The sequence below is a fragment of the Malania oleifera genome, chromosome 5 (genome assembly GCF_029873635.1).
Source record: "Malania oleifera isolate guangnan ecotype guangnan chromosome 5, ASM2987363v1, whole genome shotgun sequence".
NCBI lineage: Eukaryota > Viridiplantae > Streptophyta > Magnoliopsida > Santalales > Ximeniaceae > Malania > Malania oleifera.
Genome location: NC_080421.1, coordinates 103445013 through 103517101, shown reverse-complemented (window position 1 = coordinate 103517101; position 72089 = coordinate 103445013). Strand labels below are relative to the sequence as shown.

The window sequence follows — 72089 nt, the reverse complement described above, 5'->3', positions numbered from 1 at the left end:
TTAGGGTTTAAATATATTTACACCTTACTCCCTGAGCATTATATTATATCATTGGAGTGTGTATTTTTATTGAGCTTATTGTGTACATTTCTACTTGTATTTTTCAGAAGCATTTTCATGTACAAAAATGGTTTTAATGTACTGGTTGGGTTCAATCCGTTAATTGAACTAGGGAGTCTCAGTCCCATAAGTGAGACCAGTTCGGTTCAGCCCAAAAAATGAATTAGGGAGTCTCAGCCCCGTAAGTAAATCTAGTTCGGCTCAACCTTGTAATTGAGTTATGGTTTTCCTTCCCCTATAAGGAGAGGATGTAAATGGCTTCTGCTCCGTCCGGTTAAGTTAGTAGGTTTAGTGGAATCCTTGGGGGGTATGCCCAAGGCGGGGATGTAGACTGGTTTGGCCGAACCTCGATAACAAATCTTGTGTGTCTCTTTCTATCTTATTTAAATTCCTGCACTTAAATTTCAACATGTGTATAAAGGTTTGTTTAATATCATAATTATTTGTATACACGCATTTGATTTAAATAAGATATACATCACACATGTGTGTTTACTTTCACTGTTAAAATTATTTTACATACACGCGTATACATTGAATGGGATATGATATGTGGTGAATAGGCGAAGCATTTAAATCAGCCGAAAATATTTTTAAAACCCAATTCATCCCCCTCCCTCTCTTGGGATTACACCAATTCCCACAAATGGCTCATTAAGAACCTTCAAATCCACAATGAATCAAAAGCAAATATAGAGATTACAAATGATGCTCCTTCTTAAGCTAATATTACAAATTGATTCCTCACACTAATCACTTCAGCAAGTGTTCTATAACAAGAATAAGGTGCAAGAGAGCTTTGAGCAAATGTAAGAGCTTTGAATGCAACTATCAACTTAATCAACAACCAAAAATTCAATCAATGTCTTTAATAAATGCAAATGGTTGATATTTGTGAGCAAGGGGATGAGCTAGCTTTTGTCTAGCCGTTGGGCATTTATTGATGCAAGACAAAACAAAAAATAGTTTTTTGAAGCTCATTAATTACGGGTCTGTTGTTAATCATTGATGAATGTCATGGATTCATTGACAAGTTGCCTTCAATCATGAACGAGTCACCCTCTTTCGTCGACGAGTCACCTGGACTGAGAAAGCATATTTAGCTATTGGAATTTTTCGTCAATGAGCCAAGCCTGTTCATCGACGAGTCAGCCTCACTAGTCGACAAGTCACCCCCATTCATCGACGACTTGCCTAAGCAAATCCTCAACTTAGGCTACTGGAAGTTTTAGTCGATGAATGCAATCCGTTAGTCAACTAATCCCCTTTTTTCATACTAATAGGCCTCTAAGTGAAATAGCCAATGCTAGGAAAAGTGCATATGAAATATATTTGTTCTAATGAAGATTCAAACTTGTCCTAAAGAGGTTTTAACTAAGTATAAGATGTCTTGTTTAAGAAACCACATTTGAAAGCTTGTTTTGACATCTTATGCACTAGCATGACTCGATATGCATGCGAAAACTCATTTATGATGTTCTAAACTATCATGAACTATATGCACATGCATTTGCTCTGCTTTTGCAAGATATTCTTACCAACATCACAAGCACAAGAGTTACAAGAACTTCCTACCTTACACTCAACCCAATACATTTAAACTAAAACAAGACTTCTCATAAGCTCTGGTTGGTTATGCTTTCGTATTCCAAGTGTAAGCTTTGGCCATTACTTTTTCTTATTGCTCCATCATGGTTTGTCTGATCCTTATGCTTGCTTTGGTAATGTCCCATTTATTTGTACTGAACTTGAGTATATAGATAAGTTAACTTGAGGGTCAATAATGGGTTGTTATCATCAAAACTAATTGAATTGGGATACTTTAGCCACTAAGGCTAACTGTTACACAATCATATTTAATGTGTTTTGATAATATTAACCTATTTGTAGTTCCAAGTGTAACCTATCTTTGCATATCAAGTTAACACAAGTACAAGTGACAAATACATAAAGGTACTGGATCAAATACAAAGATTGGATAGAGTGGACATTCAAGTAGGAAAGATCAAGGTAGACATTCACTTGGAAGAACTCAAGCACATCCAACAAAGTCATAGTGTAATAGGGAGTGTTTTGAGGTAGGAACTACTGTAACTCTTGCAGTATTGTTTCATGTAAGATCATTGAGCAAATGCATTTCATATTAGGTTATATAAAAGTATATAGGATATCACAAAACTCTTAGAACAAAACATAATGAGTTTTTAAAGAACAAACACAAAGAGTTTTATACAAATATACTATACTTGTCATGTTTTCATAAGGGAAAAATTTTAAACAATTATAGTGTTGTAAATATTTTATATACTTGACCTAATAGGGTTAAAACCATCTTTATGCACCTAAGTAAACAAGAAAATCAAGTTTGTAAAGAAACAGGGAAACCGTCGACGGTTAGGCCCAGATGCATTGATGGTTTCAAGCAAAAAGCTAAATGGACTTTTGCCTAAGGAAACCATTAACATTTTAGGGGAAATCGTCAATAGTTTATGTCGAGATTCAAGCCCCAATGGCTATAAACAGCTAGTTTTCAAAGTAAAGAATTATTTTATAAGCTCAACGACCATAAAATGGCTAGTAACTCATTTTTCCTATATATACAAGTCCAAATTCTTGTTTAAAGATTGATTTTAGTAATCATACATTATTTGCAAGCACACTTCAATTAGTTCATCATCCTTGTGCTCAAATTCTCTCTTGCTCTCTAATCTTTAGTGTGATATATTCCTTTGAGAGAGTTTTGTGAGTATTTTGATTATATCAATTATCAACTCACGAGCATTTGTTTTGTAAGTCATTTTTCATCATTTTGTTGTATTAAGGTTCTTGGTGAACCTAGTTCATTGGTTCCTAGTGAACCTAGTTCATTGGTTCTTGGTGAATCGAATTGCAAGGGTTCTTGGTGAACCTTGCTGGAAGGCTCTATATGACCGTGAAGGGATTTGTTCCAATGGTGTAAAGACTTTTCTGCCGGTGAAGGAGTTGTATTAGTGGATTGTTGAAACCTTGGGTGTGAATCGAGGCGTGAACGTAGGCAAGGGGCTAAACCACGTTAAACTCGGTGTTAAGATTTTCTTCCCTTCTCTTTAAATTTATATCTTGTGCATAATTTAGTTTGTATTTATTGTGATATAATCATTTGCATCTTTCCAACATTTTATATTTTGTAGAGAAAATAAAAAAATGTGCAAAAAAGTCTATTCAGCCCCCCACTAGACTCGACTTTAGGGCCAAAATGTACCATGCTAGAACCAAGCATATTTATGTAACGTTCCATAGGGTCCACGAATTTATTACTTCAAGTGAAGTTGTATTGGAGAAGGTTCATGCATCTAAAAATGTAGTGGACATCTTGAAAAATCTAGTTACTACTAAAAAGTTCCAGCATTGCTTGAACTTGCTTCATGTCTCTAGTACTAGAGGGGAGACAGACTCAACCTAACATTCTAAGGTCAAGGTGGAGCATTGAGCTATGTTTTTCAGGTTCTTGTAACGCCCTGAACCCGCCACATGGGGCCTGGAGTGCCACATAGGAAAAACTGCATAAATCCCTATAATAGTCTCTAATACCATAAATACACAACCCACCCCCAAGTAAGGGTCCCGAGTGTTCCTGTCCATAACTGAAAATATAAATATGCAACGAAAGGTAAACCACCTCAAAACACATTACTAGAATTCTAATTGTCTCAAACACAATCAAGTCCCTGTCTTACAACCCAAAATAACAAAACACAACATCCGTTGTCTCACCAACTCCGATAACCACTACTGAAAGTCTAATCCCGGCTTGAAGTATGCTAGGCTCAGTTCCCTAAAGGACCTAAAATATTAAATGAATATTGGGGTGATACACTTCTCTGTAAGATGGATCAAATTATCATAAATGTGTGGCTAACATAAGTTTCTGTGTGAATATAATACCACCATTTATTTAATTATACATAAAATGGCATTTCAAAACTGTACTAACATGTATAACTGAAAATACATAATTTCTGGATAACATACTATCGGCTCAATATAGCAAATTTTTAGTACATTTTCCTATATATGCATAGAAGAGACAACTTGAACTGCTAAACTAGCATCGTCATGCTTTCCCATCGACATGCTTCCCCCCCCATGATGGGTTGTACGACCCAAAGGCTAGACTTAGCATATGGTCGACCGACCATAGCTAAGTCAATTTAGGTTATAACTATGATTGTGCCTACCCTAGACCCGGAATGCCCGTCAAAAGGGTCACCCGGAACTGCATCGAGGTAGTACTTTACCCAGGCCACAAATCGACTATCCATCATTACACTATCATACCTGTGTGATTGCACTCCCTGCCAAATCTATAGCTATGGTACCGTGCTCTTCATTGTTGACCTTATAGGTCATTCTCAATTTTGATAATGACAAATACTCTTTGTATTTGATGGCTTTCAAGTTTGTGTGCAGGATCATACTAACTGGATCATATTGATGGCATGTGGCACACAGTGGCTTGAAGCAAAAGAAGACCCAAAAGATTCATTGTTTTAATTTTATAAGTTTAATACTGGGTCTGTAATAGTAATATAGGAACAGTCTATAATAATTAATGCATGACATGCATGTAGGATCTATAAGCTCAGTAAGACTAAATGACCTTAGGGAACACCCTTTGCTCGACTGACACTAGATTTTTTCGGCAGGGTAAAAAGACCTTAGAAAAGACCCTAGGTCCCAACACTTAGTACACATAGTCCCCAAAATCACTTATAATATCAGAGGAATTAACTGAGGAAGAATTGGACTTAAAATGAAAATCACTGTGAGAGGTCGGGCGACCGAACCCTTGGTGTTCAAAACACCTCGGACGCCCGAACCGCAGGGAAGTCAGCAAGTTGACCTAGTTTCGGGCTACCAAACCAGAAATGAATGTACGTCCCCCGGGAGACCGAACCTATGTCAGGGTACTTTTCACCAACCCGGTTGACCAAACTTTATAGTTCAAAATGACCTCAGGCGACCGAACTTGTAAGTTCGGTTAACCGAATGTTGGACCGGGCACCCGAATCGCAGACAGTAGGAAAATCGCCTTGGTTCAGCCAACCGATCCTGAACTCGGGCACTCGAACTTCGAAAAAGAACATTTTTGGTTGAGTCTGTTCGGGTGACCGAACCTTGGGTCAAGCACCCGAAACCTCTCGAATTGCTTATTTTTTACCGCGGTTAAAATTAAGTAAACCGGGTTAATTTTCTTGATTGGTTTTAAAAAAAATCTAATAATATCCTATATGTCCCCAACGGTCACATTTTACCCATTCTCTATATATAGGGGCTCATTTGCAAAAATTAGTGGTGATTAGCAAATAGGATTAGCCAAAAACTCTCTCAAATTTCCTAAACCCTATTTGTTCATTCCAACCCCATACACTCATAATACTTCCATTCCTTTGAGAAATATAGCCTTGTGAGTGTTTATTGTTTGTTATATTGTGCTAGAAACCCTCACTTGTATATTACACATTTGCTTTTCATATTGAAGGTTGAGCTAGATTTTTCGCCTGATTTCATTTGATAAATCTTTGGTTGGGAAAAATCATATAACTGAGTGAGTTTGCATTATCATTGCAATACTCATTTAGGTTTATACTTTTGTGTGTAAAAATATTTTACAAAGCTAGATTTCAAACAACTCTTGTACTAGATACATTGGAGAAAATATTTTTAAGGTCATTTGAACATTATTGCTAGCATCTTTGAAACACTAATTTGATATTGAGATTTGATATACTTTGCTTTCAAAGATTAGCTTGTTAAGAAGACTCTACGCATATTTGAGATTATACATCTTATTAAGTGTTGATTGCACACGTAGAGCACCGAACTTATAGTTCATACATTCTTGAGGTGTATTGATTTTATTGTGCGTAGTGGTATATATCTGCTTATGTAAAAAGCGTTTGTTTGTACAAAAATTTTCATATCATTGGTTGTATTCCAAGTGTGGGCCTGAAGAGGGAGACTAGCCCTGTGGAATGGTCCCGGATTGACATAGACCCAGTTAGGAAAGCTAAGTGCACCATCGTGGTAAGGTGTAGGTTGAGGTCAGTCCCACTAATTGACCTGGTTATAACTAGTGCTGCTTCACCTGTTAAGTGAGCATTAGGGGAATCCTCGGGCTTGTGAGCTAGAGGTAGGGACATAGGCAATATTGGCTGAACCCCGATAACATATCGTGTGTCTGTTTATACTTTCGCAATTTATATTCTTGCACGTATATGTTATAGTATGAATGATGCACATGATTTAAATTTCTGCATATTATATTTATCTGCACATTTGGGATTGCATAGAAAGACCCTAGGTTGTGATATACTGCTAACTTCTAGTTTAACCTAGGAATAAGTTTTAAAATTCCAATTCACCCTCCCCCCTCTTGGGAATACACCAAGGTCAACAATCATAATATCTTATTTCCTCAGGGTTCTTCGATCATTTATGGCAATTTACATAATAAAAACTATAATCATACTTTCATAAATCTGTGTAAAATAGTAGTTGTTCATAATTCTGTAAAATATCTGTCATATTCTATCTCGATATAAAATCGTCATATCATAACATGGCGAATAGTCGTCATATCATAACTCGATGCATTGCCGTCATAACCAAACTCAGCACATAGTTGTCATATGAAACTGAATTGTAATTGTATTATCATCCTGTTCATTTTTGTCATTTTAACCATTCTCATGCCACACAAATTTTTATTGATAATTTATAGTATAATAATAAACTGCCTAGGAAAACATATAATTTTCTTAAAATAAAAAGGGTGATCATTTGTAGGGTTTAATTTAACTCAAACTATAGGTTTTACCATAAAAAAGGAGATGAACAACCCATTCACTTTAGTTTTTCCCAAATTTGTACAATAAGCAAAACTACCATTTCCATATGTCTGCTTCATTCAAAAAATCATATATAATGTTCCTGTAAACATATGCTACAATTTAATCGGTTCATATTTCAAAAACAACTGACATAATTTAATCTCCTTGCCTATTTCTAGAAAATTTGTCTAAAACCTTCAGAAATAAGAAACCCTAGCCATTTAAATCTGCCGAGGATCGATGACCTACGAGCTGGGAGGAGGGAGAGAGGATCAAGGAGCACGTGAGAGTGACCCGGGAGGCTTAGGAGAGAGAGAATCATGTGAGAGATAGATAGAGAGAGAGAGAGAGAGAGAGAGTGAGTGAGTGAGTGTGTGTGTGTGTGTGTGTGTGTGTGTGTGTGTGTGTGTGCATGTGTGTGTGTGTGTAATAAAATAAAAAAAAATGACCTTACTTACTACTTAAGTAAGCTCAGCCCGGAGAAAACCATCGACGATTTTATGAGATGGCCTGAAACCATCAACGGTTTTGTGCTGAACCAAACCATATCCTTTCTTTTCTTACTTTTCCTTCCCTTTTTATTTATCTCTTTTCTTTTCTTTTTTGGGTTTGGGTTACTACATCCTCCCCTCTTTACAAAAATGTCATCCTCAAAATTTTTTAACTCATGCCTAACATCACTCCTAGAATCACCAAATTAATCATTCGACTCTAGGAAGAGCCGGTAGCCACCCACATGGCAGCCCCATCCCAAGTCTATTAATTACCCTCACTTATGACAAAAGAATATTGTGGTAACGATAACGGTCCTTGGAAGGTTACAAGTAGATCAACAAAATTCTCCCAATACCACTCAAAATACTAACTCAAAATCTATGGATTCACAAACACTCAAACTTAACTGGACAACCTGCACAAAACACAGTATATATATACAATCAAATTCTTACCTAAACCGTTGTACCCACTTGCCTAATGTTGGGTCTTGTTGAATAGCTACAGGTACTTCTGACATATTTCGTCTTCCAACTCCTATGAAACTTCCTCTACTGCGTGATTACGCCAGAGCACTTTCACTAACAGGATCTTCTTAGTCTGCAATTCCTGTTCCTTACGGTCCAAAATTTGAACCGGCACTTCCTCGTAGGATAAGGTATCGTTGATTTCTAAGAATTCATAATTGATCACGTGCAAGGGATCTGGGATGTACTTCCTCAACATTAACACATGAAAGACATCATCCATTCTAGACAATGCTGGGGGGGTAACGCTATTCTGTTTGCAACCAGTCCAATTCGCTCTAGTATTTCGAATGGCCCAATGTACCTAGGGCTTAGCTTACCCTTCTTTCCAAACCTCATAACAATTCTCAATAATATCTTATCCCCTGCTGCAAACTCCAGCTCTCATCGTCGTGAATCAGCATAGCTCTTATGTCGACTCTAAGATGTTTTAATTTGATCCCTAATAATTTTGATCTATCCAGAAGTATGCTGAATGATCTTTGGCCCCAAAATCTTCCACTTGCCAATCTTATCCCAGTACAACGGAGATCGGCACCTTCGACCATACAATGCTTGATATGGTGTCATCTCCATACTAACCTGATAGTTATTATTGTAGGTGAGCTCCACTAGCAGTAAATACTGAAGTCAACCACCTCCGAGATCCATCACACACGCTCTCAACATATCCTCTAATATCTGGATCATCCTTTCTAACTATCCATCTGTCTGAGGGTGAAACGCTGTGTTGAAAGTAAGTTTAGTTTCTATAGCTCTCTGTAGGCTCTTCCAAAACTGGGAGGTTCGTGTCTGAAACAATGGACATTGGTATACCGTGCAGTCTCATTATCTCCTAAACATATAATTTTATTAGTTGGTTTATGGAATAGTTGATTCTAATAGGAACAAAGTGGGCAATCTTCGTCAAATGGTCAACAACCCCCTAGATAGTGTTTTGCCCATGAAGTATCAGTGGTAATCCCATGACGAAGTCTGTGGAAATATGCTCCAACTTCCACTCAGGAATAGGAAGTGGTTGCAACTGTCCTACTGGCATCTGATGCTCGGCCTTCACCTGCTGACATGTCAGGTACTGCTTTACAAATCTAGCAATCTCCCTCTTCATGTTATTCCACCATAAAAATTCCCGCAGATCCTTGTACATCTTAGTACTCACTGGATGCACTGTATAAAGAAAGCGATGTGCCTCCTCTAGAATGGTTCGTTTAATCTCAGCATCATTTGGTACACATATCCTGGTGTGAAACCTCAACACCCTATCGTCTAAGACATTGAACTCTACCTAAAACCCACTTTCTACTTTACCCACCATCTTCACCAGCTCTATAGCTCTCATCTGAGCTGCACTGATCCTTTCTAGTAAGGTCGGCTGAATTACTAGGCTAGCGATGAATTCCTGGTGATTTCCTTCCACTATCTCCACACCAAGTCATTCTAAGTCCATCCTGATCTGATGCTGAACCACCACTACTGATACCAATGCATTCACTGACTTCCGACTCAGTGCATTAGCTACCACATTAGCTTTTCCTAGGTGGTAACTAATGGTATAGTCATAGTCCTTTATTAGCTTTATCCACTTTCTCTATCTCATATTAAGTTCTTTTTGCGTGAAGAAGTATTTGAGGCTCTTGTAGTTTGTAAAGATCTCACATTTTTCACCATATAGGTAGTGCCTCCAGATTTTTAAGGCATAAACTACTACTGCTAATTCCATGTCATATGTGGGATAGTTCTTTTCGTATTCCTTGAGCTACCGAGAAGCATACGCAACGACCCTTCGCTGCTGCATTAGAACATACCCGAGTCCTTTCTAAGACATGTCATTGTAGATCACAAATCCACCATCACCTGATGGGATGGTCAAAATTGGAGCAGTGACCAGTCGCTGTTTCAATTCTTGAAAGCTTTGCTTGCATTCACTAGTCCACTCAAACTTCACATCCTTCCTCATTAGCCGTGTCAGAGGACCTGACAGTCTAGAAAATTCCTCTATGAACCAACGATAGTATCTTACTGGAATTGGTGTGATCCCAAGAGGGAGGTGAATTGGGTATTAAAAGCATTTTGGCTAAATTAAAATTTACACTGATTCACCACATATCATATCTCATTTTCACATGTGTATGTAAATTAATAAGACGATAAATGCAGACATACACGTGGAACTTCTTTCATTTAAAATAGAGATATGTGCAAGCAAATAATTATGACAATAAATAAACAAGCATACATATATGGAAATTAAAGTGCAAAAAGTAAATGAGATAAAGAGAGACACACACAATATTTGTTATCGAGGTTCGGTCAAACTAGCCTACGTCCCCGCCTTGGGCATACCCCCCAAGGACTCCACTATCCCTACTCACTTAAACGGGCGAAGCAGAAGCTGTTACAACCTCTTCTTACGACGCGAGGTAAACCCCAATTCAATTACAAGGCTAAGTCCAACTAGTATCCCTTATGGGGCAGAGACACCCCAGTTCAATTTCTAGGCTGAACCCAACCAATCTCACTTACAGAGCTAAGACTCCTGAATTCAATTAACGAGCTGAACCCAACCGATACAATAAAAACATTTTTCGTATATATAAACATGCTCCTAAATACAAGAAGAAATGTACACATTTAAGCTCAATACATGCACTCTCTAATGATATGAGTTATGCTCAGTAAAGAAAAGGAGTTTTTTCAAAAAACATATTTTAATCTTTGAAGAAATATATATATGATAAAATGCTTCAAAGATTTGAACCCTTAATAAAATATTCTCCTAAAAATATTTTCCAAATATGAACCAAAGAACCTAGGGTTTTTGGTCTTAATCTTAATGATATTTTTGCAAAAACTAAAATGTGTGATCTTTGATGTTGAGATAAATATGCAATAAACGCTATAAAGATCAAAATAAAATAAATATTTCTCCAACAAAGATTAGCAATAAAAAGTATTTGTATAAATTAGGATTTATGCTCTAAAGTTTTTTTTGCAATAAACGTAATCAAAATGAATACCCAAATAAAATATTCTTTTAAAAATGTTTCAAAGAAATAATCAAAGAGAGTTTGGAGAGTATAAAAATTTAACCCCAAAATGATTTTGCAATAAAAATATAAGTGGGGGAACTTTGATTAAGAAAATAATTTGAGAGGTTTTTTAAACTAATCAAAGTATCTAATTTTGGCAAATGAAGGGGTATATATAGACTTCTTGAAAATATGGCTGTTTGGGGACATGCTTGGTAATTTTTGAATTATTTAATGAAAAAAATTAAGCTTAATTAGCGCTGAAAAATAACCCAACCCAAGAGGTTTGTCGACCAAGGAAAAGGTTCGGTCGCTACTTTTATAAGTTCGGTCGACCGTGGTAATTTTGAACTATAAATTTGATCGACCGTCTTAGGGCAATTTTGAACCTTTCGTGGGTTCGGTCAACCATGGCTAAAGGCTCGTTGACCATTCATGAAGTTCGGTCAACCAAGGTGCTTTTGAACTATAATTTCAGTCGACCAAGTAGTTGGAAAAAGTGTATTTGTATAGGTCGGTTGATCGAGGAAGGTTAGTTCAAAAACAGTTCAATCAACCAAGACATGGTCAACATTTTGACTTTGTGGTGAACAGTGGTTCGGTCAACCGTTGGGTTATAACAGTGGTTGGTCGTCCAAAATCATTGGAAAGTCAAAACTTTATGCGACGATCGACCGAGGAAACTTAGTTCAAACTCGGTCGATCAACCAAGTCGGTCAAAAGTTTGACTCTAGGCACAATGCTTTGGTCGACTAAATTGATTAAAGCTCAAAATTGTCGGTAGACAAAGGATATTATAAAATTAATATGTTGCCTAAAAAATCCAACGTCGATCGACCTTTGTAAGCCCTAATTTGTTACCTTAATTTATTTTGAAAACCTTTGTGTGATTTAGGCGATTTTAAAAAAAGGTTTTATGTGAGTGGTTAGGTCCCTAAGGTCAACCTATGGTCATCTGAGCATTCAAACATATCATGCAAATGCATGCATTATTATAGACCAAAATAATAAAAATTAAATGTAATACAAGTAGAATCAAAATGTCTTCTTCTTTTGCTCTTCATTTTCCATGGAATTCGCTAGGAGAGTATAAGCTTTATGTTCATGCTGGCATCCCTTTTTTGGTATCTTATATCCATGCTGAAATGAAAACCTATTCACACACTAAATGCACACATAAGATACTAATGTTTTGTCAGCATCAAAATAGGGATCGGACTCAAGAAGCAAACATATCTTGCCAGACCTAAGAAACTTTTGACCTTATGCACATTTTTCGGTCTCGCCTAAACAACTACTGCCTCTATCTTGCTCGGGTCCACTGAAACACCTTCCCTAGATACCACGTGTCCCAGAAATACAACTTGTTCCAACCAGAATTCGCATTTCTTAAATTTAGCATACAACTTCCTTTCTCTGAGTACTTGAAGTACCAGACTTAAATGTGTCTCATGCTCCTCGAGACTCCTCGAATAGACCAGTATGTCATCAATGAACACCACTACAAACTGATCCATATATTGGTGGAAGACCCTATTCATCATATCCATGAATGCAACAGGAGCATTTGTCAATCCAAAAGGTATAACCAAAAATTCACAGTGGCCATACCTGGTTCGGAAAGAAATTTTTGGTACATCTTCTGATTTAACTCTCACCTGATGATACCCGGATCAAAGATCGATCTTGGAGAAAACTTGTGTTCCCAGAAGCTGGTCAAACAGATCATCAATACATGGTAGCAGGTACTTGTTCTTTATCGTCACCTTATTTATCTCTCGATAGTCGATGCATATCCTCATTAACCCGTCTTTCTTGTTCACAAACAGCACTGGTGCTCCCCAAGGTGACACGCTAGGTCTGATAAATCCCCTGTCCAGTAATTCCTATAATTGCTCCTTCAATTCCTTCAATTCAGCTGGCGCCATTCTATACAGAGTCTTAGAGATTGATGCCTTACCTGGAAGTAAATCAATAGCAAACTCCACTTCACGATTAGGAGGCAATCCAGGTAAGTCCTCGTGAAAAACATCCAAGAACTCCCTTACTACTGGGATATCCTACAGTTTGAGTTCTCTCTTTGGTGCTTCTTTCACAAATGTTAGGTACCCTTGACATCCCTCCAAGAGTAGCCTCCTTACTTAAACAACTGAAAGAATTTGTGGCAAGGAACGCACACACGAATCGATAAATCTAAACTCCTACTCCCCAGGAGGTCTGAACACTACCTCTCTCCGGTGACAGTTTATACTCATATAATTGGAGGCTAACCAATCCATTCCCAGAATGACATCGAATCCATAGATATCAAACACAATTAAATTAGTAGGTAGCATTCTGTAATAACTCAAGAAAATTAATCAGGGCCTCGTCGACGAATATGGGGGATTCGTCGATGAAGGTACAAGAGGATCTCGTCGACAAGAAGATACCGAGAGACTGTTTTCCAAGTTATGAATTTCGTCGATGAGGAAATAACATTTGTCAAAGAACCTCCTTATTGAACTCATCGACGAGATGACGTGGCTCATTGACGAAGCCTATAGTATAAATAGCTCTAATCTCGTATTTTACGCACAATTTATAGTAAAAATCTCTTCCCTCTCTCCTCTACGGTTCCACCCTCCTCTCTCTTCGATTTCGGCCCGGTTAATCGCCGGATCAATGATATGAGGCCACCACGATGCTCTTGGGGAAGTTCTCTCCAAGTTTGCTAGAGTGGATCATTGGTGGGATAGAGTTGAATTTCATCCCAAATTCAAGGTAAGGCCTTTTATTAAATATTTGGCTTTCGAGCAGTTGTAGGAAATTTAGTAGCTAAAGAAATAATGATATTTTATTCTGAGATATATTGTTTTTAGGGTGTTGAGTGGGGAACCCTGCGAGAGTAGAACTAGTCAGAGTAGGGGATTTTAGCAGGAATCAAGTAAGGGAAATAAGTTATGCTAGGAAATTTTATTATGTTTCAATAAAAATTATATGTTTTTAGCAAATTGTTATTCAAACCATATATACAATTTTCAGAGCCTGATAATATTGATATTTAGTTGTGTGGCATGAGTTTAATATTAGATCAGTACAGGGTTTATATAATTTTCAGAATACCATGATTTATAGTATACGTACATAAACTTGTATTTTACAGTATTTTCAGAATACTATGTTATACAAACCTTAGAACCATAACATTCAGCTACTACAGTTAATCAGATATCTAAGATATTCAGTTATTAAAGTTTATTCAAATCAGTTTATATAATGTTATGGTTATTTCAATTGTTACAAAATCATGGTAAAAGTAGTATTTTAGAAATATCAGTTGTTTATGACCTTGATGGACCATATTCAGCCAGCAGAGCATGGTACCATAGCTATATATAGATTTAGAGTGCAACCACTACTCAAATAGTATGTGGTATTCAGAAGTCGATCGTGCCTATGTTGTGGATAGGCTCCCCGTCAGATATGGGTTTAGGGGACCGATTTGACTGTCAGAGTTCAGTTGACTTACCCTGGTCGGCTAGCCAGGTTAGGTCCTACCTTCGGGTCGCATAACCCTTTCATAAGGGGTTAAATCATGACTTTCAGTTATCCATTTAGGGAATCTTTTCAGTTATTATATATGTGTATGATCTGATTTTTAGAAAATAGTCATGCCTATAGATATTAGCAGTATTATGAATAAAATATTCAGAAAAATTAGTTTATATTAAGCAACCTAGGTATGATTTATTTTGCAGCAGGTATACAGGTTTTATTCAGTTGTGTTATTTATGGTATTTTCCTAAATCAGATTTTACAAGCATGTAGCTCACTTGTCACACACTAGTAATAGCATATTTTGTCTTACTGAGTGTTGTCTCATCCCAAATAAATTAACATTTTTCAAGTGATCCAGTTAGGTGAGCAGATTAGGCTCGCAGGTAGAAGGGCTACAGTGCTACCCTATCAGTAAAGTGAGTATTATGGGAGATTATTTTTGTATAGCCCTAGTTTCAGTTAAGGGTATTTTGGTAATAGTAGTATATGTATTTTTTGAAGAACACTCAAACACTCTGGTATTGTAATATATGTATGTTTATGTTTTACAAATTCAGCTTCCTGGTGCTTAGGTTGATGGTTAGATTTAAATCAGTAGGTATCAGAGCAGTGTAAATTTCATAGTATTTAAAAAAATCTTAATTAATTTAGCAGGTCATTATAGTTTGGTATCAGAGCCTAGGTTGCTAGGTTCTATAGAATTTAGAGTGTAGTGGAAGCAATACCAGAGTATAAGAAAGGATTTGAGGTTATTGTGTGGTCTGGGTATAGGATTTCTGTGGTAGTTTTTGTGTCTTTCCTGGGGTGACGATTTCAGGAAAGCCATAGTAAACTATTTTCGGGTCGTGTGTCTGGGTTACAGGATCTGATTTTGAATTTAGAACAGGGAAGATAGTTAAGTGTGAGTATGGGATTTCAGATAAACGAAATAATATAGGTTTGTATGGGAGATAAGGTTCTTAAAGTGTGTTTCTTATTTTCAGGATGGACCCAGGAAGTAGTGGCATGAATGCTGGGGAGGACAGGCCAAGACCTTCCAATATGGGAGGTGGAGATACTGATGTCGTACTACACAATGTCACCTAGAAGGTGATGGCTAAGATGGCCAAGAGCTCTGGGGAGCGTAGCTGCATGATCGAGCAGTTTATGCGGATGAAGCCCCCATCTTTTGTAAAGGAGATGATCCGATTATAGCTTAAAATTGGGTCCAGGACATTGACGATATGCTAGTTATGCTTCCATGTACGGATGAATAGAAGGTAGTATTAGCGGCATTTAAACTAACAGGAGAGGCAAAGCGCTGGAGGAAGTCAGCGCGATTGATTAAGGAGCAGAGGCTAGTCTAGTGCTAGTAACGTGGGACCAATTCAACAAGCTGTTCTTTAAGCGATATTTTCCTGCTATTATGTGAAGCGCGAAGGCTATAGAGTTTATGTACCTGGTACAGGGGAAGATGACAGTATCTCAGTACGCAACTTGATTTATTGAGTTGTCACGATTTTCCCCACATTTAGTACCAGATGAAGAGAAAAATCCAAGGACGTTTGAAGAGGGTCTGAGGCAGAACTTGTTTGAGCAGGTGATTGGTTTTAGGGCTCAGAAATTTGCAGAGGTTGTAAATAGGGCTACGATTATTCAGAATGGTATACAGAGAGGTATTATAGCTCAGAGTCAGAGGAAGAGGCTCGTGCCTTAGGGTTTTCAGACTAGTTCTAATAGAGGCTCGTGGAGAGGAGGTCGTAATAGGGGAGATCAGAGGTCGACGACAGGTCCTCTTGAGAATCAGGGTGCACGGACCTTCCCAGTATGCCAGATGTATAGGAGATGACATTCGGAAGAGTGCCGAGCAGGGAGAGATGTTTGCTATCATTGTGGGAGACCCAGCCACATGACACGTGCATGCCCAGGATCGCCAGACCAGATTCCAGCTTCCAGGCCCTATCGAGGAGGATATCAGGCAGCTCGGGGAGGATATCAAGTGACTCGAGGAGGCCAGTAGATGAATGTAGCCCCAATGAGGGTTTACGCTTTGACATCAGGTAATGCTTAGGTTGCCACGGATGTGGTGACAGGTACTTTTACTATCTTATCATATCCAGTTATTGTTTTATTTGATTCAAGTTCTAATCATTCCTTCATCTCTGCATCCTATGCTAAATTATCTGGAAGTGAGACCTAATCATCAGATATAGAATTATTAGTAGCTACACTGTCAGGGTCAGTGATGTGATTTCAAAGGGTGCTCAGGGGCTATCCAATAGAAATTCAAAGGAGAATGCTACCAGCAGACCTGATTGTGTTGGATATGTGTGGATTTGATGTAATATTGGGTATGAATTGGTTGGCAGTTAATCACATCAGTATTGATTTCTGCCAGAAAGAAGTAATTTTCAAACCCCCTAGTAAGCAGGAATTTAGGTTTATTGGTACACCCGTACAGGCTCTGTCGCAACTAGTGATAGCCATGCAGGCGTGCAGATTGCTCCTAGACGAAGGTCTGGGGTTTGTGGCTTTTGTAAAAGAAGGGACATCAAATCAATCGAAATTGGATAGTACACCAGTAGTACGAGAATTTCCAGATGTTGTTCCAAAAGTGCTACTTGGGTTGCCTCCCGAACGTGAGGTGAATTTTGCTATAGATTTACCACCAGGGATAATACCGATCTCCAAGATTCCTTATCGTATAGCTCCAGCTGAATTGGGAGAATTAAAGGATCAGTTGCAAGACTTTCTAGATAGGGGATTTATACAACCCAGTGTATCGCCGTGGGGAGCTCTAGTGTTGTTTGTAAAGAAGAAAGACAGGACTATAAGGGTGTGTATTGACTACAGGGAAATAAATAAGGTTACTATTAAGAATAAATATCCTCTACCCCATATAAATGATCTGTTTGATCAGCTCTAGGGTACACGGGTGTATTCTAAGATTGACTTTGATCAGGTTATCATCAAGTGAGGGTAAAAGCAGAGAACATTGCAAAAACAGCTTTTAGGACCAGGTATAGGCACTACGAATTCCTCGTTATGTCATTTGGCCTAACGAATGCCCCAGCTGTGTTCATGGACTTGATGAATAGGATCTTTCACCAGTATCTAGATTAGTTTGTAGTGATTTTTATTGATGATATACTGGTTTACTCGAGGAGTTTAGAGGATTATGAGGTGCATTTGAGACAGGTACTGCAGACGCTCAGGGAAGAAAAGCTCTATGCCAAGTTTGGCAAGTGTGAGTTCTGGCTTGAGAAGGTGGCGTTTTTGGGCCATGTGATCTTAGGAGATGGTATTTCAGCGAATCCCAGAAAAATTGATGCGGTGGTGAATTGGGTTAGGCCGAAAAATGTGCAAGAATTTAGAAGTTTCTTGGGACTGGCAGGTTATTACCGTCGATTTGTTGAGAGGTTTTCAGCCTTATCAGGACCTCTCACACGTTTGATGAGGAAGAATTCCAAGTTTGTGTGGGATGAAGCATGCGAGCAAATTTTTCAAGAATTAAAGCAGTGGCTCGTCACTGCACCGGTACTGACGATTCCATTAGGAGGTGATGGTTATGTGATTTATAGTGACGCCTCTTTGAAAGGGCTCGGTTGTGTACTAATGCAGTATGGTAAGGTGGTAGCGTATGCTTCTAAGAAGTTAAAAGAAAATAAAAAGAACTATCCTATTCACGATATGGAGTTAGCTGCAGTAGTGCATGCACTGAAAATCTGGAGACATTACTTATATGGTGAAAGATGTGAAATATTTTATGATCACAAGAGTCTAAAGTATTTCTTTGCACGAAAAGAGTTGAATATGCAGTAAAGGAGGTGATTAGAACTCATCAAAGATTACGACTGTACCATCAGTTACCACCCAGGTAAAGCAAATGCGGTGACTGATGCACTGAGCCGTAAGTAAATCAGAGGATACAGCGTAGTTAGCAGTAGTAATTCAACACCCGATTCAAATGGACTTGGAAAGGCTTGGTGTGGAATTAGTGGAAGATGATCCACAGGCGTTTATTGCCAGCGTGGTTGTACAGCCTACATTATATGAAAGAATTAAAGTTGCTCAGGGGAATAACCCAGAATTAGTGGAAGTAATGGCCAAAATACAGGATGGTCAGGGAGAGGAATTCAGCATTTCAAATGACAGGGCTTTGAGATTTCGCACTAGATTGGGTGTGCCTGCAGATGATAGCATTAGGAGAATAATTCTAGAAGAGGCTCACAGATCTCTATACATTGTTCACCCTGGCAGTACAAAAATGTATAGGGATCTGCAGGAATATTTTTGGTGGAGTGGCATGAGGAGGGAGATTATAGAATTTGTACAGCAATGTTTGACGTGCCAGTAGGTTAAGGCTGAGCACTAGAGGCTAGTAGGACAGTTGCAGCCACTTTTCATTCCTAAATGGAAGTGAGACCATGTATCCATGGATTTTGTTACTGGGCTACCACCGGCGCCACATGGCCAGAATGCCATTTGGGTGATTGTTGATTGGCTGACAAAAACGGCTCATTTTCTGCCCATTAAAGTTAGCTACCCTATGAACAGATTAGCAGAAATTTATATACAAAAGATTGTTCAACCCCATGGAGTGCCAATATCCATAGTATCAGACAGTGATCCACATTTTACATCGCGATTCTGGAGGAGCTTGCAGGAGGCTTTGGGGACTCAGTTGGCATTCAGCACCGCTTTCCATCCTCAGATAGACAGACAGACAAAGAGAATGATCCAGGTACTTGAGGATATGCTGCGAGCGTGTATGTTGGATTTTGGGGGTAGTTGGACCCACTATTTGTCATTGGTAGAGTTTTCCTACAACAACAGCTATCAGGCTAGCATAGGCATGGCTCTTTATGAAGCGCTATATGGTAGGAGGTGTCGTTCTCCTTTATACATAAGTGAGCTAGGTGAGAGGCGAGTTTTGGGGTCAAAAATAGTACAACAGGCATATGATAAAGTCCGACTTATCCGAGATAGAATCAGTGCAGCCCAAAGTCAGCAGAAAAGCTACACGGATACTCGCCATCAGGAATTAAAATTTGAAGTGGTTGATCATGTATTTCTGAAAATAGCACCACTAAAGGGAATCATGAGATTTGGGAAGAAGGATAAGTTGAGCCCTAGGTTTATTGGCCCATTTAAGATACTCGAGAAGATTGGGCCAGTTGCCTATCGGTTAGCTTTACCGCCATCTCTATTCAGGATTCATGACATATTTCATGCCTTTATGTTAAGGAAATACGTCCTAAATCCTTCCCATATTATCAGCTATGCATAATTAGAACTCAGTGATGCTCTAGCATATAAGGACGCTCCAGTACAGATTTTAGATAGAAAAGAACTGGAATTGCGCAATAAAAGGATACCATTAGTGAAAGTTCTGTGGAGGAATCACGCGATAAAAGAATCTTCTTGGGAGCATGAAGATGAGATCAAATAAAAATACCCCATTTATCCAGTGAGTTATAGCAGTGATGTGTAAGTTAAAATTATGATAATTTTATTTTATTTAGTATAGTGTAATTGTAATGTAGAGTATATGATAGGTAGTATTTTGGTTTTGGGGGAAATTTTCTTTTATGGTTGTAATCTCCCAGAACTACCCATGTAACCACGGTATTCCTCTGCCATTAGTGAGGGCAAGTAATAAAATAAGTAAACCGTTTATCTTATAGGATAAGGAAACATATGGATAAGTAAATTTCGATGACGAAATTTTTATGAGGTTGGAGAATGTAATAACCTAAGAAAATTAATCAGGGCCTCATCAACAAACACATGGGATTCATCGACGAAGGTACAAGAGGATCTCGTCGACGAAGACGTGTCTTGTTGATGAGAAGATATTGAGAGACCGTTTTTCAAGTTCTGAATTTCATCGATGAGGAAATAGCATTCATCGATGAACCTTCTTATTGATGTCGTCGATGAGATGACGTGGCTTGTCAACAAAGCCCATAGTACAAATAGCTCTAATCTCGAATTTTACGCACAATTTACAGTAAAAATCTCTTCCCTCTCTCTCCTCTACAATTCCTCCCTCCTCTCTCTTCGATTTCGGCCCCGTTAGTCAATGGATTGACAATCTGAGGCCACCACGACGCTCCTGGGGAAGTTCTCTCCAAGTCTGCCAGAGCGGATCGTTGGTGGGACAGAGTTAAATTTCATCCCAAATTCAGGGTAAGACCTTTTATTTAATATTTGGCTTTCAAACAGTTATAGGAAATGCAGTAGCTAAAGAAATAATGATATTTTATTCTGGGATATATTATTTTCAGGGTGTTGAGTGGGAAACCCTGCGAGAGTAGGACCAGTCACAGTAGGGGATTTTAGCAAGAATCAGGTAAGGGAAATATGCTATGCAAGGCAATTTTATTATGTTTCAGTACAAATCATATGTTTTTAGCAAATTTTTATTCAGACCATATATATAGTTTTCAGAGCTTGATAATATTGATATTTAGTTGTGTGGCATGAGTTTAATATTATATCAGTACAAGGTTTATATAATTTTCAGAATACCATGATTTATAGTATACGTACAGAAACTTGTATTTTACAGTATTTTCATAATATTGTGTTATACAAACCTTAGAACCATAACATTCAGCTACTACAGTTAATCAGATATTTCAATTATTCAGTTATGCAGATATCTCAGATATTCAGTTATTACAGTTTATTCAGATCAGTTTATATAATGTTATGGTTATTTCAGTTGTTACAAAATCATGGTAAAAGTAGTATTTTAGAAATATCAGTTATTTATATATAGTATCAGACCCTGATGGACCATATTCAGCCAGCAGAGCACGGTACCGTAGTTATATGAAGATTTAGAGTGCAACTACTACTCAGATATTATGTGGTATTCAGAAGTTGATCGTGCCCATGTTGTGGATAGGCTCCCCATCAGATATGGGTTGAGGGGGCCGATTTGACTGTCAGAGTTTAGTTGACTTACCCTGGTCGGCCAACCAGGTTAGGTCCCGCCTTCGGGTCGCACAACCCTGTCATGAGGGGTTAAATCGTGACTTTCAATTATCCATTCAAGGAATCTTTTTAGTTATTATATACGTGTATGATCTGATTTTTAGAAAATAGTCATACCTATAGATATTAGCAGTATTATGAATAAAATATTCAGAAAAATCAGTTTATGTTAAGCAACCTAGGTATGATTTATTTTGCAGCAGGTATACAGGTTTTATTCAGTTGTGTTATTTATGGTATTTTCCTAAATCATATTTTACAAGCATGTAGCTCACTTGCCACATACTAGTAATAGCATATTTCGTTTTACTGAGTGTCGTCTCATCCCAAATAAATTGACATTTTTCAGGTGATCCAATTAGGTGAGAAGATCAGGCTCGCAGGTAGAGGGACTACAGTGCTGCCCTGTCAGTAGAGTGAGTATTATGGGAGATTATTTTTGTATAGCCCTAGTTTCAATTAAGGGTACTTTGGGAATAGTAGTATATGCATATATGTGTGGTTATATTTTACATATTCAACTTCCTACTCCTTAGGTTGATGGTTAGATTTAAATCAGAAGGTATCAGAGCAGTGTAAATTTCATAGTATTTAAAAAAAATCTTAATTACTTTAGCAGGTCGTTACACATTCTACCCTGAATATCCATTGGGCAATTTCTAATCACTTTTCTATATGCTAATGTTGCCCTTGTTAATGAAACTACTGATATATCGTCGTTTAAGGACTGCGTTTCTACCCCCACACAATTTGACATACCCCAAAGACATGAACAAGTGCGTGGCTCCTAAATCAAACCACACAATAGCTTTATTTTAAAACATATAAATTTTACATGTCACCACATCTCCTACATTCTCCACGTCGCTCGGAGTCAAGGAATACACTCGCGCCTGGGCAATGCCCCTTTGGTAGTTCTCGCGCGGTGTCTGGTTGCCTCCCTGGTGTCAATTCTGTGGGGGCGCGTTGTTCAACAAAGCACGGCAGTCTTGCACAATATGACCGACCCTACCACACCATAAGCAGTTACCTGATCCACCCTTACACTCCCCCTGATGCCTTTTGTCACATGTAGGGCAAATAGGGTATGACGGGGTACCTTGAAATGCCTCGTTACCCGTCTCCTGTCTCTGGTCGTTACCGTTACCATACCTCCTCCAAGGACTCTGCCTCGCACCTATATGAGAACCAGAAGGCATAGGCCTCTTCTTTGGATTCTGCACCCCTACACCCCTTTTTCGACTCATCTCTGCCACGGTGGCTTTATCCACCAGCTCTGAGAATTCCTGCACCTGCAAAACTACCACTTGCTCAAAGATCTCTTATCTCAAGCCCCTCTCAAACCTCCGTGCCTTTTTGAACTCACCAGGTGCTATATATGGAGCGAAGTGTGGCAGCTTCACAAACCGAGCAATGTACTGCTGAATAGTCAGATGTCCTTAAGTCGGGTTTAGGAACTCCTCCGCCTTAGCATCTCTGGTAGTGGCGGGAAAGTATCGATCAAAGAAAATCTCTCTAAAGCGGTCCCAAGCTAGCGCTGCTGGTAGTGGCCTCTGATCCTCTAGTATTCTAAGAGCCAACCACCACCACTCAGCCTCTCCTGCCAACTTAAATATGGCGTAGACAACCTTCTGTTTATCGGTGCAATGCAACACTACAAAATCTTCTCTATCTCTTGCACCCAATTCTCAGCTACGATTGGGTTGGCTCCTCCTAAGAACGATGGGGGGTTCATCCAGGTGAACTGATCAATGGTACCACCCAGGTCGGCGATAAGATGGTTTTCTCCGCTAGAACTTCACATGACCTCGATCATGAACTATTGGACGAAGTCCCGAATCACTGGCGTAGAACCATTGCCCTCCTCATTTGACATCCCCTCATTACTACTTCCTCCAGCATTTGTATTATTATCCTTGGGATCTATCCTGAAGATATAACTGAAATGAATTTAGAATTTTAATATCTTAACATGTCTGGTGCATTTATAACTCTAAAAGACCCATTTAATATCTCAATTCTCAATATAAACCACAAACATCCAACATAGATACAAAATCGTTGACGGTTTTATTGAGACCCCTGAAAAATTGTCGACGAAAAACCTGAGATGAAAATCCCGAGAGCTTGCTTTGAACAAACCATCGACGGTTTGTGAACATCCCGCGAAAATCATCGACGGTTTGGCCCTAGCCACCTTTACTAGTCCTTTTTCCTATACACATTTAATAAATTTAAGTACTGGGCTTAAACCATCACCCTCAAATTATGACATACTCTGTCAACTTAATATTCCCTTTCAAATTTTCAAATTCCAATCTCTCAGCTCGGAAACAAAACTATCGATGTGTTGTCGTGGTTTTTCTAAAACCTTCATTTTAGGAAAAACACAGAAGTTCGTCAAGGAAATTCTTCCCCTAGGCTACAAAACTCAAAATTCCTACCTGTATCCTAACTCAAACCTATACTCTAGTAACATTATCTGACAAAGTCTATAGAACCTAGTAACCTAGGCTCTGATACCACTTGTAACTTTGCCCATTTAACTTTGGGTGTGGCTACAACTAGTACCTACCAGAGCACTCACCTTTCTTAGTAAGCCCTTAAGCAGAGAGTCCTACTTCACCATAATCATTCACAAGCGAGAGTTCTCGAGGATAGGGAAGAGTACAATCCCATACTGTCGTACCTTCCCTCTACTCTGATACCACAATTGTAACGTCCCGGACTCGCCACGTGGGGCCCGAGGTGCCACATATGAAAACCTACATAAATCCCTATAATAGTCTCTGATACCATAAATACACAACCTGCCCCCAAATAAGGGTCCTAGGTGTTCCTGTCATAACTGAAAACATAAATATGCAACGGAAGACAAACCACCTCAAAACACATAACCGGAATTCTAATTGTCTCAAACACAATCATAAAACTCCGTGTCATTATATTACAACCAAAAATAACAAAACACAACATATGGTGTCTCACCAGCTCTGACAACCACTACTGACAGTGTAATCCCAACCCGAAGTACGCTAGGCTCGATTCCCTGAAGGACCTGAAATATTATATGAATATTGAGGTGAGACACTTCTCAGTAAGGTGGATTTGATTATCATCAGTGTGTGGCTAACATAAGTTTTAGTGTGAACATAATACCACCATTTATTTAACTATTGTTGGCCTAACATGGCTTTCGAATCTCATTTTGATAATAACAAATAAAGGTTGATTTAATATGTTTTGTTAAGTAATGATGTTTAAGGAATGTTTGAATGGAAAAGTTCAAAAGATCAAAGGAAATGCAAGTTCAAGATCACTAAGTACTACAAAGTCACACTCATTTTCAATGTGATCATAGAAAGCTCAAATGGATCAAAATGATCAAAGCATATGGAAACCTAAAGTTGACTCAAGCTCAAAGTCTAAGAGGATTCAAAACAAAGACTCATATGAAGACCACAAGCTTAGATTGATTAAGGCTTTAGGATAACCTATGTAAGTAGGCAACTCCTCTTATACTCGTTTCAATTATTCCACTCGTTCCTTCTCATTGGAGAGATGCAAAGAAGGCACCTAACGCAAAGAAAACTTCCTGTAGTGGAGGGGTTATCTCCCTAGCAAGAAAGCACTCTAGGTGAAGGAGAAAAAAGACATGAACATACTAAATATCGTATGGAAATGGTTTGAAGCTCATTAGGGGTTGTCATGGACTTAAAGGCCTTATTTTAAAAACTCCGAAATATAATTTGAGGGCTAAGTGGTTTTGAAAAATAACCTGAAAATCAGATTTTTATCTTTTTAGGTGACTAAAGAATAAGCTCAAGTACCTGAAGATTTTCCTAATGAATTTTTGAAGAGGCAGTGTAAACTCAGGCGACTAACCCTTGTCACCTCAGGTGCCTAACCCCATTTTACGTTAAAAATTTCACAGTTTTAAGGAACCTTAGGCGACTGATCCTGAAACTTCTAGCACCTAAACACTGTTAACGGTTATATTTTTAAAAAGTTTTAAAATTCAAGTTTAAGTTTCTTGTGCCCCAAATTTTGTAAAAACTTGGGAAACACTCCAAGTAAACTTGGGCAACATGAATTAACCTTTTTGAGCAGATAAATACATGTTTTATTTAATCAAACACACACCAAGCATTGAAAAATCTACTCTCAAGCTTAAAGCTCTCTTACTCTCTCAAAGCTCTCTTGCTCTCTCTTTTATTCTGAATTGTCGAGTTATTCTGAAGTGCTTATCATTCTTCTTTGAGCTCTTAACATTTGAATAGCTGATTCTTATTTAGAGAAGAAATCCTGTGAATTTGTTATTAAACTTCAATTCTATTTCTTTTGATATTTGTTATTAAAGTATATAGTGCTTGCTATTGTAGAGCATTTTTTGTAAAAAGGAAACCTTTTCTTGTTTCTTGCTTCTTTGATGGTTCAAGTGATTGAATCGTTGTAATCGAGTGTGGGGTATCGCTTAGAGAGGGGGCTCCACCCTAAAGGAAGATTGTAAACGGTTTGTTCCACCCGCAAATCAACCTGTTAGTGGAATCCTTAGGTGTTCTTGCATAAGGCGAGGATGTAACCTGCAAATAAGTCAAACCTCGTAAAAAATCTCAATCTCACTCTTACCCTTTACTTTTCAAATTTCAGCATATACAAATTGTGTTTCAAAGTGCAAGTTGCTGAAAACTAAGATTGAGAAGACTTTTTAATCTAAGAAAGTACATTGGTTAATAATTTGCGAAAACCTTAATCTAAGAAAGTACGTTGTAAACATATACTACAATTTAATCAGTCCATATTTCAAAAACAACTGACATAATTTAATCCCCTTACCTATTTTTGGAAAATCTACCTAAAACCTTCAGAAACACGAAATTCTAGCTATTTAAATCTGTCGAGAATTGATGACCTACGAGGCGGGAGGAGAAAAAAGGATTAAAGAGCATGTGAGAGTGACCCTGGAGGCTTAGGAGAGAGAGAGAGAGAGAGAGAGAGAGAGAGAGAGAGAGAGAGAGAGAGTGTGTGTGTGTGTAATTAAAAAAATGACCTTGCTTATTACTTAAGTAAGCTCAGCTCGGAGAAAACCATCGACGGTTTTCTGAGATGACCTAAAACCGTCGACGGTTCGGTGCTAAACCAAACCATCTCCTTTCTTTTCTTGTTTTTCCTTCCCTTTTTATTTTTTTCTTTTCTTTTCTGGGCTTGGGTTACTACATCTCCTGAGGGGCAAGAATTTGCCAAGGTGGAGATTGTTGTGTTTGGTAGCTCATATTCTTGAGTGGTGGACATACACAAGGAAGAAAAGCATAGTTGAATCAACACTAGGGGAAACTTTCGATGGATTGGCTCTTACCATTGACGGTTTGGCTGAAATCTCATAATGTCTGCTCTCAGTATCTTTCCATCGAAGTATCCGTCAACGGCTGTCTGAATATTGCTGAGATGGTTTTCTCTCAATATCTCGAACCGTCGACAGTTTGACTCAGGACTGCGAGGCTAATTTCAAATTTTAAATGTGAACGTTAGTGTGGTTGGGTGTTCGGGGGAAAACCTCTGAAGTGTTTATAAATAATCATTCCAGGTATATTCTCATAGAAAGAGAGAAAAAAATCATTGTAAAAGTGTTGTATTGTGTTCTTTAACACTTCTATAGTGAAACTTTTGTCGATTGCTCTCGTGGATGTAGGCATTGCCGAAACACATAACTCTTTGCATTGTTGTTCTTACTTTCATATATACTATGTGTATGTGTTCCATATTTGTTTTTCATTGTTGCTGTGTTTAATTTCCGCTGTGCAAAATCCGAGTTTATTCATAACATTATGTATTTGATTGTATTTTCTAAGTTGGAATACATATAATCTCTAAGAAAATGAATAATTATAGCACAAAAATAACGAAAACGGGAAAAAGAAGAGAAATAGATACCATTCGAACTAGCAACTTGGGGTGGTCAAACAAGCCTATGGACCGGTCGATGAGCCTTGGTAGAATAACCGGGCAGTCAACCTTCCTTCTTGGGCTATTCGACTAACATTGGTAGAATGTTAGGACAACTAACTAGGTCAAGTTGGCGCTCAACCAGTTCACCTAGTCAAAGACTTCAATGGTTTTATTTTACCCTTAACAGCTAGTGTCTTGTCGACAAGCTTCTCTGTGAGGTCCTAAGTTCAATATCAACCTAATGCAGAGTAGGATCCTTTTCCTCTATGTTAATCCCAATTTTGGTTCAATAACATCACCCAAACCAAAAATGTAACAATACTCAATACTATTTTATAAATTAGAGTCAAACTCACTTCATTTTACTTGTTGTAACCTTGATTTAGAACAACTCATAAAGCTTATAATTTAAAAATACCTACATTTATGTTCTTTGATGGTCAAAATTTATTGTTCTATTAAATTTTAGGGTTGTAGATTAATTCGACACCGCCCAGTTAACAAACTTCAATACCATATGTGAAATTAAAAAATAATCAATATTTAGATAAAAATAAAAAGAAAGTTTGGATGAAAAGAATAAATATTTTTATTCAAAAAAAATGCAAGGCTACTTGACTACTACAAAGGAATTCACTCCGGCAATCATAACAAATGACACATTTATGCAACAAAAAGCTTGTTTTTTTTAGAACCTTAACCTATATAGAAAGTTATATTCACTGCATACAGACTTTTCATTAAGCGTAAATAGAATGTTAACTCATATAATACACCTCGACACAATTAGATGTATAAACTAATAATATCAAATACACTTCATTTAAATAAATAAATAAAAAGTACCATTACTACTATTACTTTATATTTATTTCATAACATATTAAATGACAATTTTTTTATTTTTATTTTTTTGTTAGTGAAAAATTATTTTTTTTAAAAAAAATAAAATAAAATAAACAACATTTTTTGGTGAACATCAAGAAATAAAATTGTGAACACGGGTGAGCGACACGAAGAGAATCTTCAGTTGGGAAATAAATTAAACAAACGTTCGCACCAATGCCAAGTAAATGAAGATGCCAACTGCCACTCGCCCTCTCCTACTTCTCTGCCCAAACCCACAAAAGACTCACTCCAGGAGAGCTGTCCGCTTCAACCTCCGATAGATCCACACTTCTCCAAACTCCCAACTCAATCCTCACCCTCGTCTCTGATCCAATCTCCCTCTTTTTATCTTCTAATCAGAAAACAACCTCCCCTTCGATTTTAATCTGCAGAAAGAGATTTATCAAGGACTAGAGAGTAGTGACCCAGAAGGCAGAAGGGAATATCATGGCGTCGGAGGAACGCCGGAGAGGAAAGAAGAAGATGGCGATCAGCCTCACCGGCGGCGGCGGCGGCGGCACTATTGGAGGAGTCGTTGTGTGGGGCGGAGCGTTGGCTGCTGCAACTCTGATATCGGCTTTTGCAATCAGTAGGAGGAGACCTACCGACAAAGACCCACCAAATCCCCCTGTCGTATCCATGAAATTGAAGCCAACAGAGGTTGATTGCGCCGAGAGCGACAAAGGAAACCAAGGGCTTCGTTCTCTTCTTCAAAATCCATCGTCTGTGGATCAAAATTCAAGGTGTTCTCTCTTCTCTCTCTCTCTCTCTCTCTGATTTTCTGATAACATGTGAGAGGATGGTCGTGGGTTTTGCAGCCAAAATAGCGATGGAACATCGAAGATGCGCGATACCCAGATTGAGTACTCCAAGTTGGCGACGACTGAGATTTTAATCAGTGTAACAATTAATTAATCCATTCATTCCTTCTATGTTATTAGTTTCCCGTGGTAACTCTTTCATTGATCCAAAATTTCCCATATTATTCGAGTAATTGGATCAATTTGACTAGCCAGTGTATCTGGTGTGGGGGTCTTCCAGGAAGGAGCACTCACAAATTCGCATAATTTGGTGCAGGAAGATCAAAAGCCCGAGCCTCAAGCCAATGGATGGGAGGAGAGCCTTTCCCTTGATCATCAGGAGATTCTGTTCTCTGATGATGGTTCAGAGGATACTGGGATCGGCAGGGAGGAATCATCCTTGCCTGGTTCTTATGTTGATTCCCGTGTCAGGAGTGATTCCTGCGAGGACACATTGACAGAAGGCAATGAAGTAGGGGCAATGGGTGAAATGCTTCATCCAGTTGATGCAACTTTGATTTCAGAGCAAGGCAGGTCATTTAGGCAATTGATTGTAGAGGAAGTGGTGGATGAGGAGGGCAATGCAGAAGGTGGTGGAGGAGGAGATGGTGGTAATGAAGAGGAGGACAACATTGCAGAGGAAAGTTCAGAGGGTGAGGATGCATCTATAGAAGAAGCCATTGAAGAAGAGACAGAGAATGACAGATGTGAAACCGCTCATGTAGGACTGTTGTTGGAAGACCATAACCCATTAAGGCAATCCTTTGTTGTTATTGAAGAAGAAGAAGAAGAAGAAGAGGATGGTGATGATGATGAGGAGGAGGAGGAGATTGAAGAGGAAAGCGAAGAGGGTGAGAATGAATTTGTAGAAACTAGTGAGGAAGAAGAAGAAGATGATGATGAGGAAGATGAGGACATTGAGGAGAATGGGGAGAGCTCCGAAGAAACGCGGAGTTCCTCGGTGGAGTCTACTGCAGAGGCAATTTGGCCAGCAGAAACAATAGAGGATTTGCCTATGGAATTCAAGAAAATGAGGCCCCATGTTCAGAGTCCAGCTGAGAAGATTGAAGTGGAAGAAGAGATGGTAGTCAATGAAATGACCAGAAAATCAATTATGAGTCTGAACAAGAGGGAAACAGACGAGCTTGTAAGCACGCAGCTAGCATACGCAGCCAAACTGATGATTCGGAAGGGGCCAATGTTGGTGCTGATGCTAATGCTGGTGACGATGCTTCTGCTTGCCCATCAGAAAGCTATGCATGGTCACTTTCTTAATCATGGTGAAAGCTTTTTCTAGTTTCATGGCGGCGGGGATGAGGAATTGTTATAAACACATGGGAGATTCTCATGCGCTCACGTTTACTGTTGGTCTACTTGTAAACATTAATAATAATAATAATAATAATAATAATGCTGGACAATGTACCAGCCAAGTTTAAAAGATAGACAGGAGATGCTGCTAGGTTCATATCAATGTTTTGCTTCGAACTTCCAAACCATTGTAGGGCCTAGTGAGTGATGAAAATTTTGAAAAGAAATCTCACAATAAGAATGTATCTGACAGTTGCATGTACAAAGGGAAGAAGATACTCAAAAGGGGTTATTTTTTGTATAGTCCATTGGAGTGCAAGCATTTATTTGGCAGGTTAAGATTATTAAAATTTGTATCGTGGCATAAATCCCATCACATACTATGCCAAGCCTGTTTAGATCAGCTTATAATTGAAAACGGTTTCAAAATATAGAATTAATTTCAGAATCACAAGAGTTTGATCAACAACCCATTTTCTGAGACCGGAAAGACATAGCAAACCACACTTTTTAAGGCTTAAAAACTTGCGTATGCATGTTGAACTTAAAATAAAAAAATAAAAAATAAAAAATAAAAATATTCAGGCGAAGTTGATTTTCCCTCGATAAGGGTTGCTCTTTGATTAATAATTTCCTCTCAATTAAATTATCACGTGCAAACGCGACAATATTCAAACTCTAACCATCCCAATGAGTGGGTTCCACACATCCTGCAAGGTTAGGTGTCACGAGTTAAGCTTGTTCAGGGTATTATACTTGCCTATGACCACTTGTCTCGTGTGTTTGGGATGGGTTTCCATCATGTAAATACTAGTGTAGAGTTATTTTCTGCTAGCTGTGTCTTTGTATGCCAAATATGGCAGTATGACTCCTTTGTCACTTTGATGTTTCCTAGTGTTAGAGTGGGAATGACCTAAAAAGTTCTTTAGGGGAGGGTGAGTGTTCATCAGTCATTATAAAACTCACTATCTTTTGTCAACATGTTTAGCTTACTTCCCTCCCTCGCTAAACACACATTTTCGACGGAGGTGTTGTTAATGAATTGCGTAGATTCAATGTTTATTGCTTGCTTGCCACTACTTTCATGAATGCTTACTTTTTCCGCTGTCATTTGATTGAATGTTAATGAAAGTGTTTCATAGATGAACGTTGGTAAATGATAGGTTGGCTAGTTAAACAAAAGTGTTTTAGCTAGCGCTACACAGCCCTTTCACAACGGTGTGAAAATAGTCGGATCATGACACTTGGTATTAGAGCCCAAGGCTCAATTGTTACGAGAATTCAATTACCTTTGTTGTGGGATTTAGAAAGCTTTGGTAAGTGACCATGGCACCAAATAATGTTAAGAGGATCAGCGTGCTGGAAGCATAAGTTGAGGCAACAACCAATACTGTGGCCGCAAAGGTAGCCCAGATGAGAGAACTTGTTGATGAGGTGATGGGATCACAAAAGCATCAAGCAAGTTTGCTAGGTGAGATGTCAGAGGACTTTTGCCTTGCAGTGAAAACTTTGCAATGTCGGATGGTGGATCTAGATGCAAAGCTGAATCTAATGGTTCTTGCTATGGGGAACTCCAACACTCCGAGAGTGAGCAAGACCAAGGTACCAGAACCCAAGACGTATAGGGGGTGCCCAAGATGCCAAGGAGTTAGAGAACTTCTTGTTTGATACGAAGTAGTACTTTCGTGTTATAAGGATGGCCTCAAAACGGGCAAAGATGGATACTGCGACCATGTACTTGGTTGGTGATACCAAATTGTGGTGGTGTACCAAGTACAAAGATATTGAAAATAGAAGTTGTGTAATCGATGGTTGGGCAAACTTGAAGAGAGAGCTCAAGGTCCAGCTCTTTCCTAAGAATGTTGAGTATAATGCAAGGAGAAAACTAAAAGATCTTAAGCATACGAGGTCAATCAGTGAATATGTGAAACAATTTTCTGCTTTGATGTTGGATATTCGGGATATGTCGAAGAAGGGCAAGTTTTTTTATTTTCTAAAGGGGATGAAACCATGGGCTAGAACTGAACTTTATAGGCAAAGAGTTTAAGACTTGTCTACTGCACAAGCTGCTGCGGAACGCTTGACTGACTATGCTGGTGATGATACCGCTTCATCCAAAAGGTTTGGCGGAGAGGGCAACAATGGAAAGTCTTTCAAAAAAGGCAAACCCAAGAGTGGGGGAGCCGACTCTAAATCATCAACCTCAAAGGACGCTTCGTCTTCTCAAGGGTTCAACACACCCAATAGAAAGGGGAAGAATAAAATTTTGTACTACTTGTGTGGTGGATCTCACAGAGTGAGTGAGTGTCAACACAAGGGATTACTCAATGCCTTACAAGCTTCCACTTCGGGACAAGTGGTGGAAAGCAAGGAGGAATAGGATGATGCCCTGAGGGTAGGTGCAACGCGGCAGGTGAACGCATTAGAAAAGCAGGCAAAAGCACCGAAAGTTACACGAGCAAAGGGGTTAATGTTTGTGGACTTGAGGATCAATGGGAAAAGTATCCACGCTATGGTGGATATGAGGGCTACTCATAATTTTGTTTCACAGTTGCAAGCATGGAGACTAAACTTATCCTTAAAGAAGGATACAGGACGCATGAAAACAGTTAAGTCTGTAGTCCAGCCTACTCTGGGAGTAGCCAAGCAAGTATTGTGAAGCTTGGACAATGGGAAGGTCATGTGAATTTCACAGCGGTGCCATTGGATGACTTTCCAATCATTTTAGGAATGGAATTCCTAAGGGGGACGAGGGCAGTGCTGATGCCTTTGGCTGGTTCCTTATGTCTAATGGGAGATCACTCGTGCATGGTGCAAGTCGTTGCAACGAAAGGCCATAGAACTCAATGAGGGATTGGGTCAGGATGAGCAGACACGTCTAGCCACGGTGGTGGTATGCAAAGATATAGGCCAAAAGCTGGTGCCTACGACTATCCAAGCGGAGTTGGATGAGTACAAGGAGGTGTTGCCAGATAATCTTCCTCACAATTTGCTTTCACGACGGACTTTGGGGCATGAGATCGAGTTCTTGCCAAGAGTGGAACCAACTGCTAAAGGGCTACATCGGATAACGCCTCCAGAGATAGTAGAGTTGGGGTAACAGCTTGATGAATTGGAAGTGGGATGTGTTCGCCCTTCCAAAGCATCGTTGGGACTATCAGTGTCGTTTTTGAGGAAACGTGAAGAGCATCTATGAGAGGTGTTCAACAGGATGAGGGGAAATAGTCTGTATATGAAGAAAGGGAAGTTCTCTTTCACTCGCCGGAACAACAAATTCCTTGGTCATGTAGTTGAATAAGGTCGTATCCGGAGGGGTATGGAGAAGGTAAGCATGATTCAAGAATGGAAGATACCCACGACAGTGAAGGAGTTGTGCTTCTTTCTTGGCCTTACTAGATATTACAAGAAATTCATTGAGGGGTATTCGTGGAAAATGACTCTAATGACAGGATTACTGGCGAGGTATTATTGGGCGTACATGCATGATGATGTGGTTGATTATACCCGGACTTGTCTCATTTGCTAACAAGGCAAGGGGGAGCGGAGGAAGTTTGGTACGTTCATAGTCGCACCAAAGTACTATTCGGTAAAGGAGACGACACCATTTTTTCTTGTGACTATTGTGAGATATTGGGGTTTTCCCCAAGTTATTGTTTGTGACCGAGACTTAATGTTCATTGACAACTTCTTGACAGAATTTTTCAAGATATTCTGATCACATCTTGACATCTCTTCAAGTTATCACCGACAAACAGGCTGACAGATGAAGAGATTCAAAGAGCTACTAGAAGAGTACTTGCACAATTTTGTCAACAACAACCAGAAGAATGGCGTGCAACTACTTGATGTGGCTCCGTTCTGTGGTAATGCCCAAAGAAGCTCAACAACCAACAAGAGCCCTTTTGAGCTTGTTACAGGCCAGCAGCCACTGTTACCTCACACAATGGGCAAGCCATACAGACAAAAAAGTCTCAGGGCGTACATCTTCACCAGAGAATGGAGATAGAATGCAAAGTTTCCCCGAGTTTATCTAGAGAGAGCTTCTAAATAGATGAAGAAGTGGACAAATCAGTGGAGAAGACTGCAGTTTCATGTCAAATGCCTCAAGTCGTTCAATGCCGACACCAACGATCTAAGAAGAAGTCAGTCCAACAGAACAGAGTTGAAGACAATGCAACCTAACAAACATGAAGTTGAAGAGATCCTTACAGACAGAAAGTTTATATCCTCAAGGAAGAAGCGGCAGAAGTTCCTAGTGAAGTGGAAATGCCTTGATGACAAAGAAATCAGCTGGATTTCTACGAAAGATATGAAGTCTTTCGTGGACAAAGCTAAAGTGTACATAATGCTAAAGTCTACGAGGACGCCAACTGTATAAGTGGAGGGAGAATATAATGAGTTAAGTTTGTTCAAGGCATTATGTTTGTCTGTGACCGCTTGCCTCGTGTGCTTAGGATGGGTTTCCATCATATATATACCAGTGTAGTGTTATTTTCTGCTAGCAGTATCTTTGTATGCAAAATATGGTAGTATGACTCCTCGATCACTTTGATGTTTCCCAATGCTAATGGGAATGACCTAAAAAGCTCTTTAGGAAAGGGTGAATTTAGTCATTGTAAAACTCACTAACTTTTGTCAACGTGTTTAGCCTACTTCCGTCCCTCGCTAAACACACATTATCAATGGAGGTGTTATTAATGAATTGAGTAGATTCAATGTTTACTGTTTGTTTGCCACTACTTTCATGAACGCTTACTGTTTCCGCTGCCATTTGATTGAATGCTAATGAAAGTATTTTGTGAATGAATATTAGTAAACAATAGGTTGACTAGTTAAACAAGAGTGATTTAACTAGCATCCCACGACCCTTCCACAACGGTGTGAAAATAATCGGACCGTGACACTCGACCATGTTGTGACCCTCACACTAACATTCTACTTTGACTAAAATCAGATTCATCACTTGATCCATTCAAAATTCTGTATACTCCATTCCTACGCATTTTAAAAACATCTCAACTTTAATGATTGATTGAATGCATACTTATATTACATTTTGACCTCAAAATAAAATAAATTAAAAAACAAAATAAAATTTGCATAAAGACGTAATGATTTACAAAAAACTTGTTCATGCAAACATTTATCATTTCATCAAACAAGCGATAGAGTGCAAATACATTTTCATTGTAAGATTAAATAATAATCATTTTTAGTATATTTCATAAGTATGGATTAAAAAAATTTAGCTCATTTGATATGTAATAACTGGACTCTTTTCAAACTGTCAAATCCATGTAATGAACTTTTTTATTTCTAAGAATTGATATTCTAAAACAGATGAAACTTGAACGTTTCCCTTTACAATCTGGACACTAATTTTAACGTAATTAGGGTAGAAGTATCCCTAGTTACTGATAATGGTCCGATTAACACAAGTGACAACACATATTACAAATATTACAAACATAACTTCGAGAGTGAGAGAGCTTTGTTAAACCCTTACGCGGGAATGCTCCACTGTCATCTCCATACAGTATGTTTACAATGGCGCACACTGTATACTCTCCAACCCTATCTATCGCTCTGTTTCTCTATGTACAATGTCCTGACCACAAATTTATGATGATTGGATGATGCTGGCTTATTTTGTGTTTGAGTTCTCAACAAATATATGATGACTATGGAACCATATATCCAAAATCTTTTTCACAGATGAATCTCATATTTCTCCAACGGCAAAACTTTGTACCCAAGCCAGCGATAGCTGGGTTACCTGGGGTAAGCGTATCTTCTGATTAACTAGCATTCAAGAAATTGGTGATTCTCTACAAAGCATGGCCAGCTGCAACCCGTTGACCATCCCAAAACACCCAGGATTTGATCAATGTTCGAACAAGCATTAACCTGAGGTGAAAGAAACAGATACTTAATACAAGCCAAATTATATAATAAAGGGATTCATAATAGAATGCGATGTACCCATACCAAACTGTCCAGGCTTCCTTCAACATGAAATAACATGACAGCCATACCCTTTCCCCTATCAATCTCAGCCTGCTCATTGAAAATGGAGATTGAGATGCATGACAAGGATTTCATTGAAAACTTAATAAGAGCTGAGTTTTCCTTAAATTTTGACCACTCACCGCACAAGAACATATCGTGATGCCCACAGCTGCCAACACTGCTGTGATATCTGCCATGATGCCTGAAATTTGGTTTGTATATTAAATTGCTCATCAGAAAGGACCATATTTCATTGAAGGACCACTTAAGCTAAAAAAGCCATTATAATACACTTTATCAATGCTCTTTCGCACACAAGCACATCACAGTAGTAAGCACAGAAAAGATAAAACCAATCATTTTACTCGTTCTGAAATTCAATCACAAGAATAAGTACACCCAAAGTTCAAACTCTAGACCTTAGATCATTAAATGCTTTTTATATGACGTTAAAGTGGACGTAGGTTAGAGGAGGAGTAAATTACTTAGATTTAGTGTTTGAGTATCTAGTTTTCATTCTTTGAATTTGTATAATTGTTTGCATCAACCACTTACTGACTTTCAAACTTAACATGCAATTTTATGTTAAAATCCAACACAACTTGAGAGTCGAACTTCCATAGTCTAGGAATACTATAATTTCAGACTTCAGGATAAACTTGACTTCTTTAACATCATCCAAATTTTAAAGTAGTACTGGCTTTCATCTTGATTTCATGTGCAGAGCATGCAAAGTCTTTGTTTTTCAGTCTGTGCACTAGTCTATTTTACACCCCAGATTTTTCCAAAAACAAAAGTATATGCATAAGCTTCATGTCTAATTTTCGGGTGCAGGACTACAACATTTACTTTTTTTTTTTTTCTAATTATTATCTTTCTTCAATTGGTTGATACTTGTACTCCAGCTGCATAGCACTTAATTGCCTAATTATCCCTACACACAACCAGTCCCAGTCCCAGTCCCAGTCCCAGTCCCAGATAAAGGAGGAGGGTTGCATTAGGTAGCTAACAGCCAGCGTCAAACTTGACAGATCTTATGATATGAATCCTTACCATATGTTTGGCTTGTTTGCAGGGCGTAACCTACAAGTGACATGTTGTATTCAGGCCACTCGAGTAGTAAAATACGGATAAGGGTGGGTAGGTAGGGCCATACTAGATGGGAGAGGGTCAAGAAGGTAGTAGCGGAAATTATGATAAAACTAGCAACTTGGAACATAGGCACTTTAGGGAAAAAGCAAGGAAGTAGTTGATATTCTTGATTAGAAGAAAAATTAACATAATCTACCTCCAAAATGCTAAGTGGGTAGAGGGAAAAAGCTAGAGAATTAGAAGAAATATTAACATAATCTACCTCCAAAATACTAAGTGGGTAGGGGAAAAAAGTTATAGAAATTGGATAATCAGGATTTAAACTTTGGTACATTGGAAAAGAAAAACATAAAAATGGGGTGGGAATCATGGCAGACAAAGACCTAAAAATCAATATAGTAGATGTTAAAAGAATAGGGGATAGGATCATAAAAATAAAGATAGATGCAAACCAAGAGATAATAAATGTCATTAGTACATATTTCCCCCAACTAGGATAAACAGAAAACCTCAAAAGAAAATTTTTGGAAGATATGGATGCTATTATACAAGGGATGCCAAGGTCTGAAAATACATTCATAGAAACTAATTTGAAAGGGCACATTGGAAAGGGTAATGAGAGGGAACATGGAGGCCATGGATATGGAGACAAAATAAGCCCAGAAATACTAAAATTTCGCCACATCATACGATCTTGTTATAATGAAAACCTACTTTAAGAAATGAAAGGAACACAAAAACCTTTGAGAGTGGATAAAATGAAAGTCAAATAGATTTTTCTTAACTAGGAAGGGGATATGGAGATAAAATAAGCCCAGAAATACTAAAATTTCGCCACATCATACGATCTTGTTATAATGAATACCTACTTTAAGAAATGAAAGGAACACAATAACCTTTGAGAGTGGATAAAATGAAAGTCAAATAGATTTTTCTTAACTAGGAAGGGGGTCATTTATCTTGTGAGTATTGTAAAGTTATCCTAGAGGAAAGCTTGACTTCACATGACTTCATGGTATAGAGTTTTAGTTTTAGATATTTGCACAAAGAAACGGAAGAAGAAGGGCAATATAAGTCAATGCAAGAGGATTTGGTGTCAGAGTATGAAGGGAGAAAATATAGCAAAATTTAAAGGTAAATTGATCAAGGATGGTGATTGGACAACAAGGGATAAAGTACATCAAACACTTCGTGGAATAGAATGGCTAATTCTATTAAAATATAGAGAAAGTGAATTTAGGTGAACCAAAAGGAAGAATCTCGAGCAGCAAAAAAAGCTACTAGTGAGATCAAGATGTCCAAAAAGCAGTCAGACAAAAGGAATTTGGTAAAGAACATGTCAAAGGTATAGAAATGTAGAAAACATTGAAAAGTATAAAGTGGCAAAAAAGAGGCAAAAAAGGTCGTTAATGAAGTTAAAGATACAGCTTATGATAATCTATATATAAAACCAGATACAAAAGAAGGGGAAAGAGACATATATAAACTAGCTAGAACTATAGAAAAAAAAAGTGCAACGATTTAGGGAATGTAATATGCATAAAGGATGAGAATGATAACATCTTGACAACTAGAATAAAAAAAAACATAAAAGAGAGGTTGCAAAGATATTTTAATAAGTTTGTTTCATGAAAACCAAATTGAAAGCTTAAGCCTAGAAGTAATAAATGAAGAAAAGAAGAAAAATTGAATATTCATTCACAAAATTAGTCACTAAAGTTAAGATGGCTTTAAAACCAAATAACATCTCAATTGAAGTTTGACAATGTCTAAGGGATAAAGGAAATATATGATTAACTAATCTATTCAACACTTAGTAAAAACCAAGGAGATGCCATATGAATGGAGGAAAAGTACATTAATACTTATTTACAAAAACAAAAGTGATATTCAAAATTATAATTACTATCGGGGAGTTAAACTTGTCAATTATACGATAAGACTATGGGGAAGAGTAATTGGGCAAAGAATAAGAATAGAAACAAGAGTTTTAGAAAATTAATTTGATTTTATGCCTAGGAGATCGACAACAGAAGTTATTTACCTACTAAGAAGATTAATAGAAAGTTTAGAGAAAAGTGAAGAACTTGCATATGGTTTTTATTGACTTAGAGAAAGCTTATGATAGAATACCTAAGGAAGTTCTATGGTGGATTTTAGGAAAGAAGGGAACATGCAACAAATATATTGATGTCATTAAAGATAAGTATGATGGAGTAACGGCTAGCATAAGGACTGCAAGAGGAGAGCCTAGAAAATTTCCAATTACAATAGATTTACATCAAGGTTCTACTTTAAAAACTTATTTGTTTGCACCAATGATTGATGAACTTACTAGAATATCCAAAACGGGATCCCATGGCGTGCATTGTTTGCAAATAATATTATTTTCATTAACGAAAGTAAGAGCAGGACAGAATCTAAATTAGATCTTTGGAGAACAACTTCAAAATCTAGAGATTTTAGGATAAGTAGAAATAAAACAAAATATATAACATGCAATTTTATCCGTGTAAGGAGAAATAATTATGACAAGATTAAACTTGATAATCAAGAAATCAATAACACTAATAGATTTTGAGATATTGCATATATTATGCAAGCACAAAGAGAAATTGAAGAGGACGTAGTACATAGAGCCAAAGCAGCAAGTTGGGTAAAATGGAGTGCGTCAATTATGCTATGTGAACATAAAATACCATTAAAATTAAAAGGGAAGTTCAACAGCACAGCTATAAGACCACCCATGCTTTATGGATCTGATGTTGGGCAACTAGGAAACAACACATTCAAAATAGTGAAAGTGACCAAAATACACATGCTAAGGTGGATTAGTGGTATAACATTAAAGAATAAATTCAGAAATTAACATATTTGCAATAAGTTGGCATAACACCGGTAGAGGATAAGGTAAGGAAGGGGCGGCTTAGATGCTTTGGGAATTTGAAATTTAGATTAATTAGTGCACCAATGAGAAGGAGCGAGCTACTCATTGTAACTAGTACTAAAAGAGAAAGGGATGGACATAAAATAACTTGAAATATGGTAGTGAGGAAGGATGTAATAACTCTTAAGTTAGTTAAAGAAAATGCCTCAATCACGTGAATTGACAGAAAAGGATTCATATAGCCGACCCTACATAGTGAGACATAAGGCTTTTTGTTGTTGTTATTGAAGAATCGCTACACCTAAAAGCTTAGGCATTTAGGTGAAGACAAAAATATTCTTTGTCAAACAAATCTAACATAAAAGTACATAAAACTTAAATTAAATTTTTCAAAGCACCACTTGTCATAGCAAAGGGGAATATAAGAAACGTGAGCACTATTTATGAAAATATAAAAATTAATAAAAAAAAAAAAAGGAAAATAGAAAGAAAGAAAGAAAGAAACAAGTACCTTTCCGATCTATACATATTATGCACAACCATTGAATGGAGTGCCTTTCTAGATTATGCCAGGAGGCGACCTTCCTAGTTTGCCAACTTACCAGACCAGGCAAAACTTCCTTATACATGGGAATGTTAGCTTGTATCATCTTGGCAACACCATTTCCTTGTGATAATTGCTCCTCCGTGGCCTTCAAACTCATATGCTGCATGTGCTTGTTATGTTTCCCATTAACCTTAGGTACTGGGACACTATTATTTTGAACATGAAATGCATCTTCACCAATCCTCCTCAAGGATGACATTTCTGCTACATTCATGAGCATTTTCTTCCATGTAAATTTGAACCCCTTGGAATAGTCTGGTAGCTTTCCGGATCCACTGTCCTCTTCAGGATCAGCAACAAAGTCATTTACTCGATCAGCTGTTATCTCAGTAGCAGATAGTGCAGCTTGCTCTCTCAAAAACTAGACATAACATGAAATTTTTTATTACAGAGCAGACGCGAAAAAAGAATCCGATCCATACTTCAGATAATGAAAAACTTACTTTCATAATCTTGTGCCGGGCACTACGGGTCTTTGCATGTTGCAACCACTGCTTATGCCTCTGGAAAGCAGATTTGCTTGACAATGCCTGATAGAACACACATTGTGAGCCATCAGTGATCCAGTAAAGCAGCCAAAGGCAATAGATAAGCAGCAACGAGAGGGATTATTAAGGTAGTGAAATGTTGCCACACAACTCCACATAAGACGTAGAATGTCCAACAGAATGAATAAGCTTAATGATTATAAATTTATTTACAACAGAGATCTTTGAGAGACGCAGAATCAAGACACAAGTCATGAAAAAAATGTAGACATGGCGAGAGAAAGCTATCACCACCAAACACATGGAAGATCAGTAATCTACATTGTCTAGAAAGACTAATGAAAATTACTTTTTACACAACATAGTAGAAAAAAAAATTTTAATATGTTTCTAAAAATTATAGCAGAGGGGACAATACATAAAACATGTTGTCATTTTCATTATGTGGCCATCAGAAATGTTTCAACAGTGTCACAAATTTTTTTAGCAGGATTAAATTATTATCACTAAAAGTATAAAACAATTAAACTTCCAAAAATAGATAGAATCCACTCTAACCCTGCAATGAATATTATGTTGAGTGATTTTATAAAGATTATACACTCCTCACTATCACTGATCTGATTTCTCTGGTTTAACACAGTCTAGGTATACATTTCGAAACTTCCAAAGATCACAGACCCTCTATATTGTGCTCCACTAAACCACGCCATCACAACAAAAATGTCCACCATGTTGAAATGTGATTGATAAGTTCTGAGTAAGAACTGCAGTGCCTTTTTCACATACCTAAGAAATTCAAGCCACCATGTTTTTTTTAATATGAAAACCAGCCATACGAAACATGAACAAGAGAATTTAAATTGGTTTAGGTGGAAATATTTTACACACATTCAGCAAAAATGCAAATTAGAATGATGGTTGAAAAAAATACTAACATTATAGGTAATAATCTCTACAACTTCAGCATTCGCAAGAACATGTGTGGGAGAAACGAGATTACCATTGACCTGAAAAACAATGAAATAAACAAGGTCCACATTTTGTCTAAAAAAAAAAGAAAATATAGCTATGATTAAGTCTCATATTTGAATACAATTATTTACAAATCAGAAGGGAGGAAAAACCTTTGCAGCCACCATTTTGTTGCCAATTTCAGTGTGTATCATATAAGCATAGTCAATAACTGTTGCGCCCCTTGGCAGATTTTTAATCTGTAGATAATATTAGAAGGATGATTAAGACAATGAACCACACAATTTTCTCAAGAATCTAACCTGTCCTCTTACCTCACCCCTTGGTGTGAATACAAAAACACGACTACCCAACAGATCTCTTGTGATAGTGTCCACAAATTCCCTAGAGCTCATGTTCCCAACAAATTCCTCTTGCCATTCTCTAATTGCATTAAGCCAGCCAATCTGGAGGAAAGAGGTGACTTCATCCATAAAATTAGCATAGAAATCAGGTGGCTTAAAAGGACTTACCAAGAATTCCTTTGAAAAAAGATGTTAGCAATGACAATAAGACCCAGAGGACAGCAAAATACCCTGAGAGCTATGTTTGCATTGTTAAGACGGACTGGCTTCCCTCTTGAAATTCTACCATTAGGCTTTGCATGTCCAACTAAACCAGTAACAAATACTCTCCCACTATAATGAGCAGCAATTCCTCTCTCAGCTATTAGATCCATCTCTTCAGTCCTTATCTGCCAAGATGTAGATAAATTGAAAATGGAACAGAATAAATTACCTGTAATTCAAGCCAATGATCCAAAGAAACAAAATGATCCTAGACTTAAAATGATTAACACCTAGGCTCACAACTTATAAAAGCAATGAAAAACATAGCAACAAGAGAAAATAAAAGTAGATAAATTTGCATTCGTAAAAGTAGCGGGCACCCCTGACCTGAACTTCCATCCTGAACATGCTCTCATAAAGGAACGGGATTACAGTTGTATGCAGACTTTGATAGCCATTAGGCTTTGGGGTTGCAACGTAGTCTTTAATCTGTTACAGAAAAACGGTAACAATTTTCAATAAAAAATCAATTATTTTTTCCATCACTGAAGATAAAAAATCCTAACAAAGGAAGTGAGAGAAGTACGCACAGAGCGAGGAACAGGAGTCCAGATTCCATGAACCAGCCCAAGAACATGGTAGCAAATCTGCATGAGGCAAAACAGTGATATAGCCATAATGGAGACAATGTATAGAGGTGGTAAAGAAAGAAAATGCCCATGAAATGACCATCCACCTGCTGTGCGCTACATAGAGGCCCAACTCCAATGCATGGCTTTGGTTTTACAATAATACGAAGCTGGAATAATGGATGGCCAGCGATATGTAAAGAAGCAAAAGACAAAACATCAGGCCAATTTCATCATCAAACATTTCCAAGTTATTTCAAGGCATATATCACAACAAAACCTGTGCAATCTGGTTGACCTCATTTATTGAACCTCTAGATTTGAGCACAGCTTTATAAATACTGCAAATAAAAAGGAGGAAAAGAATCTTTATTTCACAGCAGCAACAGTGTTAACAATATTGTGTGAAGAGAGACTATAAAATAATATAACCAAGACAGAGACTTAGAACAGAAAAGAGAGTTCCTATACAAAAAAATATGACAGGACATAAAGTACAAGAACTTGTCATCACAAGCTAAAGATCATCTATACTGCTTTATTAAGACCCCAAGAATAGTCATTCGGGTGCAATTGTGCAATCAATCCTACATCAATGCATGCCCCTGTCACCAAACAACAGTATGAATATCATCTATGGAGTTGATCTGAGAGTGGAGATTAAACCTGATATCTCAGTTTGCAAGTGTACACTTTACAGTCATTTTTAAAAAGATTATTTCATATCTTCAGTGTATTATTGAGCATTTCTGACCTCCCCCTGTAAATACAGATCATTCAGGTGCAAATGTGCAATCAATGCCACATCAAATGCACACCTGTGTCACCCAACAACAACATGAATATCATCCATGGAGTTGATCTGAGGGTAGAGATTACACCTGATATCTCAGTTTGCAAGCATAAAGTAATTTTTAAGATTATTTCACATCTTCAGCATTTTATTGAGTATTTCTAACCTCTCCCTGTAAATACAGATGCAACATGCAGTGTAAAATAACATGACATGATCTTTCATTCTGATTTGAATGAGAAATTTGGAACTTGAACGAGATACACACCCCAAAAAATAGATACACACGCATAATGAAGACTTACGTTTTTAAGGAGAAAAAAGTGCCATTGTGGAATTTTCCATAAATTGTGCTCAAATTCCTCCAAATTTGATAGGTATAACATGCACACGGAACCTCCCCATAGGATAGTCGAATCTGAATCCCTTTGGCCAGGGGAAGGGACACTAGGCCAAATTTCTCTTCGTTTAGTTGGAATAATTTAAATGTCATTACCACACAAAATATCAAAGATGCAGAAATAAAAAAAAATTGGTACACAAAAGGGTGAATAATACACAAAAGGGAAAATAATCAGAAAAGATTTGGTCATCATCATTTCAGCAAAGTGTCCTCACTTTTTAAGGTTTCCCCCACTCTTCTTGTAGTTCCCTCTGTTTTTACTTCACTTAGTTCACTATCACTTGCAAGCCAGAGTTCACTAATTTACCCCAACCACTCCCAGTTTATCCACGTCAATGACAAGGCTAGATTTCAATTGTATAGCTTCACAGCCAAATTTACAAGTTTCAAGTACTGAAACTATTCTCAGTCACATTTTGACCTATTGTCATTTATCATCCTGTGTCAGTTTTAACACTTCAAAAATCAAAGACATGACATCATGTCCCAGATTTCCAGAACGACTAATCATGGCTAAATTTATAATATAATGTTTGTTGGCCTTCCTTGTTTGCATCAAGGAGAATATCATGCTGAAAAAAGCCAAATTTTGGAGGTATCCCCTTTCATCAAATAAAGGGAGAAAATAATACACAAGCTTTTACTCCAAAATTTAGGCAGTACAAACCCAAGGCTCTTGACATCTGAAGGTCAGTAAATATTGTCTAGCCATCTAGAAATGACCAAATTTAGAAACTAGCTATCTGATTAATTATCTAATTTTACTGCACAAGTATTCTGCACAGATGGGCCTTCATTATTCATGATCACCATATGCATCAAATTGCCATTTGAATCGAGAAGTTCCACATCACCATTCCCTAACATTTAACATAGAAACCAACCAACTCCTTGAACAAAGAGATAAAAACGAAGCCGTAAAATCCCATTAGCTGATCGCATGAATCCTTTTCTATCATTCAGCATGATCAAGGGCAATGTCCTCTAATAGTTAATAGTGCTGTAAAAAATCCTTTCTTATTAAGTCCAAGTTACACTAAGTCTACCATTCTACCTCCCGTAGCCTCTAATTTCAAGTATGGACTAAATCACTCTCCAACTAGCACAACATTATTTGGTCTTAACAGCCCAAACCAAATCTTTAGCTGCCCTTCCCTTATCTTAAACAGATGCTAGTCCTAGCTGACTATGGATGTATCATTCCTTACTTTCTCATTTCAGCCACGCTTACTTTTTGGATATGTCGTTTCACCTTCAAACTCACAGGCAACAGGCATAATAATTTATCATGCTTTAAAAAATAAAACAAAATAGAATGATAATTATAGCACATAATGAAAACAAGAAAAAATAAATTCATGATATTAACAAAATGAAAAACAAGCATGCAACTAGATAGGTTCATTGTTTGACCTGTAGGGCTCCTTACATACAGAACGAACTTCGGTCTTCACTGCCATGAGGCCTAAGAACTCATCATTCTCAATCTTTTCCATCAAAATTTTGTTTGCCTAAGACATGCAAAAGGCTTGCTAAGTGGAGACAAAATTGATAAGAAAACATTAGGATCAAAACTTTGCCAACTTTCACAATTAGCATTCTTAAACGTGTAGCAGGGATAAACACACACAACAGAATATTACCTCCATGAGTTCTTTCTCGTGTTCCCTATAGAGGTCCATAACTCTTCTCTTGACTTTCGCATGGTCTTGGGCATTTGTGTACATGAAGGATAGATTTTCAAGTTCAGACTGAAATAAAATTATGATTTATCAATTTTTTTTTTCTCAATAACATGTATAATTGTAGAGGAAAAGGTACAAATACTGATTCAAATCCAGACCACATGTTATCAAGAAAAACTAAATGTCAAACAAGATTATAATTAAAAAAAACTAAAGGAACCATGGAAAAAACTACTAGAATGTAGGGGACGCAATATCACAAGGAAAAATCTTAATCTTCTAACTAAATAATAAAATAGTCTGAGTGAAAACTGAAGATAATGGCTGAGTTAAGAGTGTCAGATTTAAGACTGGACAGTATCCATAGACCGGAGCACTGTGGGTCGCAAATGAATTTAGGAGAACTTGCATTGTTTCCACTCACAGATGTGCACAGATCAAGATCCTTGGTTCCAATTTGGGTTCTGGGGTTGAAATATTGCCAACTACATACCTTGGCCTTCTGTACAAACGATAGGTATAGGATCAGTAGCATGGATATTTCATTTCATAGGTGACTTGCAGGTTTGAATTAACATTCGCAGGTTGAATACGTGCTTCGGTAAATAACAGTCTTTGAATCTTCCCAGTTCCCACATACTTCCAGCCCCTTTTCAATATCTTGGCCTCAGTAGTTGGGAGGCTTGAGAAGACAGGAATTTCTTATGAACTAGAAAGGTAAGGAGTCCAAATTTGAGTCTGTCATACTTAAGACTGGACATTATCCATAGACCAGGGTGTACCAGCCATTTAGAGAGGATAGTTCAGGAGCTAGGAAATTGGAAATATTCAATATTGCAGTCCTTGATAAAGGGATTTGTAGATTCTCTTGCATGTGGGACAGGTTTAGGAGAAAAGGTTTGGCTGCCAAACATGGTTTACTCTGGGCAGACCGGTCTTACTTCAGAAGTGGGTCATTTGCATTGACTGGTCACCTTTAACATTGCAATTGCTGGTAAATGGCTTTGTTGCAAGCATGACAAATTTAGAAGAAGAGTTGTGGCTGCCAAAAATGGTTGATTATGGGGAGAATTGTCTTCTTTAGAAGTGGATTGTTTGTATTGAGTAAACCATTTGGAAGGGCATGCTGAAATAATTCCTATTGTGGTACTAGGCTCATAGTAGGAATGATAACAGGGAGCACTTCTGAAGGTGTGAGGACTTGAAGTATGAGGAAGCATTCCTCATCCTCTTTTTGTGTAGCAACCGTAGAGAAGTCACAGTTGGGGACTATATGAAGGATAGCACAAAAGACTTTTCGGAATGTATTGCACAGAGATTTCAATGACAAGTGGGTGCAATAGACGATGAATATCTTGGGGTTGCTTTACTCAAGCCCAACTGTGGGGGTTGTTGAAGACATTGGTTCATTAATGGACTTTGAATGGTTCCAGGTTCTTCATAATGAATTATTCTATGAAGCTTCATACGCAATAATGCCCTCATTTTTCCTTGGAAAGTAGTTTGGGTTGCAAAAGCTACTTCTAAGGTAACTTTTTTTGTTTGGACAACAGTTTGTACCGAATTCTTATTATAGACAACCTCATTAAGCGCACGACTGTTTTTGTTAGTGTTGCATGTATAAACAAGATGGGAAGCTAATGCACAACCTGCTTAATTAGCCTGAGGCAATATAGCTTTGCAATGTTGGCACTTAACATGATTTCTGTGTCTTGGGGTCCTTCCTGAAAATGCTGTGGATGGCATCAAATTTCAAAAGGGACTAAAGTGGCGAAAAGAAGATATAAGGTATTGCATTTCAAGCCTTTTTGCTTGATGTAGAGTATTTGGGAAGAGTAGAAAAGAACTTTTGAAGGATAAGAGCTCCATGTAATTCAATTAAAGAGTTGTTTCCTGTTTATTTTGGATGGTTGCTTTTTGACCTGTACAAACCCTTCTTTAGACCACTTTTGATATTTTATAGATTCCCTTGACTAAGTTATTTTGTTGATTGGTCCCTCTACATTGTACTTCAGTGGCACCTCCTCGGTGACTTGTCTTCTCTTTTTGTTTTGTGAAAAAAAAAAAAAAAAAAAGCAAAAATAGTTTGATTTATGTTAAGAGAAAAGGAGATTACAAAAAGGAGTATAAGATAAGAAAAAAGGAGATTACAAAAAAGGAGTATAAGATATCCTCCACTAAAGAGAAAACAATAATAGAAAAAGAAGGAAAGTGATAATAATAATAATAATAATAGTTGTAAAGCAACAAGTTGGGAACAGCTTGCGGTCCCTCTATAGATCAGTCAATGAAACTATCTGAAGAAACCATAAACCATTTAGCAGAACACCAAAGAGACGCCAAAAACACCACCCTATACCTTTTCTGATCAACAAGAATAGCAGAGATATTAACATTCTTGCATCACACTCCCACCAAAAGCACCAATCACTGCTCGCCCTTTTCCACAAGTCAGCAGCTTCTAGGGACTAATCCTCACCAGAATGAGGGGACAAGTTTGCTGTTTATTGGAGAGTAATGATTTTTCCTTACCTCTTGTGGACATGTCTTCACTTTCCTTTTAAGGGCTTTGATTGAGAAAAATAAAGAAAGAACCTTGGTCAATGTGACCATTGATCTTTAAATTGGAACAATGCAGTTACTACTGTTCGTAATTGGATTAATTCAACCCAAATTGGGTTGAGTCAAATGGATTGAACCCAACTTGGGTAAATTTGATCACACAATAATGGCTAAATTGAATAAATTCAAAGATCGATGGTCACTTTGATCCACAAGGCGTTATTAAAAGGCTTCTATGGACTCAATCCTTCTAGTAACAAAGTAGGCAGACATCAGGAGACACAGCTTTATTTGGTCTTATTTTCTGTTAAAGATCACTAACATTGATTCATTGAAGGACTGCAGTCCTTGATTTTTAGAGGGAAGCTTAGACTTTCAAATAAAAGAGTTAGAATGGAAAGAAGCAGACATTAGATTATGAATAAAATGGGCAAAGAATGACTTAAAAAAAATATTCTTAGGAGAGTCCGATATCCATCTCCTACTTCACTCCCCACAAAAAGACAAAAGAAATGAAGGGCATTCAACAACTAAATAAGATCATGAGTCTCCCTCTAATTCATGATTTTTGGAAAATAAAAATTCCAAGAACTGAAATTCTCCCGCACAAGGGTAAACTCCACAATAGAAGAACCATGAAGAATGGAAAGATGACAAAAACGGATAATCATGAAAAAAGCTATATGACGATAAAAACAGGAGGAAAAAAAAAAAACAAAGAACAAACCCAAACACAAACCAAAGATCCTCCCAGAACCAAAAACTCTCACCTGTCACCATTAACAATTGTACAGCTCACATGGGGGGAAATGAAAGACAAGAAATTTGAGAACCAAAGGTCAATATATATTGTTCGCTCACAATCTAGCAACTTAAGCTTTTAGATGAAATCATAGTCTAACCTAGTATCAGAGCCATGGTTGGCTCAAGGTATTGGACCTATTGGCCTAACAAGGCTTAATCTCATTTTGATGATGACAAATCAAGGTTACTTAACATGTCTTTGTGAGTATAAGTTTCAAGACTTAATTGATCTTATGGTTTCAATTGGATATATTTGAAGAATCTGAATGGAAAACCACATTCAAGGCTATGAGACATGAGAAACATGAAAGTTCAAGTCATGTGAGACATGAAGCTCATTGAAGTAGTGCATAAAGCTTAGAAGACATATTGGAAGCTTCACAACATGAAGACATAGACACTAAGATAGGAAAATCATATGAAAGTCTCATGTAAGTACTTCAAAACTCAATACTGATTGATTGAAGCTCCTAGGAAATGTCATTGGACTTAGATACCTAATTTTATTCATGGAAAATGTTTTCTCAAAGTCCAAAATGAGTTTTCAAATGAATAAATTAAATTTGGAACCAAAAATCATTGAAAAAAAAGTTTGCCGAAAGGACAGGCGACTGATGAAGAATCATTAGACGACTGTGGTGCTTCTGTGTTTGAAAATATTCAAACAGAATAGGCACATGCGACTGACCTATCGGGCACAATCGACTGACCTTATTCTGACTTTCAGAATACGTTGATTTTAAAGAGCATAGGCGACTGACCCCTTGGGGACAGGCGACTTATGCGAGTGTTTAAACGTTAAACAACACTGAACTTGTTTCCAAATCTTGCGTGAATGTTTTCCAAATTGAGATAAAATTCAAAGGAAAGGTTTTGAAACCCTAGTGCACTATATAAACTTATTTTTCTCGCACATTACGGTAAGAATATACGGAGAGAACACAAACGGCATGCATATTTTTCTGTTTACTCTATTGCTGTGTTCTTCCTGCGAACAAGAAGAAATTCTGATCTGTTCTTTTGAATCTCACACATGTAAATCAGATTTCAGGTGATAAACTTCGAGCTTCAACTTTCATATTGTTTTTGAAGTATTATTTTTGAATCTAACGTTGTACTAATCTGCTCGTTTAAGGAGTATTTTCTTGTACAAGCAAGTATTTGCTGTTTCATGTATTTTTCATGGTTCAAGGGATTGAATCGTTGCCTAACAAAGGGGATTCTCGTTAGAGAGGCGAACTCCACCTTTGAGGGAGAGAGGGTGTAACTTCATCTGGTAACGAAGTTGGTAAAGGAAATCCTCGCAGCGTGTTGTTGGAGGCAAGGACGTAGGCTGCGTCGGAACCTTGTAAAAACAACAGTGTTCAGCTTCCTCTTCCCTACTCTTTTTATTTTCTTCAAGTTATAAACTGCGTGCATGATTTTATTTTTATAAGAACTTACTGAATATTATCTCGTGCTCAATATTAAATCTTGTTGAACATTTGAGGTTGAGCTAAATATTTGAAAATCTGTTGAAAAGAGGAATTTTGTTAAACATAGTGAACTTGCTGAACATATTTTGTTTGAAATCAAATATGTATTAATTGTATGAGCGAAGCATTGATTTGACCATTCAAAAGGATTTACAACTTTGAGTTTGAAAATAAATAATCTGAGGATTAACTTGTTTGTGAACATATTTTGTGAATGAAGTATATGTACAGAAGCTAAACAAGCATTTTACAAAATCTGTTTTGAAGGAAAATACATGTGCTGAAAGTTAGATCTTAATATTGATTTTCATTAAGGCATAAATCAATCACTGAATTCATTCTTGAGTACATTACTGTGAATCTTCTTGAATTAAGCTGAAAATTATAATACGAACAAGTGCTCAACTGAATGTGTTATCTCTTATTGTAAATTCAGTTTGTATATTCATAGTCATATCTAAAGGCTTGTAATTAACATCGTTCTAATTGCTGTATATCTTCATATATACATATATACATATTGGAAAGTTGAATATTTAAGGGTTGAAGTATTTAAAATTCCGTGAATAATTTTTAAAAAACCCAATTCACCCCCCTCTCTGGAATACATCCTAATTTCAGGGCCTGTAGTCTTCTTACCCATGTTTATTGTTAGCTCGTTAAACAATATCTTATTCCCTGTAACAAGTGTTACTTATGTTTTCCTATCTCTCCATGAGCAACCAGGCTGCACGTGCAGGGGACTGGTAAGGCTTGATATACATTGTTGGCCACAACCTAACAGCTTGAGCTTTCAGGTGAAGTGGTAATCTAACAAAATTCAACTTCTGTAATGGAATTAACTAATGAATTACTACATTCAGATTTCATGGATCCAACATCTGGTCAAAATTCTCTCATTGGAGAAGAAAAATAAGAATACAGAAGTTGTAATAATAATGAGGCTCAGTCCAGTGTTTTGATATGCTGACAGCATATGAATGGTCAGACAGCATTAGCAATAGCAATTCAGAAGCAATTGACTCAGCCATACTATACAAAGCACAATTCCATACCTTAATTTGGTACATCCCTAGCAACTTTGCCAAAGGAGCAAAGACCTGCAATGTCTCCATTGCAATGCTGGACTGAAAGCAAAACGATATTGTTAAATAAGAATAAAATAGACTAAATATTACACTAAAAATCATACCATGGTACCACCTGCTTATGAGGGGGCATGTGACAGAGAGTGCGCATGTTATGTAATCTGTCAGCCAATTTAACAATGATAACGCGGACCTGAAACAACAGCTTTTTAGCTGCCAAATTGGTTGACAATATTGATAACACTGGCATTGATGGGAATAAAATGAGTAGGTAACCTCCTCTGTCATGGCTAGAAACATTTGCCGCAAGTCATCAGCTTTTACATCTTGCACAGAATCATTTTCCTTATTGCACTTGAGTTTTCCGAGCTTAGAAACCTAATTACAGAAGAAAATGACATCAAAGTGTGATCAGACCCGGAACAACTTTAATCAACTTAAAAGCAAGGATATCAAAGCAAAAAGATGCCCCATTGATCAACATTGACAAATAAAACATACCTTAGTCTCTCCTTCTACAATGTGGCGTACAGTAGCTCCAAACTCCTTTCCTATTCTTTCAAAGGTCACAACATCTGTATCCTCAACTGTGTCATGCAATAATCCAGCAGCAATTGATTCCCAGTCCAATTCCTGGAATTATGATGGCAAACAAACTGGATGATTGATTGCAAGATGAAGTAAATGTCAAATATGGATATTTTTCCAATTGTGCATGACTCACAAGTTCTCCTAAGATACGGGCAACTTCAACAGGATGAATAATAAAGGGCTCGCCACTGCGTCTTTTTTGGCCATCATGTGCCTCAAAAGCCAACTGCATCAAATAAAAACCAAACTGAAATGTAGGCAACATCTGAAAGGAATAGCTTCACGATAAAAAGCAAGCCAATATTTCTTGCCATTGTTCAATGGGTTACCTTAAGAGCATCATTTACTAGTTCCAATTCTTTAGGTGGGAGATAAGAAATGGTGGGTCTAAGATCCTGTGGCACAAAAGACAAAATAGACAGAAGATATCATCAGACCTACCTCGCCTATTGACAAATAAACAATCTCACTGTGTCAATTATTTCTTGCAGACATATTTGTCTGACAGGCTGGATGACAAGCAATGAGTTAAGAGTTCATAAAGAATTAAAGGCAATTCTATACATACTAAAAGGCCCAAATTAAATATACACTGGGTCTCAAAAGAGAGAGAATTTTCAAAAGGTCGTGGAGATTTATAACAAAGTCTACAGTACCTCAACTCTCTAAATTTATTTTTAAAATTGCAACACCCTGAGCACAAGGCTCCTTATACATCTTAATTTATTAGCTGACCCACCTACTAAGACTTAAAGCTTGGTCTATTGTTGTTGCTCCAAAAATAAAATAAAATAAAATAAACAAAACAAAACAAAAAAAATCAAAAGGCCTATTCTACTCAATTAGCTTTAGCTTCATGCATAAACAAACAAGTTTCATAATTCCTTCTCAGAAAACATGCACAAGACAAGACATTTAAAGAAAATTCACTTTCATTATCAACAATCCTAATCCTAAATGTTTACCACAGTTTCTTGGAAATCCAAACTGAAACCACTCCAAAGTGTGAATTTAATCAACACTCCAGAGCCTGTCTTTAAAGTGTGAAATCCAGTCTTGCATCAATCTGGTCATGCTTACATACTAAACTACTCCTAAAAGACGAAACCTATTTTCATGGTAGTCCTCATATGGCGACTTTCATAATGCTGATAGTACCCTTATAATTTTTTAAGTATTATGTTTAATCACATCCACATCCCTAACCTTTCCATCTCCTACCTAATTTCATAATGTCAATAATATCCTTAATCTTTTAAGTATATTTCAATTACATCTATATCCCTAGCCCTTCAATCTCCTACCTAATCTCTCATTCTCAAAAACATGCCTATGACCTTTTCCGAACTAGCCCATTTGCATTTCTTCAATTCTTCTCTTAAATCTAACCATGCCTATGTCTCTTAGAAAATTCCAAGATGCCATGAAATGCACCATCCCCCCACCTTTTCCGAACTAGCCCATTTGCATTTCTTCAATTCTTCTCTTAAATCTAACCATGCCTATGTCTCTTAGAAAATTCCAAGATGCCATGAAATGCAGCATCCTCCACCCCGCCCCGCGGGGGGAAAAACAAAACACACACAAAACCTTATGTGAAGTTACTACTACTAAAAGCAAGAAGGACTTTTCTTGGTCATTGCATGAAAACAAAAGATGAAATGCCAATTTTATCCTTATACATCATTCTAATGAAACTATTGTGACAAAACATAATTTCCCCAAACATAGGCCTGAACATTTCCTACCCATCGATTTCCTCATTTCTCAAGTGTTATTTCTGCTCCCTGGTCATCAAATCCAACAGTCTTCCTCTCCCCTCTTATCCCATCCTGCTACAACCCTTGCCCTCTAGAAATTTCCACTTTCATTTTAGCGAATCAAATCAAAGCTCGCTAGTGGTGACCAAATCAAAGCAACAATCAAGTTCGGGAAAATATTGCTGTAGGAAATTCTAAAGATATTACTGAGGTGGCAAGACAAGTTTTTGCCCTAAAATGACTTAAAGATGCTTGGCTGGTTAATCTCATTAGAACCACCGATGTTATATTGACCATCATACTATGAGAGAGCTGGGTGGAGTTTGTGAGATTGAGAAGTTTAATGTCTTTTCCATAGAGATTTTATCATCCACCATTAAGAAAGTTATCGGTATTGTTGTGCCTCTCTTTATGGAGGTCAATTTGATATGGACACAGCCCTATATCAGAATGTGTGGGTGTATGGTTCTTGGACTGGAGGTAAAGGGCCTAATATGGGCTGCACATAAGGCCAAAGTTTTTAGACCATAGTGGTTGGAAGTTATAGGAAAGTTGGGAAGCTTCCAATTGCTATAGCAAAACTATAATTTTTTTTTTTTTAGACAAAGAAAGGTTGGAAGATTTTTTTTTTTTTTTTTTTTTTAAATTTATAAATTTTCATCTTTCCTATTTATGCTCTGTGGATGAGGATGTTTATGACTTCATCCTCATATTTTGATCTCTTTTCTTAATTAAATTTTCACTCTACAAAAAAAGGAAAAAAAAAAATCTCTTTTGATCAAACATGTTGCTAACATAATTTGTAACATGCACTCATGGGAATTTACCATGCAAAAGCTAGGTAGCCATCAACTGAACAAATATGTATCTGATCTCTTTTCACTTTCGAAATACGAACATGGGAATCATTGAAATATCTGTTTAATTGAAAGGATATTATTCATATAATACATTTAATAATACATTACTCCACTACAATCCAATGGAATTTCTAAAAGAATATTTTTATTTAACTATTGAAATTGAATTCAATAACATTTTGCATTGCGGAATGATCTATAAAACAATCAATACTATTTGATTTCTCAATTCAATTAGTAGTACTTCTAAAGTCCACTTCTCCCCCATACTACGAGTGAAAGGGAAAATGTAAAGACTACCATTAAAGTAGCCCAAGCGAGACTGACTATATCCATGTGAATTATGTCTCCTATTTCTATGAATATGAAGGGATTATTCCGTTATTGCTCACTAATAATAGTGGAATCAATGGCACAGAGTCAAAAAGGTCTTATGATCCAACATTATTGATGAACCAATCTAATAAATCCACTTATAAAAAGTTCCTATATGATTTCTAGTAGAATCGGGAAAGATTAAGCACAAGCAAAATACACAGTGACACCCTTTGAAGTATCAAGGAAATATCACGAAATATCAAGAGAGTGTTATTTTATTAATTAATCATATAAGAATAATTAGATCTTTCTTTTGTTGCTTTTCATTTCATAAGCAAAGGACATAAACATATAGAATCCAAATAGATCACTATCTAGCACATACCTCTATTTCCTTCCCATTTGATCTAATCCTTACCTTACTGTCTTCTGATTGTTTCACTTAGATAGTCGGGAGACAGTCTATTCCATTTTTAAGTATATTAACTAGGAGTTATCGAAAATAAATTCTTTCTTTTTGTGCTTTTTCTATAAATAAAAATTAAAAGCCAATTATCCATTCAATCTAATATTGATTGAATGCCAAAGCACTCTGAGATTCTTGTGAGTCTATAGTGTATACAAAATATCTTACACTTCTTACACAACTACTAATTAAATTCTCCATCCAGCTATCCAATCTAATTCAAGACTCAGTCAGCAGACACTACATCAATAGTAGTAGAGAAGTCTTGATAGCCCAGCCCTTACTTACCATCTAAGGATTTACACACCATTAGATCCGGATGCTAGGAATAATTTAAATTTTGATTTCATTGCTATTAGTTGACCGAGCATTGGAGATAAAGAAATCATTTATAAGTAATAAGGAATAAGCAAATGCTTCATAGGCAAATGCTTCATGCCCCAGGCTTTGTGTCCTAGGGAACTATCACAACTAGACACAAACCCAAGATCCCTAATGCATAAACAACATATAATAGATTACAAGCATGAGTTGTAAAAATTGATTGCTCTATCATTGCAAGGTATCCTCCTTGAGATTTTTCTATTTTGAACATATTGTGAATTTTTTTTTCTTTTTCACCCCTTTTATTTATTAACTTATTATAGCTACATAGAAAATAATTAATAATGTTTGGTCTGCCATTGTGAAGAATCATTAGGTTCTCATCAAACCAAGTCTTGATGTGTTCAATGTAGTTTCTAACAAAGTTACGGAAGTAGAACAAAAGGCTCAAGGAAGATGAAATTATTTATTTAAAAAAAATGAAAAAGAGGACTTGAGTCCTTTCAACAACAATAACAACAAGCCTTAAGTCCCAGTAGGTGGGGTTGGTTACATGAATCCTTTTCCGTTAATTCACCTGATAAAGGGCATTTTCCTCAGCTAGCTTAAGTGTTTTTAAGTCCTTCCTCACTATCTAATTCAAGTTATTTTAGGTCTACCCTTACCTCCTTTTATGCCAAAAGCAATAACTAACACACTCCTCCTCACAAGTGCGCCGCTTGGTGTACATTTCCAATGCCCAAACTATCTAAAGTGCCCCTTCCTTATCTTGTCTTCAATCGGTGCCATGCCAAGTCCATTGTGAATCAGTGCATTCCTCAATTTATCTTTTAATGTTATACCACTCATCCACCTTAACATTCGCATTTTAGCAACTTTTACTATTTGCACATATTGTTTCTTAATTGCTCAACACTCTAATCCATAAAAGCATGGCTGGCCTTATGGCCACCTAATAGAACTTTCCTTTTAATTTTAAAGATATTCTACGATCACACAACACGCCTAATACACTCCTCCATTTTAACCATCCTGCTTTAACTCTATGTATTAGATCCTCATCAATTTCTCCTTCCGTATGCATAATAGATCCAAGGTATCAAAATCTACTAGTTCTATTAATTTCTTAATTATCAAGTTTAATCTTATCTCCAATACTACTTCTTATATTATCGAAATTACATTTCATATATTTTGTCGTATTTCTACTTATCCTAACGCCTTTGGACTCTAAAGCGGTTCTCCATAGTTCTAACTTTGATTCCACTCTGCTCCTACTTTCATCAATCAAGACAATATCATCTGCAAACATATATCAAGGGATCTCGTTTTGGATTATTCTTAGTGAGTTCATCAATTACTAAAGAAAAAAAGATGAGGGCTCAAAAAAAAACTATAACATAGGCCTCTTGTGATTGGAAATTATCTAGAATCCCCTCCTACATCGTAACACTAATTGCCACTCTATAATACATGTCTTTAATGACCTCAGTACCTACTACATACTCCCTTCTTTTCGAAAACCCAACAAAAAACTTCCCTAGGTACCCTATCATAGGCTTTCTCTAGGTCAATAAAAACCATATGCAAATCCCTCTCCTCTTCCCTAAACTTTCCATTAATCTTCTTAAAATACAAATAGCTTTTGTTGTTGATCTCTAGGACATAAATCAAATTGATTCTCTGAAACACTCATTTCTAGTCTTGTTCAATTAATTTTTTCCAGTTTCATTGTATGACTCATAATCTGAATTCTACAATAGTTATTACAATTCTAAATAATGCCTTTGTTTTTGTATTAGGTATTAACATGTTTTTTTATCCATTCCTCTAGCATTTTCTTTTTTTTTTAAATAATAGAGTTGAATAGATTAGTTAACTATATACTTCCTTTATTCCCTGAACATTTCTAAACTTCAATTGGTATGTTAGAATTTAAGTCCGTTAATTTTTCTAAAACATGCATGAATAATTGTCAAATAGATTCATAATCCCTTGATTATAGAATTATAGAATTATTAAGCCTTTTCTATATCCTAGAAGCAACAAGTGCCACACAAATTATCCTACATTGCTAGATCTGCATGCCATTCATCACCAAATATATACATATGCTGAGAGTTTTTTTTTTTTCTATATATATATATATATATACACACACACACACATTCTGAGAGTTCTTTTTTTCTAACTAGGCATCTTAATCCTATGGGGACATCCATGGTTAAGGCTTAGGACTTTCACAGAGGTCTCAATTCGAATTTGTAGGGAGGGAAAGTGATGGGAGATGGACTACCTCCCATTTGTGCAGCCCAAGCATAGTGTAAGCCTCTAATGGGCCAAAAGATATACAAAATATGCTTAAAACTATATCCCAAGTTAAATTCTCCACTCTATTAAATGGATTAACCTACAAATAAGTTCTATCATCACTCTTTAAGATTGAATATTAGTTTATGAACAAATTATTTAACATGCAATGATCTTGCACAAACTAGCACACGTATACAACACACAGAGTCAAGTAAATGACAATCGTTAGTAATTTAAGAAAATTATTTTATTTAAAAAATATCAATTGAATTTTCTCCATTATCTTCATAACCTCCAATCTACCTTGAAAAAGAATAAATCTGAAACTGTGGGGTGTGCAAGCACACATCATGTGTCTCAACTAGTTTTCTAAGAAGTTGCTAGGCATGATATTGCAAGTTTCAGTTTAGTTTCAGCTCACATTTGATTTTTGCAGCCCAGATAATAATCTTTTTTCAACAACTGTATTAGCCATGTAGCAGGACTCCCCATGGCCCAACTAAAGCTCAATGTAATTTCTAAGCGCCAATCAAGAAATATTCTTACATTCAAAATATGGTTCTCTTGTGCTTCAATACCACAAACATTGAGAGCATTCAACCCATATAATCATTATCCATGATTACTGTCTTCCCTCTTAGAATGCCTCCAGATTCAAAACCTTAATTTTTAAAGTAATAAAATGTTTTTGATGCCTAAACATACATCTAAAGAATTTTGCTGCAGAATTTTGCAGCAGGTCAAAAACTTTATAGTGTTACACTTGTCCAAATATAATGTTATCCTAAAACTTGTAGTAAATAGAATAGAATCATTTACCTACATAGCAGTAAACTTAAACATATAGGCCTGTTTGCAAAATAAATAAGCTGTAAACAAATAAATTTCAAACATAAAAACCTTACAGCTCTGCATTTATATAAACATGATGAAACAGGATAAAACTATATACCTTCTTAGTGGTACATTTATAAACTCATACATGCCTGTTTTCAAAATAAAAATGAATTATAATGACATAAGCTCCAGAAATGAAGTATAATTGAACGAATATCAGGCTCTGCGAAACTCTCATACCTCCCACAACATTTCAGGAGAAACCTTGTCAAAGGCTTCTGAATGTAAGGATGAAGAACAACATAACTGCCACCTTCCACAAGCAACGCAAGGAAAGCTTAACCTAAAGAGTCTGCCAGGAAGTACTGTACTGGAAACTTTGGTAGAATAATAGCTTCTTTCATCAGGGGCTTCACATCTCTAGCAAAAGTGCAATGTAGAAATCAAACTTGCTCAGACAAACTAACCAACTGAAAATGTCAGTCTAAAAATACATGATTAGTCTAGGCCACCCAAAGGGCCCAAGAACAGTTGTGGCAGGCAGCAGCACAGATTCTTTTGATTAAAACATTAGGACTTGATGAAACTTTTAATTTTCTGAAACTATAGTCTATATATTTCTTAAACAAGGGTAGGCGTGACAGGGAAACTCTCAAGATAAGCTACACTGATGGTGCATTGCTCGAGACCTCGAGGGCCATTTCTGCAGGTTGGTGGCTAAATGAAGCAGGTTTATGTGACCCAGATCCAAGGGCAGTCTAAAGATAAATACTTCAGCTCGGTAGTTTGAGTGAGAGATCCTTTCTTGGGAGGAGATCAGGAGGGATTCAAGTGGGCAGCAAAAATAAGGGAGCAAAAGTCTCCTTATTTGCCTGAATAGGTGAAATTGCACTATTGAATGGCACAATAAAGGGAAATGAGAAGACATGGAAAATGCAGGTTCATTTCACCTGCAGCTTATCAAGTTGTTAAAGTACGGATTCGCAACTCTTCACAAGGCAAAGGACAGTGGCAGTATCAGAAACATAAACAGTAAATAGAGACTCCATATTCAATTTACGTCGCCTGCTTTGAAGCATTCTCACTTTTAACTTAAAGATGACCAAGCATATATGAATCAAACATTTTGTTTAGTTGACCCTATACTCCTAGTTTATGGGAGAATGTAGTTTATGCCATTGCTACATCTTACAGAATTGCAATGGCTGAGTTTTTTTTTTTTTTTTTTTATCTTGATATAAATCAAGTTTATGTGTCAAAAGGGGGGTGGGGATAGTACAAAACATCACAAAATTAAGCATGTCAATACAATTGCCACCACAATCCATCCATTTCTAGCAGCAAACCGAAGGGAGATAATGAAAGAACTTTCAAGATTAATTTTATTCACATACACGCACAAATAAAATTAAACAGAACAAAATGTGACTTATCAAGGGATCATAGAGCTTTTATGAAACACAAATCTGTTCATCCAGGTGATAGTTACAATTACAATGCAAGGAGAAAGAGCACCCAGCTATTCTAACTCTGAAATTCACTAGGGCTTAAAACCGAACTGTTTCTCCATGGTTTCATCTTTCAAATATTGAAAATTAGAGTTTGCAATGAAAAAAGTATATTAATAGAAAACGTAATTAGTTGTATTAGTTATTCATCACAAAAAAGAAATAAATTCTGAATTTTTCATTTACATAGTCAGGAATATGACTTCAATCTTCAAGCTTGCAAACCTAAAGCTTAAAATTATAGCCACTCTAAATCCCGATGCATAATTGAATCCAAATTGTAGTAGTTTTAGGGCATCTCTAAAAACTTACAGATTTGATACGATTTCTTTTCCTCGTTCGTTCATGGAGTGAGACAAAAGAATGAACAGGATGAGCAGTGCTCGCAAGGAACCCAGTCAAGACTCTCGGAGCTTTCCACGCACACGAGAGAACACTACAGTCGTACCTGCCACTCCCATCCCCTTTCGCAAACTTACATATGTTCACGCATTCTACAGGAACTGCAAAATTAACAGACCCATCCATTAAGAAATTAAAACCTCAAAATCTTCAAAAGAAAAGGAGGGGGGGAGCGAAGGGACCAGAATTAAACAAATAAAACATCTTTAGGGTCCATTTAGATGCTGAAAAGAAAACTTAAGAGTAGAAAATCAACTTAAATTTTCAATCATGAATTTTTCACTACTTGGGACCAAGGAGAAAAAACCCGACTGATGCTAATTAAACTATCTGGCTCAGCTAAGCTCTTCATTTCTGCTAGCAAAAGCAAAAACGACATTTTCCCTTTCCTAAGTTTTCTCAGCAACCAAACGGGGGGTAGTGAATGAAATGTTAAAGAGCAGACATACCCGACATTGAAGGAGCAGAAGCCATTCCTCTCACGAAGCAACGGAGTAGAGCAATCTCATTGAATCGAACTAAGCATTCAACGGCACATAAACACACGCCACGCAGCTCATAATAATTCAATAAACGCAACGGAATCAAACGCTCGTCGCTTCAAACTACCTAGAAAACAAGCCAGAGAGATAGAGATAGAGATAGAGCTAGAGAGCGAGAGCAGCTGAGAATCGCAGGATTCTTGCTCAATTCTGAATGAAAACGCTTGTGTTTGCTTTGAAAATTAAAACCTTCTTGCTTCGGAAAAATATGGCGAGCGATGGATTGACGTATAGAATGAAGACGGCGAGGAGATAATCTAGAGAGAGAGAGAGAGAGAGAGAGAGAGAGAGAGAGAGCTGGGCGTAGGCCACACAAATGCTATGATAAAGATATTTTTTTAATTTATCTCATCCATGTTATTGGTGAAATTCTAGTGAGCTGGCTTTTAATGGTCCGTGTTAAAGCCACCTATAAGCAAACAGAATTTCGTACCATCAAGACCAAATAAAGACACGTGGGTCGTCGCGAAGCACTCCATGCGATGTTCTCACTTCTCACGTCCCCTTTGCTATCATTTTTATTTTTTTATTTCTATTTTTATTTATATATAAATAAATAAATAAATTATAAAAAAAAATTATTTACGTTATTTTTTTTTTGTTTTTTTTATTTTTAAAGTCATATTAAAAATCGCATTTATAATTTTTAGTTGTTTTGTCAATTGACTTGTGAATCAAATCACATTTTATACACAATTTTTAATTAAAATTAAATAACTATGTGAATTTAAAATATAATTAAAAAAGGGAAATATTCAAAAAAAATTAAAAAAAATTATAGTTATTATAATAATTACGTAATATAATTATGATAAGTTCTATTTGTATTATCATATTTTTTTAAGCTATATCTTTTGTATTTTTTTTATTTTCATCATATTTTTATTTATTACTTTATTTAAGGATAAAAATTAATAATGATTCAATAAATTTATTTTTTTTAGTTTTAAAAATATCAACCAAGCAAGTTCCTAGTTCTCAATTTTTATTTTTAGTTTCAATTTTCTTTTTCAATTTCTTAATGCTTTATAGTAATATCAAATTGTCTCTCTAATATTTTTCAAATACATAAAAACTAGAAAAATAAATATCCACAATACATCGTAAGTCAATGCAGCCTAAAGAACACTAAAAGTGAGAAATTATGTTTGTACCTAATAAGTAGTAAGACCAAATGTTAAGTTTAAATTCATATTACTAAACTTAATAAAACCAAAGTAATACTATTTCTTACAAAACAAGATTATGAAATATCAAAAGAAAAAAAATGATATTGCTTATTAAAAAGTCGCCTAACCAAATGATTATTATAATTTCACTTCAGATGCATTTGGGAGCATGAATTTCAGATCTCAGATTTAAATTTTAGGTAGATTTGGACAAATTTTAGTATAATTTTATATTGTATCAAAATATCTTATTCAAATCTAATACAAATTCAAATTTAAAGTCTCTCCAAACATAAGACTAGTAAACTCACATATGCAATTTATATTCTTAGTAGGAAACACAAAAGGAAACCTAGGACTAACTAAAATGCAACATAAAGTTAATTACTTAGTCGTGCCCAAAGGTGGTAGGAAACTACATAATGCAAATCATTTTGCCTCTATTTCATGGTGTACCAAACTTTGAACCCTTACACTTGCAATTTGTTTCAATACTTCTTGGGCAAAGTTGGAGAAATATTTTGAAAGGATAATGATATTGATGCATTTCTAAATGTAAGCATAAAAATAACCAAGTGATGAGAGAAAGGGTGTGTGAAGAGCAATGATATTTAGTAAGCAAGTTGGTAAAAGATTTGCCAAAATTACAATTAAAAAGACAACTTCCTATATATATGAAATTTAGATCTTTATATTGTGTATTAGGTCTCGTTAGATCCCATTGTCATGCATTGAATGTGATGTTTGCTAATGGCTAAATTATTTGATAACTTAATTTGTTGTTTTAATGTTATTATAGCTCTCGCCTAAAGCTACAAATGAGATTAGATGATAGTGAGTTACTCAATGTTCATCTCAATAATGGTTGACTCGAACTCTGTTACTAAGTTAACCGAGTTAAGTTCAAGTTCAAGTTTTAAACTCATCAACTAAACAATCTAAACTCGAGTTGAGTCATACTCAATTTATTAGGCTTACGAGTTGATTTGTTCGCCAATTTATTAAGCCCACTTATGAGCTAATTCATTAGTGCAAATTAATTCAATATTAGGTTTGTGAATAATTCAATATTAGTATCATTGAATACTTTATTTTTATCCTATAAAATATTTTTTTTCTTAACTTTTATTAATTATCAGGAATATTTAACTCCTTTAGTAGCTCAAGTCATTTATTAAGCTGAAACGAGATTCAGTCAAGTTAAGCTTCAGCTTGAGTTGGAGCTTTCAAACCAAACTCAAACATGACTATTAATATGAAAATGAAATGAATGACAAACAAGCATTCTAATGGTGTTTGTAGAATAATTCTAACAATTTTTTTTTTCAGTAAGTGCATGAACTTCCGATTTTGGATTTAAAAAGAACTCATACAATTTGTTATAACATTTTATTAAATTCACATAAATCTAAATTAAAAACTCAAAATTCATGCTTCCAACCATTAATTATAGAACATATATATATCTGGAAAAATGGATAAAAATCCATCAATTCAAATCAAATTCAACCTACTTAAATCGATTCATAACCAATCCGCACATTAAATGAGTCAAATATGGTTTAAACTTTTTTAAATTATAGAACGTATATATATAGAGAGAGGAATGGTATGTTCCCAAGAGGGGGGTGAATTAGAAATTTTAAACTTCATAGGTTAAATTCAAATCTCAAACAGTATTTCATAACTTAGGGTCTTTTTAAGCAATTGCCAATTCCATAGATATTTAAAGTATGTACGTAGAATGATTAAGACCATAAAGAATTAAACATACATGTACAGAAATTAAAGTGCAAAAAATAAGGAGCATAGGGAAGAGAATAACACAGTTATTGTTATCGAGGTTTGGCCAAACCAGCCTATGTCCCCATCTCAAGCTAACTAGAAAGATGATTTCACTATTTGCTCACTTAAATCGGGAGGAGCGACGCCACTTACACCCTAATTACAGGACGGAGACTCCCCAACTGAAATTACAGGACTAAGCCACAACCATTACTCCTTATGGGGCGGAGTCTCCCTAGCTCAATTACACAGCTGTGCCACGGCCGGTTTCTCCTTATGAGGCGGAGACACCTCGGTTCCCTTTTCCAAACGGAACCAAACCATACACCTTATTGACACCGAAATTTTACCTAGGCCATTCTAAGAAGACCCGGCATGCTAAAAAGTTGACCTTGTATTCCCGGGAATGGAAGGATCCAATTGAATCCCGTTTTATTTCAAAATTAGAGTCTTGGTTATTTCTAATTGAGTCTTTTCCAAAATTGAGTCCTGGTTTATTTTTATTGAGTCCTAGTTATTTTATTTTAAATTGAGTATCAGTTTGATTTTAAATTGAGTCCAGATATTTTAGGTTGAGTCTTTCATTTTTAGAAATTTTGATCGAGTCCCTGAATTTTTTAGATCGAGTATCTGTTTTTATTTTTATTTTTGGCTTCATGTTGGCAATAAAATAAAAATTAAAAAAATTTAAAAAAAAAAAAAAAAGGGTGGCCCATGTATGCTACTAGGGTTTTGAAATTTTTTTTTAGAAAAGGGGGGCGTAGAGGTTTCCCCATCGGACCCCTTCTCCACATCACACACAACTCTCTCTCTCTCTCTCTCTCTCTCTCTCTCTCTCTCTCTCTCTCTCTCACATGCACAACCATCTTCTTCGCATAGACCAACGTCCATTTAGGGGGTGGTAAACAAAAAAAAAAGCCTAACTTTCTTCACGCATCTCCTCTCCCAGCTGCCGCTCCATTCACAGTCGCTGTCAATCTCCCTCACTCTCCATCTCTGGCCATCCTTTATGCCCAGCCCTCACAATAAATTCACAGCTCCACAACACCATCCGTCCAGCATAACCTTTATGACAACCTCACCACCCACACAACACCGACAACCTCACGTAGCAGCCAAGAGTAGGAACAACCGCAACTCCCAAAGAAATTGCAGCCCAATCGTGCACCGTCCACGGCGACCCTCCACCAACGCTGCCAACTCCAGCTGCAAAACACCTACGGCCAGCACCCACCGACGAGGAGCTTACACACACAACCCCATCTTGTAGCTCCAATGTCCTCTCATTACTTCGGCCACCCATAGCCACGACCACAACAGCGGTAGAAGCTCCTCACCTTACAACTTCGGCCTTTGCACTCTCGCAGCAACGAGTATCTGTTTTGAGCGAACTTGTAACGACCTACTTAATTTTACCTTTTTTTTCTATAATAATTAAATTCATCATAATAATTCTGGTAAACCATAATCAACTTGGACTCATGAGTACCAGGGAAATACCAAAAATACAACACGAAAGTCTAAACAGCAGGAAACATAAAATCATATACATACCAAACTATCAATCAGCACAATGCCAGAGTCTACTACAACCATCATATGATAATACACATCCCAAAATATCCCAAAAAGGGTCCTAGGGTCACCACCCAAAATCCATCCGACCCTAACAAATGACTTACCCTTCAAGTAAGGTAGGACTATCGAACTCTAGCGCTACGGAGCTTTATCCGCTCTTCTATCTAGGGCTCCTAAAATGTTATATAATTTGGGGTGAGACACCACTCAGTAACGGAAATAAGCTAATATCAATGTGTCTCAATGTGAGTATTTTTGTGTTATACATATAACAGTATATAAACATACTTGATAAAACTGTCTGTATCATATCTAGAAAAACATATATAATCATCACATGATATAACATATCAAATTTCCCTAAACATAATTCATCTCATATCATAATACATAGAAAACATCCTAGATGGTTAGTTAGCTGGTGTTATGTCTTACCCCCACATGACTGGGTTGTGCAGCCCGAAGGCGGGACCCGACAATGGCTGGTCAACCACTGCAGAATCAAAAGCAAAAGTCTATAAGTACGATGGGTCTGCCTCTCCTAGTCTGTACACTAGGGGCGCCAACACTACAATAAACCACATTGACTGCCAATCTCCCACTGCCCCGTACGGCAAGCAGTAGCACTAACATATCATGATCGTGATCATATAGCTACGGTACCGTGCTTCGTGAAAGCCTAAACCAAGTCAACCAGGTTCTGACAATATATAACATACTTCCAAATAATGATACATGGCTATACATAATCATATCTGTCATGTTAACATTTTCATATAATTTTGCATGATATATCATAAAAATCTTCGGCCCTTACGCTGGCATTTTGTATTTTATAAATCACGGCCCGTACACCGGTATTGCATATCATAAAAATGTTGGGCCCATACGCCAACACATCATGTAAAACCTCGGCCTGTATGCCGATATATCATATAAAAACTTCGGCTCGTACGTCGATATATCATATAAAATCCTGTATCATTGTAACATTTTCATGGTAAATTTACTCATGCCACACAAATTTAGATATTAAACATATTTCTGATTAATGACATTATTCCAACATAATTTTATAATTTATATATTTATGTAAAATTAAATCCTATAAAATAATATATATATATATATATATATATATATATATATACACATTTCCATAAAAATCTTGACTTTGTTTATTCCCTTACCTAACTTCTAGAAAGCCCCCTAAAACAACCAGTTCTGCACCCGCAGGGTTCCCCGTTCAACACCCTGTAACCAACATCACCCAGAACAAAACATCAGTATTTCTTCGACTATTACATTTTCTACAATTGTAGGAAAATCAAATACTAAATAAAAAGTCTTACCTTGAATTTGGGATGAAGTCCACGCTAGTCCCACCAATGATCCACTCTAGCAAACTTGAAAAGAACTTCCCCAAGAGTGTCGTGGCAGCTTCAGATCATCAATCTGACAAAGAATGGACCCAAAATCTTAGAGAGAAGGGAGGGAAACCGAAGAGGAGAGAGAAAATATGATTTTCCTGAATAATATGGGCAGAAATCTGAGTTTAGGGCTTTTTATACACTGGCCTTCGTCGACGAGATATGTCACTTCGTTGACGAGGCCACGAAGGAAGTTCGTTGATGAACACTTGTTCCTCGTCGACGAAATTCAGAATTGAATATATAACCTCTCGGTATCTTCTCGTCGACAAGACACATGTCCCCGTCGACGATCTCCTCAAGCATGTTCGTTGACGAACATGTTGTGTTCGTCGATGATACCCCTATTTGAAATTCTAAATACAATTTACTTTTTCTCTTTATCTTATTATTTAAATACCATAATTCTTCGGGTCATTGCAGTACTCCTTCATCGTCGCATAAGAGCCTCATCATCATCTGCCACCGCTGTTGTCTCCTGACACCATCAACATCACCGTCTCCTGTTGCTGAACCTTTTTCCAACCCATTCGCCAACATCAACCCCAGTCGTCCCACTCGCCATCGTCGTCGCCTTCTGCCACATGGTAGTTTCCCACAGCCAACTGCCCGAGCCCCCTTGCGTAGCCACGGCCCCCTAGCCATCTGAATACAACTATCCCCAACGGTGAGTTCCCTGCCTCCAACCATGCACACACATGCACGTGTGTCTTTTGTTTTTGTTTTTGTTTTTTTTGTTTTTTTTTTTGTCTTGTTTTGTGTTTATTTTATGTTGTTTTAAAGTATTTATTGTTAAGGTGTTTTTCATATTATATATGTATTATTATTATAGTCTTGTTTTGTTTTTTTTTTTTTTATAGTATATATGATTTATTGTTATAAACTAACTTTAGTATTGTCATCATGTTTTATATATATGTAAACTTTTTATATCCTTTAATACCTAGTATACATGTTTATATTTTCATTTGTTGTTCTATTACTTAAAGTTCTAGATTTGCAGTTGTATTATTTAAACTCTCATTATCTTTATATTATTCATAGTCGTTCCATATTATTTGGGATTGTAATTATGTTAAGTTTTTATTTAAGCATGTTGAGGATTTTGATCGGTTTCCATGTTTAGGATTCAATTATTTACATATAACTAGTATACTAATTTTAGGAATTCCACATCATTGTGTGGTGGTCTTAAGGGTTTCCATATGATGTATATTAATTTTTAGGCTTCTATATTATTTAATATTGCTGGGTAGAATTAAATTTATTTCCATATTTATTTTTAAGGCTCCCATCTCGTGGCATATTGGTTTCTCTAGAGCTTGTGTATATTTCCTAATAGATTCATGACTTGAATTATTTCCATAATTTCTTTCTTTTTCTTTACATGTTTATATATTGTATATAATTTCTTGGGCTTAATTATTTCAATAGTAGGGTATATTATTAGGGTTTTTTTGATTGTTAATACTTGGGCTTTATCATTGAGATTTTGATTATTATGATATATAATATTTACGTGTTATGATATATAGTATTAATATTATATTATTTTCTTTATTAGCTATTTCATATTTCGATAAAATACAGAAAAATTATAAAAAATAGAAAATTAGGAGAAAATTCTAAAAATATTTTTGACTTGACTTTAACTGTTTTCTTTAATTATCTTTTTGTTATTTCAAAATTTAGCAAAATGTGGAAAAATAGAAAAAAAAAATCAAGAAAAATATTTTGAGACTTGTAAATCATTTTTTGACACCATTTGAGTTCCAAAAGCCTCCCAAACTAGTATTTTAATGCCTAGTAAAATCCTATAAGATTTTCAAAATTTAGGAGTGTATTTTGTAAAGTATTTTCTCGATTTTCCTTCCCTATGATTGCAATAAAAATGGTACAAGTTTTTTAAACTTCACGTACCCCGTTTATGAGGGAATATATGTTTATTATGTAAATATTTGTGTGAGGCATTCACATATACGTGTATTTTGTAAATTCACAAAAGGAGTAACCTAAAAGTTTTTTAAATTTATTTTGGGATAATTTCGTAATTAATTAGGTATCGTTCTTAACAACGGGTGCGTAGGGGGTGCTCGTACCTTCCTCTCGCGTAATAAAACTCCCGATCCTAACTTTGGTAACACAGACCGATTCTTCCCTTAATTGGGTAATAATCAAGTATTCTAATCACACTAAAAAATTAGTGGTGACTTCATTCCTAATTTTTCCCAAAAATCAAAATAATATTTTCATTTCGCCACCCTGGGGCACACGTGCTTCGGGACGTCGTGACACACCCTTTGACAGGAAGGTGCACCTCCTAACTCACCTAACCGGGTTTGAGCCAAACTGGGATTCTTTACAGGGCGAGTTTCCCTCTTCAGACCATGCCTAGAATACAAGAATATTAAAATATACGTTCAAATAAATGCTTCTGAATAAGGAAAGATGTACAAGTTGAAACTCTAAAATGCACTCACACAAGATATGAATTAAAGTTCAAGTGAGTATGTGTATTTTTCACTCAAAGATATTTTTCAATTAAAATTGAGAGTGTGAAAAATAATTTTCTCAATATTAAAAATGAGATACCTTTCAAGCAAAGATGTTTAGATAAAAATATGTTCAAGGTTCTCTTTTCAATATCCCAAAAACTTTCCTAAAATAATGCTTCAAATAAAGTTCAAGGGAACGAGGGATTTTAGCTCAAAAATATTTTTGCTAATAAAGACCAATGAGCTTACGAATCTTGCAATGAATGTGCAAAGATTCATAAGCTTATATGAGATTTCTCCCACAAGTATTTATCAATGAAATAAGTGGAGAAAAACTAAGTTAACTCTCACAAAATGATTTTCAAAAGTTAAAGAATGAGTGAGAGTATATGCCTTAAAAAATGATAGAGTGAGTGCCTAAAAATATAAGCTCCTTTCATTAGCCTTCAAGTGCAATCAATTTGCAAATGAAAGAGATGAAAGAAAAACGAATGCTCTCTCAAAAGGATTTATGAAATGAGAGGTGTAAGAGATTATAAATCAATAAAACACAAAAAATGTTTTGGGAGAATTTTTAATATAAGCATTAGTTTTAAAAATTAGATTCTAAAGAGGTATTTATAGAGTCTGGAAAAATATGACCATTTGAGACCTATTAGGCATTTTAGAATTTATTTAATAAAAAAATAATTATGTTTAAGAGCTGAAAATTTGATCAACCCGAGAGGTTCAGTCGGCTGACCTCACATAAAAATTTGAATTTTTGGGCAGGGTCGGTTGGCTGAGGAAACCCCCGATCAGTTGACCTCAGGCGATTTTTGAAGCCGCGAAAAATAGCAAGCCAAGCCAAGGTCGGGTCGGCTGAGCCTTGAAGATCGATCGGCTGAGGGCCTTTTGAACTAAAATGACCGATCGACCGAGGTATTGAAAATAGACCAAATATTAGTGGTCGGTCGGATGGGTGTTTAAGAGAAACCATGGTCGGTCAGGTGAGCTAGTCGGTCGGCTAAAGCAATTAAAGCTTGAAAAGTCCGATCGATCGAGGCTTTTGCAAAAATGAATTTTAGCTCCATTTTTCAAGATAATGTCCCATATTTTGATGATGATCCATTGACTAATGAATTTGCATGACTTAGGGGGAGTTTTTCATTTTGCACACACTCATTGTGTTTTGAGTTGTGCCATCCTTTTTGAACCCCTATTGCATTACCTCT

The 72089-nt window shown here is 36.7% G+C and overlaps 2 protein-coding genes across 3 annotated transcripts; one reads left to right on the top strand and one right to left on the bottom strand.

Annotated features, from left to right (window-relative positions):
* The first annotated feature begins 28459 nt into the window (after positions 1-28459).
* On the top strand, positions 28460-30586 carry LOC131155766 (uncharacterized). The gene is made up of 3 exons (XM_058109155.1): positions 28460-29084; positions 29160-29241; positions 29419-30586. Exons 1-3 carry the CDS (start codon positions 28789-28791, stop codon positions 30436-30438), a joined length of 1398 nt encoding a protein of 465 aa, XP_057965138.1. The 5' UTR covers positions 28460-28788; the 3' UTR covers positions 30439-30586.
* Positions 30587-35737: 5151 nt separating this feature from the next.
* On the bottom strand, positions 35738-62750 carry LOC131155167 (putative GTP diphosphokinase RSH1, chloroplastic). 2 transcript variants are annotated; one of them, XM_058108115.1, is made up of 24 exons: positions 62326-62750; positions 61787-61977; positions 60207-60386; positions 53418-53483; positions 53222-53314; positions 52999-53130; positions 52774-52875; positions 52613-52690; positions 52465-52536; positions 46527-46634; positions 46297-46394; positions 43968-44028; positions 43795-43857; positions 43649-43705; positions 43446-43547; positions 43085-43243; positions 42825-42956; positions 42663-42749; positions 42474-42545; positions 41491-41577; positions 40952-41408; positions 36602-36663; positions 36441-36509; positions 35738-36359 (listed from the first exon to the last, which is right to left on the bottom strand). In XM_058108115.1, the coding sequence occupies exons 1-24, from the start codon at positions 62348-62350 to the stop codon at positions 36255-36257; spliced, it is 2658 nt and encodes an 885-aa protein (XP_057964098.1). In that variant the 5' UTR covers positions 62351-62750; the 3' UTR covers positions 35738-36254. The 2 variants fall into 2 exon arrangements, with proteins under 2 accessions (XP_057964098.1, XP_057964099.1); XM_058108116.1 differs by lacking the exon at positions 60207-60386 and having other exon boundaries at positions 62326-62732.
* Positions 62751-72089: the final 9339 nt, after the last annotated feature.

What these genes read in the sequence shown, in the direction of transcription:
- LOC131155766 (XM_058109155.1), top strand. Translation starts at nt 28,789, where the DNA reads ATGGCGTCGGAGGAACGCCGGAGAGGAAAGAAGAAGATGGCGATCAGC. An exon ending in TCTGTGGATCAAAATTCAAG is followed by an intron (nt 29,085 to 29,159) that starts GTGTTCTCTCTT and finishes TGGGTTTTGCAG; the next exon opens with CCAAAATAGCGATGGAACAT. An exon ending in CGACTGAGATTTTAATCAGT is followed by an intron (nt 29,242 to 29,418) that starts GTAACAATTAAT and finishes AATTTGGTGCAG; the next exon opens with GAAGATCAAAAGCCCGAGCC.
- LOC131155167 (XM_058108115.1), bottom strand. Translation starts at nt 62,350, where the DNA reads ATGGCTTCTGCTCCTTCAATGTCGG. An exon ending in TAGGGATGTACCAAATTAAG is followed by an intron (nt 46,635 to 52,464) that starts GTATGGAATTGT and finishes ATTTTATTTCAG; the next exon opens with TCTGAACTTGAAAATCTATC. An exon ending in GGACTCCTGTTCCTCGCTCT is followed by an intron (nt 43,548 to 43,648) that starts GTGCGTACTTCT and finishes TTTCTGTAACAG; the next exon opens with ATTAAAGACTACGTTGCAAC.